The sequence below is a fragment of the Myripristis murdjan genome, chromosome 22, assembly GCF_902150065.1.
Source record: "Myripristis murdjan chromosome 22, fMyrMur1.1, whole genome shotgun sequence".
In the NCBI taxonomy this organism is placed as follows: Eukaryota; Metazoa; Chordata; class Actinopteri; order Holocentriformes; family Holocentridae; genus Myripristis; species Myripristis murdjan.
The window spans coordinates 25,109,476-25,181,564 of NC_044001.1; the positions used below are offsets into that span (position 1 = coordinate 25,109,476).

General features: G+C 41.3%; 2 protein-coding genes across 3 annotated transcripts; both read right to left on the reverse strand.

The window, feature by feature from the left end:
* Positions 1-3,841: 3,841 nt before the first annotated feature.
* fbxo33 (F-box protein 33) lies at positions 3,842-14,485 on the reverse strand. 2 transcript variants are annotated; one of them, XM_030045310.1, is made up of 7 exons: positions 13,885-14,485; positions 9,457-9,567; positions 8,860-9,020; positions 7,240-7,284; positions 5,956-6,164; positions 5,415-5,712; positions 3,842-4,902 (listed from the first exon to the last, which is right to left on the reverse strand). In XM_030045310.1, exons 1-7 carry the CDS (start codon positions 14,325-14,327, stop codon positions 4,637-4,639), a joined length of 1,533 nt encoding a protein of 510 aa, XP_029901170.1. In that variant the 5' UTR covers positions 14,328-14,485; the 3' UTR covers positions 3,842-4,636. The 2 variants fall into 2 exon arrangements, with proteins under 2 accessions (XP_029901170.1, XP_029901171.1); XM_030045311.1 differs by lacking the exon at positions 7,240-7,284.
* A 15,302-nt stretch (positions 14,486-29,787) lies between these two features.
* Positions 29,788-56,798, reverse strand: LOC115380765 (uncharacterized). Its single transcript, XM_030081973.1, has 5 exons — positions 56,651-56,798; positions 31,197-31,576; positions 30,898-31,044; positions 30,203-30,304; positions 29,788-30,096 (listed from the first exon to the last, which is right to left on the reverse strand). Exons 1-5 carry the CDS (start codon positions 56,796-56,798, stop codon positions 29,788-29,790), a joined length of 1,086 nt encoding a protein of 361 aa, XP_029937833.1.
* Between the last annotated feature and the right edge of the window lie 15,291 nt (positions 56,799-72,089).

Below are 72,089 nucleotides of genomic sequence, written 5' to 3' on the forward strand. Positions count from 1 at the left end.
CTCTAACAAGCAGACATTACACTGCAATGTCTCTCTGTTCTCATGCGTATGTACATCATCCTTCCTCTTCCTCTCTCCAGTTGTCTGGGCCCATATATTCATTAAATGCCACAGAAAAGGTAACCCTGGCTGTGGCTCAGTGGGCTTTATCATCTTTAAAGGCAGAAGATTCATGTTGCTGACTAAGTACTGAATTGTTTAACTGTCTACACTGTAGATGGGGAGAGTAACGGTGGTAAGCATGAAACCTCGGGGTTGGAATAGTCTCTTATACGTTCTGTAGTGGGGATGATTTCTAATGTATTCCGTTATAGTGAAATTTAACTATTCCTGATATGGCTGCTGTCACCTTGAATTTTCTTAAGACCCCTGGGGGTTCTCTGAACCGCATTTGGAAAACCACTGCTCTAGCTGACCACAGGCTTTGGCTGCTACAGTCTCTCGTTGCTGTTACAGTCCAATCAGTGAAATCTAATTGGCTATAGAAACCTTCTAGAGCCCGCCCACCTGTCTGTGTGGAACCAATCACATCTGGAGACTGGAGAAGACAGGCGACAGAGGATGAAGTGAGCATGGGGCATGGGGAGCTCTGTAGTATCAGCCATGTGTTTGGCTTAGAGGATCAGCAAGCTTCACATTACATTCTAGATAGGCAGGATCTTCCCTACCCTTAGCTTCAGTTAGCACACTAATGACTATACACAATACAAACAGTATATAAAACAGAGTTAAAACTGTCATTCAAAATAAAAGAAAAAAAGGTGACCTATAAAAAGAGAGGAAGGAGAGGAGACAGAGGGGAGGAGGAACACAAGATAAAAACCAACAAATTTTGGTCTGTGTGCATTATGTTGGTATCACTTTCTCCTCAGAATGTGTGTCTGTACGTGTGTGTTTGAGTGTACAACTCCATATACAGCCTTAGACAGCCTTTAGAAGAAAACTCTTGGTACCAAAGTGCATTAATCCTGAGATATGGACCAAGGACTATAGATTATCATGGCTAAACAATCAAGTTCCCTTGACAACAATGCAAATGTTTGGTGACCGTGGGCCCAGCACTGGGACCACAATTCATTTTGGACCAAGCACTGGCACACTGTATAACGCTGGCATCATGTCGGTCCATGAGCTGAATTTATCTCTGCAAATCGCAACTCAACCTTGTTATCTACAGACCTCGATATGGACCTTCACATTATGCAAAGCTCTAAAAAGCCATGGTACATACAGCAATAACTCACCTGAGGCAATGTGGGTAGGCAATCTTCCCAACAACTGTTTTCCAACAGAATTTATTCATTAGACTTATGTTGCATGCAGCCCACTAACTTGTTGTACTTAATTTGCTTGTCCAACTCCAAAGTCAGCCTCAGGAAATGTCCATTGCCTCAACAAAGTTACCCGTGTACCATTTATTCCAGTTATCAACTGGAAATCCTCATAGTTACTCTCAGCATTCGCTAAGGTCTGCCTGGAGTACAAGATGCTAAGTTGCTACATTTTGCCAACACTGCTTGGCAATAGCCCTGGACTCTAAATGCTATTATTTCCATTCACCTCACAAAATGTTGTTAAAGTTATTAAATCAAAAGCATTCAGCTGGAGGTGCATGCCAAATGTCAGAATCAGACAATGAGTGACATTGTTGTGCCTGAATCAAACTCATGCCCTCACCCCTACAAAGGCCTTCGCTGCTTGAGGAGCTGGCTTTAGCCGCCTGCACAGCCAGACAAGGTCCATTGTGCTAGACAAAAATCAATCCAGCCCAGCAAAGTGACTAAATTCACCTCAAACGGTAATTGGGCCCAGCTTGTCTTCGACTGACAGCATGGATTTTCTGTCACTCTGCAGCCACGCTATGTTCCCCGCAGTGTCTAACAGGGATATAAAATATGTGCAACGAGCAGCTTGGTTTTGCCATTCTTCAGTCTTTATCAACCTTAATCTTTGAAAACAAATGTACGACTAGGTTTGCTGACCCACCTGCTGAGGAGCAGTGGGGGTCCATCAGATGGCAAGATAACATCATCAATAAAACAACTGAATCCAGAAAACAAGGGGCTGTTTCCAAGGCAACTGTGACTCAAGAGGAAATTTAAAAAAATAATAATAATAAAAACAAACAAGATTATTATTTCTCACACTAGCAGACTAGCACACTACCTGATTGTTTCACACAACCTCCTCATCATCTCCACCACCACTGCCTTGGTTGCTGTGATGTTTAAAGCCTACCTGAGACTGACAGAGAGGACTTTTCACCACAGAAATAACCACAGCCAGAGCTACCTACAGAGAAATTTGATCAGGTTGTACAGGAGAAGCCTTTTTTTTTTTTTCAAAAAACTTAAACAGCTTGGCTGTAAATATTAGCTGGGATGTAATCATTGGTCACTTGAAGTATGTTTGTGGAACCATCATGGCTGTAGGGGAGAACCTGCAGCATCCAAGCTCATTTATTCAGTGTCTCTGACTATGGTGGCAGGCTATGTGTCTGCCAAATTTCTGTGGTCAACATTACTGTCCAATAACCCTCTTAAAAAAAAAAAAGTCTTTTATGAACTGGCTGATTGGCCGACAAAGCGTGAGAGCCAAGTTAAATTCAGTGCATCCTTTCCCCTACTCAATATCAAGAGTTATATTCCAAAACAAGAAACCTACCTACAAAATGATTGCTGGCATGATTGTAAAATCCAAGTATGTTAGTTATTTGCCACCTTAGGAACCTCTGCCTACAGAATACTGTTTTTTTTTTTTTTTGTAGCATTAGCTCATCAGAAATTTTGAAATAGTCACTGAAAGATTTCAAGCATAGATATATATGGGGCATTATGGAATGAAAACCCTTTAACTTCTTAGAATAACAAAATGTTTTGTGTTTTTTTTATGTACTCAGATTTCAGAGCTCTTCATATCATAATGTACACTCCTTTTTCCCACTTGACACTTGACTTCACAGTTCTTTTCTGCGGTCATTTTGTATCCCTCTCAGTAAGCGTATGGTTTCATTTGTGTGGGAATGCCCAATGACAAGAGTGCCATACTTCATATAAAAGAGCTGTGGAATCATTATTTGTCAGAAAACATTTTCCTCCACAGATGAGCAAAAATTTGCTAAAGCAGCCATACTCATCCCGAAAGTACACAAAACATGCCACCAGCTAGCTATGGATGACAACAGAAAAGCGTGGATGATGAAGGGGTGTGTGGTGGTGGGACGTGCTGAATATCATGGTTTGGCTCTGTCCCATCAGTCGGAAGACAAGGCTCCCTATCTAGTCGACTAGTGAGGTTCCCTAACAAGTTGGCAAGTGAGCAGGGTGGGAAATGAGAACTGCGGTCACTGATAAAGACAGTTTCGGCAAGGTGCCCTATCACTGCGGCTTCCTTTCTAGCAGGTAAGAGTTGCTGGCAAGAATGTAACAGTGTTCTCCATAACACCACCAGGGTGATAAACCAGTTGGTATAGAAACAGCAGTGACTCACAATGACCGCAGTTCTGAAACATGGCACTGACATGGCTGCTGCTGGAAACTGCAATTAAAAACGATTAGCACCAACCACTGTCAAGCCATACTGCAGTGATCCCCACCTTGCTCACAAGGCTCTCTAACTAGTGGACAAGTGCACAAGGAGCTCCCTCAGAGCAACAGAAGAAGCCATGGTAGAATAATCAAGGAGGGAAGCGATCAGTTAGTTCACAAACTCCAACTTTTGCTTAAGTGGAGCAGACAGACAGATCAACACGGAGCAAAGATATATATAAAAAAAAGGAAACTAATTTCACAACTAAAGCTAGTAGCTTGTGCCAGAACACGCGACCCCACCCACCCTCCCTCTCCCACCTGTTAATCACTCAACCCGCCTGCCTGTCCCGTTCTATTTGTGAGCAGGATAGTAATATAGTTGTAATTAAATATACACAGAGGCTATCCAGGCAGGGGAAACACCACACAGGAAAAACAATATCACTCTTTACACGGAACAGGGAGGGGAGAGGAAAAACAATGCAATAAAAAAGGAAAACAAAAAATAAATCAAAGTTACATTATACAGAGGCTTGGGAAGTTATTAAGATGAAGGAAGGACATCGAGCTCTGAATGCATGTTGTGAGAAAGACCACACCAGACTGGGCCAGGCCAGACAAGGGGTCTACTTCAAAAAGCGGGATGATTCAGTAAACCAGGTAGGTTTAAATTTCATCATGAAATGACCTAAGTATTCTTTGTGGTGAAACAATACGGGTGGATGTGACATCCACCGAGAACCACTATCCCAGAATAATTTGACCAATTATACATATATATAAAAAAAGATTTAATCTCTTTCCACAGTTCACTGGTTAAATTAGCAGGTGCTATGCCCAAAAAGAGGTAAAAACAAGGAATCTAATCATAATTTATGCAACTTAACTGCATGTTAAAACCCCCATAGCAAAAAGAGAGAGCGAAAAGAAAGCAATCATCTCACACCACTTCATATCAAAGTGAATTATAGATTGGTTTTATGATCCATTTTGCGCCAGATCTATCGTGGGCCTGATTTGGACCATAGCTGACTGAGGCCCGATTGGTTGTCTGGCCTGGCCTTGTCACAGTTTAGGCTGTGTTGTGTTGGGTTTTCCCCTCCTGCCTACATGCCCATGCTGAAGGCGTGCAGCTCGCGGTGGAAGTGCTGGGTAGGTTCAGACAAAACCAGGTTGGAATCCAGGCATGGGTGCCAGACGCGACCCAGGCCCAGGGAAACCTCCTTGACCAGGTTGTGGACCGGGTCGCCCTCCACGTACACCGATTGGTCGGGGTCAAAGTCGATGCTCTCCTCGGACACAGCCAGGACACGGAGGCTGGAGCCTCGGAGCCGAGAGATGGCCACCAAGTTATGGGACCACACTGTGTAGCCTGGAGAGAGACGGAGCAAGAGAGGTTGGAATCATTTTGAGTGCCAACCAGCCATCTGTCTCCATTCATTTCAGTGCAGTGACCTGACACTTGCTTGAAACACATAATCTGTCACAGTGAATATCCAGCTTGATTCTTTTTTTTTTTTTAGATTCATGAAACCTTTGACCCACCATTGTCTGAGATACTGAGCATGAGGCTGAGAGGCCTGTTCGCCTGGTGGAGGCGCTGTGGTGAGGCAATCAGGTTTACCGTCAAAATGGCAAACTCAAGTGTCAAAATCCATTGTTACCCCAAATATTGTGCAAAACAGGCCAGCAGAGATATTGTGCATGACAGATGGCAAATAATGCATAGTTCCTTCCCCCGTCTTTGATTTTGGGGGACAACAAACCCATCCGGTCAATCCAAAACTCTTGCACCATTAGAAGAGCAAGCTGAATACACTCACAGGGCAGAAATTACCAGTACAAACCGCAATAAATCACAGTAAAAAAACAGTTTCAACTCACCATGTATCACCAGCACAGCCAGCTGAGTACATCTCCACGCTAAGAGGACCAACGGGTCTTCATTGCGATTAACGCTGAGGTCAGGAAAGTCGGCATCATCCCTCAGGAGCAGGAAATGAGTCAGGGTTTTGTTGTACTGCTGGGAGATGAGCTCCAGGGTGGCATCGGTCACCAGAGTGCTGTAGCTGTCAAGGTGGAGGCGCTCCAGAGGAAGGCTCGGCTTCAGGACCCTGAGGAGTTCTGAGCTGTCCACCTCCAGGGCCATGATGTACACTCGCAGGTTGGCACTCACACGGACCTAGGACAGGATTACATCAAGTTAACCAATATGCACATACAGCTGGGTTAAAGACAGCAGAGAATTCTGTATTCTGCGTCTTATACTGTCCATGTTTGTCCTCTCTAGTTTGATGCTAGGCGAGGCTTCAAAAGTGCTAGAAATGCTGTGGATTTTAGCATACAGAAAAACCAAACTATTCCTCAATCCCCCACAGGTGCCGCTACACCACTTTGAGAACCACATATATTTTTATGACATTACCAGTGCCTTCCAGTCATCTTCAGTGGCTGTCCCTTCCAAAGGTTTGAACTCCAAAGCGGCGCCGTTGAGCAGCAGGGAGAGACGATGCAGCGGGGTGCGGCGTGGAGAGGCCAGCAGACCGCACAGCTCAGAGGTCAGGTCAGAGAAATCCAGAGCGAGAGAGTGAAGGTTAGAGAGACGATCCAACTCTGAGGGCGAGATGAACGGAGCTGAGGGGGGTTCACAAGAGATGAGAGGGTAATATTATCAAGTGACCATACAAGTGAAATATGCCATTCAAAGGTAAAATAATATATAGTTAATAGTACTGCTACTAGGGATCAACTGATTTGGCATTTTGAAGATGACATGATGCCATTATTTTGGGACTGAAGCTGATATCCAGTATTTTGTGCTAATTTTCATTATCTTTAAATTTGGCCATTTTCATTCCAAAACAACCCCTGAAAAGGCGACAAGTTTTAGGGAGAGGGGAAAGCCTCTGAAAATATATTGAGCCCGTAGGTCACTGAGACTCTACCTTGAAAGCAGAACATTTAAAAATAAAAGATGTATTAATCATTACTGTTATCATATTCATACATACTTATAAATGATGCATTAGAAGCCAGGTTTAGAGCTTCCCATAGAGACAGCCGGTGCATTATAGATCAATTTTCAGATTCTATATTGATTCTTTTTTAGTCACATACAGCAAAGATGGATGGGGTTTTAGGATTCCATTTGCTTTTTGCTCCTTTTTCAAAGAGTTACAGAACTGAAGTGATGAAATTAAAACATATTTTAATGCATAATTTCTGGTAAATTGCTGTAAACTTTCCATGGCAAGTTAAGCTGGGGAATTTTGGAAATTATGTTTTGTTATAAGCAGACGTGTGCAAACTAATACACTTTGACACTATGACTTTGATTTATCTGTGAGCAGAACTTTAATAAATTCTTTCATTGAACAACAAAAACATGAATGTTGAAGTGAAAAAGTGTAAAAGTGTAAAAGTGAAACATTTTAGACCTTTTCATGTTCGACAGAAAGGGCATAGGTGTAACATCACTTATTTGGATCAAAAAATGATGTAATGTTTGAGGAGAAAGGGGAAGTGAAGCCTTAGTGGACTTTGAGAGTAACCACTACAGGACATGATGACTTTACCTCCCTTACACATAATGTGGCATGTTTGTAATTAGACAGAGATACAAGCTACATCTGCCACTGGCTCTGAAACAAATTCCATGACAAGTTACAAAGGCGTCCAGATGGCATGCTGCTCTGATAACCCGACTTACCGTAGCGGCGTGTGGAGGCCTTGTCTCTCACGTCGCAATGAATTCCTGATGAAATAATCACAATAAAGAATGAAAATGATCAATTTCCCAAAAATCCCCCAACTTTCTATCAGCTCTTTTACATGGCTGAAACCATTCCTTTATTGAAGCGAATAATTTCTTTTGGCTTTCAAATTCATTCTCTGTCAATTTCAGCACAAATGCACAACAGCCAATAGCTCGTGGGGAAGTAAAGTCATCATGAGAGTAACCGACACTTGTTACTTTATTTCGCAATCGATTATCTAAACAACTAATTTACATTCCAAAGAACTGATTCCATGTGTAATAACGTCACTACAACAAAACACAATGCTACATGTCACAGACAAAGCCCAGACATCTATTAATCCTAATAAAACTGCATAGCACTTACTGCTAATTACATTTATTGCACTGCATCACAGTAACTGTGCTATATTACAGCTGTACAAATGTAAAGGACAATAAGCTGCTTTTAAAGGCTGACAGGGAAACTCTCAGTTACCAAAGAATATGTAGTCTAGGGATAACCACCAATTTCCACAGCAGCCATTCTGACATGAAAAGCAGGTAATCACATGTGTTACTAATAATATCAGTTAATGTTTTGCTCCATTTAAAGTGCAGCAGAGTCTCTCCAGTGAGCCATGACTGACACCGGGACTCCAGGCTCTGTTAGACCTAAACGAAACAGAAACTTAATAGGCCTAAATGTTAACAGTAACACCTGAGTTTACCTGCTATTTCACGTCCAAACAGCTGCTGTGAAATAGGTCTATTGTTGTGATGAAGTCCCTGCAGTTTATTATTCATGAATACATTTTAATTTATTGTAACCAACTGAATTATTAATGTTTGCCAATGGAAGAAGAGGATAATTTCAGGAATTAAGCTATCCAGCAGAGGTGTCAGGCACTTCCTCACCCCGTGCACCGTCTCTTATTAGTTGAATTATGAGCTAACATATCTAGGTGTAATTTTTTAACCAAATAAATGCATTAGATTAATCTTTCTAATCCGATCATGAGGGGCAGGCCAATTCATCTTTGCTTTTTAAAGATATTCCCTTTGGTTAAAAACAGATATTTCTCAATAAACTCGGAAGAAGTAACTAATAGAGAACTGAGACCTTGTAAACATCAAGCAGGTATCCAGAAAAAATACAGCACAATGAGCAAATGCATCGATATGAAGCCATTGCCGCCGTGTATGTGTATTTCTGAGTGGCGGGAAGGGCACTTACAGGCCATCAACAGGAGCTTTGAGCAACGAAGGGAATGGAACAGAATGGCTAACTTGGTGGGAATTAAGGTAGACTTTAACCTTTATTAAATAAACAGATCCTGCATTAGCAGTAACAAGACAAAAGGAGGATCTGAATCGACCAGTAAGACCCAACTTTATTACACTGCTTACTGGAGTGGGTTTTGCATTATCTCAGGATTTGGGGTAGTGTAAGATCAACAAATCCAACTGGCTGTAAAGTGTGCTTTCTTCAAATCCAGCAGTCATAAAGTGATTGCACACAGTAGTGAGTAGCCAGCTCATGACAGACAAGACAGATGGATACGCAGAAAGTCACACACATAAGACACGTACCCAGCTGGTGGTCGAGTAGACTGAGGTGCTGCAGGGTCCCAGCCGAAGGATTTGACAGGCAAGCTAAGGAGCAGGGAGTCACCAGGCCCAGCATGAAGCTACAGGATAACCACCTCAGCTGCCTGCTGTTAGACAGCAGCTCCATGAACAACTGCTGAATTCTGCAGAGAATGAAGAGAAGGCAGCAGAATTGTTTTATTTCACACGAACAGCATGATCGTTTCTTCAAAGTAAATTAAACAGACCTAGAAATTTACATGTCAATTCCAATCAATTTTAAAACCAGTTTCATTTTTAAAAAATAAGCCGGAAAAAGGGATTTTCACATACATCTATGAAAACCATACTTAAGACAGAAAGCCACATTTGACCACATTAAAAGCCTTCTTACTTCCTTCGTTTGATGCATTTCCTGTTGAAAAAGATCTCAGGGTTGCATATAATGTGGGGTTTATTCAAAAGTGTTTGAGAGAAAGATACTTTTTTGATGGGAGAGACAGGTTGTTCAAAAATCTGGTTTATCTTTCATGATCACTTTCATGATCTGTGGTGCTTAATTGATTAGAAAACCTCTACATATTTCCATCACTAACTTACTCTTTGATCTTCTTGTCGCCATGGTGAATCTGGTGCAGGTATGAACTGTCCAAAAGACCTTCTTCCTGAAGGATACAGGTATCACCATACAGACTCAGTTTCTGGAGGTTTCTATGGAGAGAGAGAGAGAAAGAAAAAGAGACAATCTGAACTGTAGTTCTAGATACATAAACATACAAATGCATTTCGCATGCTCCTCATGATCTCACATATAAGCAACTTACAAAATAAGAAAAATAAATCTCCAAATTAAGGTACAAAATTCTCTGAAAACAGAGGATATTTTCCTGGGAAGAAAGTACTGGTGATGTCAGCAAATACGGAGTTGTTTGTGAGAAATCATCCTTCAAAGAGAGAGGGTTCAATTAGCTGGCATTTTGAAGACCACTTAGCATAAGAGGGTTGTTATTATTGAAAATGCTCTATCAAAGTGAAAGGAGAAAGAAAAGGTGACTGAACTCAGTCATCACTTTGCGTCCTGTAACTCTGCAATTTGCTGCAGAGGACAGCGAACCTAGTTTCACTGTCATCCATCCACCCTGTCAAACTTTCAGCTGTGCCACTGCTGTAAGCTGTGTACCCGCTTTTGGCACACACAGCACATCAGGGGTCTCTAGGGAATTTCACAAAGAGAAGCTCCAGGGTGGGGTTTAACCGCTTTCAATTCAAAACACCTCAGGAAGTCAATTTTCATATTAGTGATTTTTACCCAGCCTAGCCTACTGCTGGTGCTGTTGATGTTGAGTTTTCTTTCATTACACACCAAACTGTGTTTCCAAAGCTGTCCTGCTCCTCAGTGCACTGTTGCTGTCCAGAAGACTTTATTTTTTGGTCCCCAAAATAGATGAACAAAAGCCCTTGGCAACAATCAACCAGCGTGCGTGCCAACAGTTAATGCTATGATGCTATGAAAAGTAGTCCAAGAAAGCAGACGATCCAGTCTGTTGCCTTTTTGCATGTAATACTATTAATGACAATAAAACTTTACTTACATAGCACCTTTCAAACAGAGGGCGTAGCTCTAAGTGCTTTACAATAATGTGAAGAGACAAGAGCATAAATAACCAGCAATTTAAAACAAATGCAAATACTGCATGATGACACCAAGCAAACACATGAATAACAAGCAAAAGAGGCAGCAAATAGCAAGACCATATGTCACTGAGGCATATAAAATTTAGAAATAAAACAAAGGAAGCATGACAGTTAGTTAAGAGCAATGATGAATGGGTATGTATTTGATTGTCTTTTAAGAATATTCAGAGCTTGCATCTCTTGCAGAGGATCAAAGGGGCCATGAAGAATTAGAAAACGACAAGGAATTAGTAATGTAGGCCAGTCCCAAACCATTACCACTTTGAGAACAAGTAAAAGAACTTAAAAATGAATCCTAAGACATTGGGAGCCAATTAGCTCGGGCGCCCTGGCTGAATCATTTCTGTATGCCTTCAGCTACATCTGTGCCAAATCTGGCGCTTGTAGATGAATTTGCGCGAAATGACCCTTATTTTGCCATTAGGCCCCCAACTAAATGCAGATTAGCTACCACTGTGCTGATATGTGCTCTTTTTCTTGTTCCAGTTGAAAGTGAGGCAGCAGGGGTCTGAATAAACTGTAGTTTATCAATGGAGTATTTTGGAAGATTGGTGAGAAGGGCACTACAGTAGTCTAGTCTGCTAGAGATAATTGCTTGAACAAGATTTTTGGCATCTTGTTGGAATGGGAACAGCCGTACTTTTGCAATACTTCTTAAATTAAAGAATGCTGCTTTGGACACCATCTTTCTGAGGGATCTAAACTTTAAGTTTGAGTCTATAATAATGCCCAAGCTTGTGACCTCAGATCTAACCTGTAAGGCAAAGCTGCCATGTTTGGCGAGAACTAGCAACCAGAAATGTGGTCAAATGAGAACTATGCTTTGGCTTGTGGACCAATCAATAAAATTTCTGTTTTCTCACCATTTAAGTTAAGAAAGTTGGTCTGTACCCACTTGTTAACTGCAGCCAAACCAGTTATTAAATCACTAAGGGTTGGACCATCACTCGGGTCCAACAGAATACACAGCTATGTGTTGTAAGCGTAGCTATGGAAATTAAGCTTATGTTCTCTTACACTCTAATATCACCTGGAAGAAGCATATATAATGGAAAAAGGACTGTGGCAGCTTCCCTGAGCAACACCACATGTTAACTCGTGCTTTCTGATTCAAGATCTTCCATAGTGACAAAAAAAAAAAAACGTTCTCTCTGATACGTAGGAGCAGAACCAGTTTGAAACGCTCCCAGAGAGGCCAACCCAGCTCTCAAGGCGCTCAGTAAGAATATTGTGATTAACTGTGTCAAATGCAGCACTGATATATGATAAAACTAGAACGGAGACCTTGTTGCCATCACTGCTTATCTTGAAATCACTGACAGCTTTGGTGTGGGCTGTCTCAGTGCTGTGATTTGCCCTAAACCCTGACTGAAACTTTCTTTGATTATTTCTGTTCAGGAAATTGGTAGCTTGGGTTCAAATCTGAGCCCAGGTCCTTTGCTGCATGTCATGTCGTCTCTCTCCCCTGCCTTTCTTGTCTCCCTCTAATGTTAAATAAATCAAAAATGTAAAAAAAATATTCTGAAAACAACCAAAAAAAAAAAATCCAGTACCTTGCTTACAAACAGGAGATCTGACATAGGCTTATATTTATTTATAGTTATGTAGCTTATCTACATTCATCGTGATGATGACATTTGGAAGATCAAATGCGCAACATAAATCACGGACAGGAATTACCATACACCTCCAAATTTGGAAAAAAGCTCTCCTTATAACATAGGCCTACCAGCTACCCAGACTGTTAGGAAATTACATATTTGATGCAGCCGTTTCCTGTAAATCAGCTGAGAGCTAAGCTTCACCAAAAGCCTATCCGGTGCACCAAACAGCAGCCTCATGTGCAGCTACTTAAGTCTGCAAGCTGGAGCAGTGACGCACCTATTCTCATTATGTTTGGAATATTTAAAAGCCGGATGATGGGTTAGTCGGTCCAAAACTGGCTTTTCATTTACTTAACACTGTGATCCTTATTGGTGCTGAACCGGTGCCAACAGTTGAGACACTGCAAACAACAAAAACAATTAATTTAGCATACTGCTAAAAAATGACACTTGTTGGTTGAACCTTTTTGCTGTTCCTGTCATCATAACAGTCTGGAGCTGCTGAAACTGAACTTAGGCCTGCAGCAATCCCTCTTTGGGTCAACCACCATGGCTGGAGGAAGACTCAAATGCCTCCAAATTCCTGTCACAAAGGTCCATTACGGAGGTAGCAGATTATTTAGACGGTTGCAGGTTCAATCCCACGCACTGCCAGTTTATGAAAATAACACAAGTCCCCAGAGAAACACACATAATGCCTTTGTTCCTCTATATTCAATGATAAAACACTGAAACTAATGTTAAAGAGAGGACTGGAATCAAAACCAGATCTCAGAACCAAACTGACCCACCACCCTGCACTGCTACAAAACCTTCTAGGCAGCTTTGTCTTTGAAACTAGGGTTGTGAGCACAAAATAGGTGTCTGATTTGTTTCTGCTGTATCTCTTTGGCCTTGGTACAGGACAAAAATGCTTAGCAAATTTCTAGGCTGAGTGTGTTTGAAAACTGCTCAAATAGACACATTTTAACAGCCCCTTCAGCAGAATGAAGACATAATCTGCACAGCTCTGGAAGTGTTCTAGTTCAATACAACAAAGAACTGTAGAGAATAATAGAGAATGTAGGAGACCCTACTCTGAACTGAAGTCAGGGACCTTAAAATCTTATGCAGAGTTTGGACTTTTTGAAAAATGGACACCTCCACAGTAGAAGTGAACCAGGCATCCTGATTTTCTGTATACAGCACATTGGAAATTGTATTACACAGCATCCCACAACTGGCCAGTTGCTATATATATGTATATATATATAAATGTGTGTGTCAGTGCTGATATCAGCAAGTCACAGCCAACAAAGCCTTCTCTAGGCACAACCAGTGCTGCATTGTTGTTGCTGGTATGAAAACCAATGCAACATAGAAGACAAGGTTGACTACAAAAGAAACGCAGACAAGCGTTTGAGTTCACAGTGATACATATTCAAGTTATGTGAAATGACGCAGATCACACTAAAGATGAATAACACTGTTCAGTCAATCACTATCCCCGAGCTACAGCTCTAACGTTAGCATTAGCTGGTTAGCCACACTGCAAAGACATGACCCGATTACGTAACTGTTAATGTCAGGGTTTGTTTGTAGCTCAGTAAGCTAGCAGCTAGCAGCTATGCTAGCGTACTTGCTACGCAGCAAACACACTCAAAATTCGACATATGGTGACACTCGTGTGGCGCATTTCTGAAATTAAATAAAAACAAACACCCAGACGGACATTAGGGGCCGCATTTACCTGTTGTTTCGTATACTGCTCAGCACACAAAGCACCTGGTCCAAGTAGGTGGCCATTGCGTCCTTCCATCGCTCGGAGAACTGCGGGTCGCTCTCTGGACCGGGAGGCTGGTCCATCCTGCCAGACGACGGGTCGTGGTTCAGCGGGCTCAGGTAACCTTCCACCGGGGCGAGCTCCAGCTGCAGCTCCCGCACGAACGAGCCGAACTTCCGCATGAGAAACTCCAGCCTCGGGGTCTCCTCGGAGCCGGAGCCGCCACCGTTACAGCCGCCGCCTATCCGCAGTTTGAGCTCGGTCCACAGTGCAGGGTAGAAGAGACACTCCCTCCATCGGGAGCACACAGCCGAGGCCCGGAGCTTGTCTCGGTCTGACAGAAAGGAGAATATGTGGACGATCAGCTCGCTGGGCAAAGCCATGGCTCCGACACCCCCGCACAGAGCCATGGCGACCTAACAAGCCGGTGTGCGACAAACACCCAGAAATAACGGACCAGGTAACAACCGCTTTAATAATCGGTGCGCCAGCGACGATTAGCAGAAACGCGTCTCACTCCGTAAAAACAAACCGTCTTTTCAGCTTCGCCTTCAATACTATCGGACTGCACCACCTCTTATCAATGAGCGGGGAACAAAACAATAGACAACAACAATACACCGCCGGCTTAAAATGGCCTATATCAAGATTCATCCGCGGTACGATTCTGTTTTTATGTTTTCAACAATATAAAAACCTAGTTAGTGAAGCTTTCACCCGAGTATTGGTAATTTGTGATTACGGCGCCGTGCTCTCAAGCGATTTTTCATAATGGTTTCGTCCAGAAGAGTGTTATTTTTGCCATACCGCCTTGTCACGCGGGAGGGCGGTGTTTCTTTGCAGCAAATAAACTGGGGCCAACACGTGATTTTTATTTTGGAAAAATGTTCCCACCCCCATACACACACCCCTAATCCACCCATGTCCCAAAAATACACATGCAGCACTCACTGTCACAGTTCACAGAAAATCAAAAGTCACGTTAATAATAAATAAATAAATAAATACATACGTGATCATTGGAGCATTTCAGACAGAATGATGGTGATTTTTGCTTGATCATTTTTCTTCAGAATACTCATGTCATATACAACAAGCAATAGCATTCAGGAGATCCCCCTGTTGTTGCAACTCTGTTTCAACAGGTTAAGATGGACATAGTGGATGGTGATCCTATTATCAGTAAGGGGGACTGCCAATGAAGATGTCCACGCTTACTGTGAGGACAATTCTTACTTAATTATCACCACAAATATCAAAAGCAGTCAGCCTGGATTTTCAACCAGAAGTCACTTTTTTGGAGTGCTGTTGAATCCACGGGAAGATTTACAGGTGCACTATGTAGTTTTCACTGAGTATACATAACTTTGCTTTCTTCACAAATCAGACATATGACTCCATGTAAAAGCTACTCGTTTACTGATTCAGCTCTGGTCATGATAGATATGGGGGGAAATGAGAACATGTCACAATATATAATGTTACCCTTGCAGCATCTGTATCAAGTTGCAAAATTATGTGCATCTTAATATTAAAAATGTGATTTATGCATGGAGTAACTTGGGTAAGTAATAATAGCTAGAAATGATTAAGAATGCTGAGACTGCAAACATCTTTGCTCATTCATAGATTCACATGCATTTTGCTGAAACCTTTCACCTCCATATGAGGAAATCAAGATAACTGGTTGATTTGTGTTTTTATGATACACCTTTTTTTTTTGTTTGTTAAGTCAGAAGCTGCGTTTTCAAAGTGGTAAAACCCTGACTTAAAGAGACACAGAAGTTCAGTAACATATTAACCTGTGTTTGTTCTTGAGTTCAATATAAATCTATATTCTGACACCTGGGTTCACCTGGAGTTCCATTTTGCTTCCTCATTCATGTGTATTGTGTTCACAAGACGACTCTCAAAAGCATAGGTCTAAGTAAAATATACATACACATGCAAATGTCTTCAGTGTTGCTCTAACATTCTTAACATAAAGCCCAACATCACCATTTCTGAAACAGGAGTGCTGGAGATATGAGTTTTCTCCAGGACACTTATTTTTCATTATGAAGGCTAAAGACAACCTTGGTAATATCTCAGAGCAACATGACCCATCCAAATAAATCACAAGGGATGGCAGCAGTCTTACATTTTGAGAAGCAGCTTTATGACTGACAAGTGAAACTTTAGAAGCCCAGTACCGACCAGGAAAAAACTGGGTCAGAGAAGTGGACAGGATGCAGTTTCCCTTCCCTGAACAACTACTGCCTAGATTCCCTCAAGCAAGGCACTGAACTGCCAACTGCTTCAGTGGAGCTACTAAGTGGCCATCAATATAAAGCCATGCTTGTGGGAGTATAAGATTTTTTTTTTTTTTTTTTTTTTGGCATGAATACCTTCACAGGAGTTCAGAATTGGCCAAAATCCCACACCAGCTGTTTACTGGGAAACCCTGTCTCCAAGTTTACCCAAATCTCACTATCAGTAATGGCAAAAAAAAGGTTAAATTAGTTGCAAAATGTAACATTTAACACGCTGATGCTTTGTGTTAACAATGCAGTTTAGCCATGTATCTTCCCTGGCATGACGTTCAGTGAGTGAGCACAGCATCCAGCTCAAAGACACATCAGCAGGGACTGAACTTGGGACCTTCCGGTTATGGAAAAGTCTCTCCACCAGGCGACCCTGCCATATATTATGTAAGACGTGGTATGCAAAACAAAACTCGGCATGCAGCAGCGGTTTTTGATTCTCAGAGCGGGCCAGTATCAGTGGTTTCTGAGTCACGAACTCCCATATGGGAATCTGCAGTGAGCAGTAATTTTCCAGTTGGTGAAATGGTGCAGTACCGCTCGTCCCCACATGATAGCAGTGCAAGAGCCTCCACAGCAGCACAGATGCTCTCAACTGTCCTAAACATCTTTCATTACTGTGCCTCTCCCTGCGTTAGGCTAAAATTATCCCTGGTTCACATATGTTCCATCTGCTGTAATTGATCCCCTTCAGAGATAACTGACACATATTTAAAACTGTGCTGTTGTTAGAAATGTATTTTTTAAGCATCTTGTAAGTGAAGGTGTTTGATGTAGTGCAATCAGAATATTCTCTGTGTTTGTAAATGTAACTGAATAAAGATACTGTATGAAGGTTTAAAGGAGCATTAAATAATCTGATCTCTATTTGTGACCAGTAAGAAATGCAAAAAAAGGCAAATTTCTTTTTTTTAAATAAATGTAAAGCTCAAGCTAAAGTTCCCTCCATGGTAATAAGTCAGGTGTGTGTGACAGTTTAACCAATATCCAATTACCATATCAATATCCATTTGCCATAGTCATCCTTGCAAAGAAACACAGTGATCAGAACAGGACAGTTTCAATGGCCTGCAATTTCCTGTTAACATTGTGCAATAAAAAGTGCAACAACACGAGTCATTTGGTTTCTCATCAGTGTTTTATTAGATGAAGTTCAGCCAAACCTGGTTTCAGAATGCAGGTTGCTAACCACCTCAGCCAGAGCTTTATGTGTGTGTTCTCATACGACAGCAGATCTTGTAGTTTTCAGTGAACCACGGTCACGGTGTTCAGGACAGAACAAAGAACTTTGGGTGTGCAAATTTCATCCATACCACTTACCATATGGATACACTCTAGACTGTATTAGACAGCATGGGGGAGTTACAAGGAGGCTTGCAGAATGGGACATGACCAAAATGATGAGGTGGACTTGAACCTGTGTTGAGCATGGACAGTATCTCAACCCACTCAACCACCAGGCCGCACAGGAGCATCTTCTTTTCAAACTGGCTGATTTATAACTATATTCTACTGTGTTGTGGTGTTTTGTCTTGGAAAAGGGGCATGTCAAGATGGCCAAGCAGTTAGTGAAATTGTCCCATACAATTACATTTACATTACATTTTCACTTGCCTGGTGGCACACTGGATAGGAGCGAGTACCATGTACCAAGCTCCAAGGCTGAGTCCTGATCGCAGTGTCCTGGGTTCGAATCCGACCTCAGGCCCTTTGCTGCATGTCATTCCCTCTCTCTCCTGCCTTTCCTTTCTCTCTCTACTTGACTTTCAAATAAAGCAGAAATGCCAAAAAAAAAAAGAATACTAGCCAGAAGGAAGTCTGCCTCAATAGCAGAAGGCTAACAGATAACATTTAAAGCATCTGGCCAGTATCCAGCTGGGGGTGGAGGGAAGTGAAATAATATCACATTTATTGAAATGGATGAAATGTCCCTTTAACAGGGTGCGTTTTCCTGTTCACATTTCGATGGACAACTTGAACGACCAATGAGAGGAAGGTGGGTGGGTCTTCTTAGCTACAATTCACCTTATTCTCCCCAATCCACTTTTCAGGCTCATTTCTTCTTCACTTGTCAATGAAATTCCATTTTGCACCAGCTAAACGTAGCAATCCATACATTTCCAGTTACAAAGCCAGCATAAAACCTGAGCTAAGATTGGAGTATTGCAAATATACCCTGCAGAGATCCATAACTTTGTCACATCCATCTACCCCTACCATTGAAGGATTATCTAATAACAGCTAGAAAAATTCTACAGACATTTTTTCAGCTGCTGACAGACACTGCCTACGCCTTGCTTTATTGTTGCTAACCCCTGATAAAGAGAGGGATGCAATACTAATGTATTACACTTCACAGCAGTGAGGATATGACTGTGTGTAATGTTTAATGTTTAAGGAAATGGTAAAGAAAAATATACAGCTTATCAGAGCCAGCTTAAAGTAATGCTTTCAGACTATTTTTGTGCACATAACTGCTAAAATGGCTGATGCCTCCATTGTATTTGAATGCACACATACATTATACAGCCTATATTGTGTAAGGCTAATTTCCAGCTGTGGATAAATACTCTATTCTATTCTATTCTATTCTATTCTATTCTATTCTATTCTATTCTATTCTATTCTATTCTTACTCCACTAACCTTCATTCCAGGGGAAAATATTGTACTGTATACTACACTACATTTTTTTCTGAGGGTTTTAGTTGCCACTTAATGGCAGAATAAGCTTCTATAAAACATAAGATATCCTAGTATAATATGATGGACTGTTAAGAGTATTTACTATCCAAATGTAAGGATTAGTCAGACTTAATACTGCCTCAACCACATATAACACTGAGGAGGTCAGTGTACCAACATTTTTTCTCTGACAGGGACCTGAATAAGGACTTTCACTTTTGATACTTAAATATAATTTACAGTGAACACTTGTATAATTTCACTCTAGTAAACTTTTGCTTGACTAAATTATGTTATCGCTACTTGTATTTAAATAAATAATATGAGTGTCTCTTCCACCACTGTGTGGCACAGTTTACTGAGAACCTGCAGAGCTATGATGTGCACGGCATTTAGTCAGGACCTCTGTCTCCATGGAAACCAAATATTTTTGAGAACACGGCTGAAAACATACAATTACATACATTATTTTACATTTACACACATGCACAGTTGCATACATACATGCATGAGTGCATACATGCATGAGTGTATCGTCTGGCTTCATCACATGCTCCTGTTCTACTTCCAGCCACTGGGTGACAGTAAACCTCCATGATTGACTGCTGCAGCTGGATCACTGACTGCTGCTGCACTGGGGGGGGAAATAAAATATAAAAGACTATAGCATAACCAGAGTAGGGCCTATCAGAGCAGTATAGAATTCAACATCAAAGTCATCCTCTAAGAAGTGGTTTTGACAAATGCCATTAAATATGTTCCTGAGTTTGTTAAAGGTTATACAATAATATGCAATTCAACACAAAGCTGTCCTTCAAAGAACGGGCGGTATCGGGATAAAATGAAATAAAAACATCTCTTAAAATGTCAGGCTAAGTTGAGGGCTGCAGGTTCATTGTTCAGACATTACCATTAAAGTTATTAGTGTCAAATTTGTATAATTGCGCAGTCAGTCAAACTCACAGCTCCCTATAAATGCATTCAAGGTAAAGCAGCACTCCAAAGAGACATGGGGCTAGAACAAAATGTAATGATCCTGTGCAAAATAAATGTACCCTCCAGTGAGTGGTGATAACAGATGCACGGTAGGATGTCAAAGGATACATACGTGTATAGAATTTAAAATAAAGTTTGGGAAGGGTGGGCAGCATAAAAAAAATTATGTGCACTTAAGTCTAAGTTGGAGGTTTTGGTTCACTGATTGTCCATAATCATTTCGGCGCTGGGGAACTTGTACATTTGTAACCTTACAGGACCACCAATTGAAATTCATCAAAATAGACTGAGGGGAGTGAAGAAAGAGACAGAAAGGTCATAGCTACCTTTTGCTCTGCTATGGTCTCAATCACCAGTCACAACTGGTGATTAAGGATGGACTGAGTAAAGCATTTTATCGCTGTGTGAAAAAAAGTGCAGCATCAACCACTAAGCTGAAAGGTCAACATCTTAAAATATGTACAACGGCTTGTCATTCAAGCATACTTTGTCCTTCACTGTTTAATGAAGGTTATATAGGGCTATAATCAAGGTTTAGGCAAATTATTAGGTAATTATAAAATAATACCCATAATCACAGTAAAGGACATTCTGTAGGGGTTTATGGCATTTATAAAATGCATATATCCTTTGGGAAAGTAATGACAAAAATGGCTGTCTTCACTCCATAGACTGTCTTACAGGAGCTTCACACCCTGTTTAAACATTGTTTGAGCACAAATGCAATGGACAAATACAGGAATGAATCTTGGCTTACATATTTTCAACATTGCCATCATACAATATGGATTTATTTAATAATTCCAGTTGGCCCACAGAAGCAGAATTGTAATACAATTCCATTTCAATGAGCTGACCTGAATATATGCATTCGGAACTACAACTACTTTTTATTGCTGTAAAGACAGCTACTTTATTATCATTATAAAGTAGTGTTGGTTATTTCAGAGTTGACATGGCTCATTTATGCGTGTGCCAGATTTCTTCTGGTTGGCAACAGAGTGAACACGTTTTGTTCCTATTGCAAGAGCACTGTGAGCTGGCTCTTTTAGGGGAAAAGATCCAATAATGGCCAATATAATGATTGCATTTTCCATCACTGACATAGCTAGCAGCAGAGACTGAAGTCTGAAGTGTGAGTTTTTCATGATTCCGAAACAGTATTTACTTTGGTGAGTAACTTAACTACATATCATTATCTCACCTCCATAAAATGCAGGTAAGATAAACTGACATTAAGTACAATCAATTAAGTTAGTAGGTAAGGACTAATTGGAACAAGTAAGTAAGAATAAGTTGGATGCAAATCAGTAGGGGGTGAGGAGAAAATTTAACTAAGTAAGGATAAATTGGAAGCAGGTATGAAGGATAAAATTGTAAGTAAGTAAGTTAGTAAGTAAGTAGGGATAATTTGGAAGGAAGGAAGGAAGGAAGGAAGGAAGGAAGGAAGGAAGGAAGGAACAAGGGAAGTACAATTTGTAAGTAATCAGGGTTAAACTGTAAGTCAGTAAGTAAGTAAGGATAGAAATGGAAGTAAGAATCAATTGCAAGTGAAGATAAACTGGAAACAAGTAAGTAAGTGGAGATGAATTGTTAACAAGTAAGGATGCATTGGTACTTGGCTAATAAAATGCAATAATCCTGTCCTCTAAACAGAAGGGGTGGTAGAATCAATATAAAAAAAGGTCATAACAATTTCTGGCTGGGCTGCTGTCTTATTCAGAGGACATCATCTGTGATTAGCTAACTATTAAGATGAACATTTTATAACTGTACAAATAATTACTGGATCAGTCTCCAAGGTAAAAGGTTAATATCCACTTCAGAATAAAGCTGTGCCTGGAGTGGCGTGACAGAGGTGGAATCTGAAAATGAAAAATACTTTTAAACAGACTCAACAATTACCAAATCCAAATGTTGAGTATGAAGGCTTTAAAACAAATATTAAATAAAAATCCCCAACCCGAAACCCTTTTTTGTATAGGTTGACCATGTTCGGAGGTAAGGTCTTCTCTCTTACCAAACTGCAGGATCCAGCCAGAAATCTCAGGTGTCAAGGAAACAATGCATATTTCACAGAAAACACTGCAACACTGTGTAGAGGCCTATACACACATGCACTGTCTGGCTGATCCTCAGTGAGCCTCCTTTGTTGGGGAAGATGGGACTATTTCTCAAATTGATAACATAGAGTGCTAGAAAAGAAATCAATACCAATACCACTGGATTGGTACAGAGGATAAGAAAAACAGGATGGAGGAAAAACAGATCTCTTGTGATGAGAGAGGAGTGCACGAACATGGAAGCAGATCTTTAAAACCCCTGACACACCAAGATGATGGTAGGCCCTCAGCTCTTGTCTGGCTGTCTTGGGCCATCTGGAACCGAAGATTGCCTGGTGTGTCCTGAACATTCAGACATCGTCGGCTTTCCTCAGCGGATTCCCGGCTGATTCAGCATGTTGACTTGGCCGCAGAGGCCATTGATGACAGAGAACTTTCTCATGAGCGGTTCAGCAAGCTTACTAACCAGAGAGAACTAGCTGTGGTTGTAACTTCTCATAAGAGATATTCCCAATTCGTACATCATAATGAACAGATTCAGAGTGGCGTAAAAATGAAGGGCTACTGCTAGTTTGTCTCCTTATCGTCCCTTGATCTTGAGACTTTTGGATTACTATTTTGAGACAATGGCCACCCCCTGACACAGTTAGGTTTTTTCCTCTCTGTTCAGTGTGGTCATAGCAGGTGACATGAGGGGACGCAAAGTGATCTGAAGACAGTTTGGTGTCTGTCTGTGGCATGAGAGTTGTGTAACTTTCTAGAATTGTGTCAGAACCAGCCAACCAGGTCAAATTCCTTCTGTGCCCTTTGTACTTGCCCAAAGTGGGGCGATGGAGCATCCCTGCCAAAGAGCATGCAAGGACACGGTCTAAAATTCAGTTGCACATCCACACATTTTCCCACATGACTAACATTACATACTGCTCACACATCTCTGTTGGCCTCTTTCATGGGATTCCATGTCAGCTGGCTGGAAACTTTATCTGACAGAGGGTGTGACTGCTCTCTGTGACCAGTAGAGTAACTTGTACATTACAGATTGCTCTGATTCTACCATCCTCTTTAAACGCTTATGAAGGTTCAGCAAAATCACCACCATCATTGTAATCACTCTAAACTTGGCCTGAATGTGGTCCTCATTTACGTTATTATTCATTTTTAAAAGACATCGAGTTCACTAACTTTCAGCATTAAATATTTATCTAGGCTGGAGGATTATTGGGTCGATTTACACCTGATTAGACCATCCTGGTGATCAGAGAAGAAATCCCAGTTGGAGCCGTGTTTGGGACCGATGGTCAGGACAGATTATCTGGCAGTGTGTTGGGTTTATAGATTCAATCTTAACCACACTGATCGAATCTCAGGCTGATGTCAGCAGCTCCACAAATGGTTGAAAAGTGGAAAAGGCGACAAAGTACAGGAGAATCAAGAGAGAAACCTAACTGGTGCCATAACCTTTTGGCTTGGAAATCCAACTCAAGGCACTAACTGCTCATGCAATGAAATAACACCCACGCTGGATATCAGCATATTAATCAGGAAGAGATACAGAAGAAGACTAACCTATGGTCTATGAATAATCCAGAAATGTGTCAAATAAAACATTGTGAATGCAAACAGCGGAATTCTGTGTCCACTATATTACTCAGGAGGAAGGATTTGCAAAGTTAAATGAAACATTCATCTCTAAAATGACTGCAGGCTTTTGTGTAGCATATTAGGTATTGTTCTAACTCAAAGTTCATAACTGGAAGTTTTTTGGATGTTTTAAAAAAACAATCCAATATAAGACTATTTTAAAGTTTGTCTGTATGGCTCCTAGAGGCAAAATTACTCTGCATGATCAGCTATGTGTATGTATTAAGTTTCATATTTCTACAATTAATGCAATAGTTAGGGTGATAGCTAGAATGTGGGACTTTATAGCACCCCTAAAGTTGTCACTGACAATAAAAATACTTCTACTACTAACATTAATAGGAATTCCAGCAACTACAGTAAGATCCCCTGCTTGGTAGAGGAACTAAAAATCTGACCATGTAGGGCTGCACAATATTGTGTAGAGATATGATTTACAATGAAACTGTAAAAAAAATGTGTGAGTGTGTGTATGTGTGTGTATGTTGGGTATGTGAAGCTATTGCTGCGATGCAAGGCTTAGGATTTGCTCTGTTTGAATAAAACAACAGATTTGGTCCAGGATGCAGTGCCATTTGTCAGCCTGGGATTCCTCACAGCACCACAACACCTTCTTTAAAAAGCTGTCTGAAGCACCTTTTCCTTGAAACTGCCGCCTCTTGTGAAGTGGAAAATACACTGGTCTGCACTGCAACTTGAAAATGATACGGTCTCCAGTTGCTTGTGCAGGCGCAGTCACAAATGAAGCAGAAAATATACCTGCAAGGGAATAGTATATCAGTTTCATGTGAGTACCCCCCCTTCGTTGTTGTGATCACAGTGTTAAAACAGAATAGAATAGCATTATTTGCTTCGTGACAGATTAACTATAATCCCTGCTGATTTTTGACGGAGCAAAATACATCTACAGGAATTGAGAAAAAGAACCTTAAGTCCAGACTGACACTTGATATTTGAACATGCAAACATTGAGTTAGGAGGGAGTTTCATGGCCCCGAGGCTTATGAAATCTAGTCAGCAAACAAAGGGCAGTGTTAACATTGAATCCAAATGAGAAAGGACCACCAATAGCACTATCACAAAAAGAATAACCTAAACCAGAACACAAAAGAATGGTAAGGAAGAGACCAACAGAGCGGAGAGGAACAGAACAGAGAGCTCACTCACTGACTACTAGAAAATAGCAAAAGAATAGAAGATAATAGAATGGAATTAGAGCAGAATAAAGCAGCCTGCTGTTGGTCTGGGGAGAATGGAGGAGAATGAAAGAGCAGAATAGAACAGCATAGAAATTGATGAAACCTGTGGCACTGTCATTTAGACATCAGTGGGTTCAGTGTTTTTCACAACCAGCTCAAATCAGTGTTCACCATAAGCAAAATCACCAGTATAAACAAAAATGCATCCACACAGGGCATCCTGGATTTGAATATTTCGCTCAGTAGAAGTGTGATGTAGCTTCAGTGAACCGTTGCAACCAGCAGACACAGATTAAGCATATGACATTGTAATATAAAATGGGGAAAAATATTTTCATAATTTTGAAGCTAGCTCTGGGTTTAGGTGGATTTACCCTCTACTACATCAGGTTTATGAAACTCATTCAAAATCAGCTGCATGTTTGGTGCACCTCTAGGCAAATGGGAGTTTTTCTGGCCAAACTTAAGCCTATATTTTTGAGTGCCATGTTGTATGCACAGTGACAGCAGCCAGACTTTTTATGGGGAGAGGGCCAGATGGACACACTGTCCTGCTCCAAAATACTTTCACTGCAGTGAAACAAAGCACACTGGGTGTAAAGGTTCAAACTAATTTACTTTATGAGAACATAGTGTCAAGGTTTCCTGTTTACTGTCAACAAAGACAACAACAGAATAGGCTTGCTGTTATGAAACATAAAAACTCTTCTTCTTTTTTTTTTTAACCTTTTAGGGAGAGTTCTTCATCCTCACAAAAAATCTGTGATTTTCACAATTAAAAAAAAACATCTGAAAAGGCTACAAATGTTTTTACTCATTAAGCGGTTCATATTTTATTTCATTTGTACTATACAGTATATGAAATCTTTTCCCATGTTACTGCATTTTGAATTTACATTCTTGATATGTGATAGTATGCTGTTTCATGTGATGCTCAGGGGGTTGCTCATACACACACACACACACACACACACACACACACACACACACACACACACACACACACATACACACACACTGAATCCTGTTAATATTAGGGGTTCCAGAAGGCAGACAATCTAAAAGGTGGTTGATGCCTGACCAGTAGGAGGCTTTTACAATGCCTGTTAGAAGCCAGGACGTGTGTGTGTGTGTGTGTGTCTGTGTGTGTGTGTGTGTGTGTGATTGTTCAGATACCGAAGGACAACACCCCAGGGGGCAGGACAAATAAGTGACTGCGTGTCTATGTGTGTGCGCACATGCTCATCAGCGTGTGTGTATCGCTGCTGTCACTTTCATTAAACTGAGCGTCTGACCAGGAGAAACCTGGGTGTCATTACATAAAGAGGCCTGTCAGGATGCAGGTGGAGGTCACACATTAAACCGTCATGCAGACAAAATCTGACTCCTTTCTAGCAGAGGATGAGCTGCGTCTCCACAGAAATGGCAGAGTTGCATTAGAAGCTGCTGTATAACACCTAATAAACACACACCTGTGACCACATCACAGGTGTGTGTGTATATAGTACTTATTTATTTCAGTATAGAAACAGACCTTTGCCCCTCTTTAGAGTGAAAATTATCTCTCATATCAAGAGTCAATTCTTTAATTCCCTTAATGTTTAACTCCTTCCTGCTACAATCTAGAATCCTCTTTACTCAGGCTACAAAGGCAGGTAGAGAGGGAAGGAGAGATGGTGAGAAAGACAGTGGGGGAGGATAGGATGAATTGTAGAGGAGAGGGAGAGAGGAAGAGAGAAAGCAGGAGACAAAAATGACAAAAAGGAGAGAAAAGAGGGTGGGGGGGTGAGAGAGGAAAGCACAGTACAACTAGGTAGAAGGAGGGTGAGCAGAAAGGGAGGAAGTAAGGATGGAAAGAGGGAATAGAGAGGTAGAGAGGGAAAGAAGGAAGGAAGAGAAAGCGGGAATGAAGATGTGGGAGAGGAAAAGAAAGATGAGGTGGATCTATTTCACTGAGAAAACCTACATATGTATGAAATCCCACATGTAATGAATCACAGATTGCTCTCGCGTTGTCAGATATGATACCGCTCTTTATGGTTTATATACGGTATAAATCCACTGAATCAACGAGGCATGTAAGTGTGTGTGTTTGTCTGTGTGCATGTGTATGTGTATGTGTGTGTTTGTGTATGTGTGTGTGTGTCAGGAGGGCTGTGGGATGTACTGTATATTTCATTATATGAAATTCCCATTCCTCTTCATGGGAGAATAATTGGCTGCCACTGGCAATCCTGTGATACAGATGGTATGGTTTTACTGCAAACCCCAACAACAATATGTAATATAGTATTTGTTTAGCAGTTTTTAAAAACAAGGTGCACCAAGTGCTTTAAAGGAACAGTTCACCCATTTTGGAAAATTTGCTGTTATGTAGGACAGTAGTGGTGCTATCATCCTCACATCATCACCATCAGTACAGTGGTCCCTCGTTAATCGCGGGAGTTACGTTCTAAAAATAACCCGCAATAGGCGAAATCCGCGAAGTAGTCAGCTTTATTTTTTTTTACAATTATTATAGATGTTTTAAGGCTGTAAAACCCCTCACTACACACTTTAGGCAAGCTGAACGCATTCTGTACTGTACAGGAGACACGGCAGGGAGGAGATTGATTGACAATGGTCTACAGTCCCTTAGCCAATTAGGATGCAGAACACAATGTGCTGTAAAAAAAAAAAAAAAAAAAAAAAAAAAAAAGCATGCAAAATTGCACAAAAAAAAGAATCCGCGAAACTGCAAGGCTGCGAAAGGTGAACCGCGTTATAGCGAGGGACAACTGTACTGGATACTGGCTGGATGCTCCAAATGCTAACTGTTAGCCTCCTGCCATTGAGGTGGACTTCCATCCAGCTAATATTCTTAAAAACACCTGCCTTAATCCACTCAAGAAGGTTTAACTGCACATACAGTTTCCAAGTGCACTGAGAAAAGTCTGACCATTGTCTACTTAAAAAAATTATGGCAACAAAGTGACATGTAATATAATTGAGTAGATTTTAAGTAGTACAACTTTGATTAAAAACTATTAATTTAATTAAGTAAATTTAAACATAACTATTAAACACAAAATAATGAAATAATGGGTTGAAATCATTTGGATTTACTAATAATATGGCAAATATTGAGTAAACCCAAACAAATTTTACAGGGAAAAGTAATTAAAATTTACTAGGTATCTGAAAAAAAGTAATTCATATGTACCAAATATCTGCAAAAAAGTAATTTATATTTACTAATTTCTTAGGTGGAATTAATTCATCTTTACTAATTATATGGATGATATTGACTTATATTTACTAATTTCATAGGTGAAGTTGATCCCTCCTTTCTAAATATCTGGATAAGGATGATTTGGATACAATAAATAAAATAAGCTATATCAACTCATATCTAGGAAAAATGTTATTTATTTCAACACATTTGAACTGCAATTCTTATTTATCTTTTCTTACATTAATTGTTTAAATCAACTCAATATTAGTACCACACGACTTGAAATGTATTCAATATTATTGATTGTCACTTTGTTGCCATATTTTTCCTGTGTTAAACTACTTAATATTATGCTTTCTTGTTGATAGAATTTACTGAAGGTCAGTTAACAAATTACCAGATGCGGAAAAACAGCAGGTAAACATTTGTGCAACTTTGTTAACACATATTTCCAACACAGATTTTTTTTAATGCCAAAATACAAAGAAATACAGAGAGAAGCAGTAAGAAAAACATACATTAACAATCGTGTACAATAGGGATATACATGCTGCCATGTTGTTCAAGGCCAATTATGAGCGATATCATGTTCACAAGGAAACAAATATCTAAAAATTTCTTCAAAGTGCTGAATGACCTATGACCTCCGCCCCATCACTGGTGGGCATTGCAGGCACAGAAGACTTTGGGTTTGGTGTTTACATTTTGGCAGTGTTTTCAGACTGCAAAAAACTGCAAAACATTTTCATGCGAAAACTGAAATTTTTATGGCCAATATGTTTTTAACAGGTAATAGAAATCAAAGCATCCCGTGCTGACTGACTCAAGTCTGGTCAGGTTCTTTTGGTTCTTCACTAGCTAAAGTGGCACTCAAATCATTAATTTGTACAAATTCAAATTCATGCAACATATGTATCCCTGGTGTACACAACACAATCACAGCAGCAATCTGTGCCAATGATGCCTCTCCCCTAAAATGAGTATGAGAAACTGGATTTTTCTTGGAAAAAAAACAAACAAAAAAACTGAACAGCAATTAAATGCAGCACTGAAACTCAGACAAAGCATCTAAGTAAACCATGTGAGTGACTTCACAATTCGTACAGAACATTCACTATATGTGAAACATCAACCACTGCATCAGATCAAACAGATCCATGTATATATTTCCAAATGTTCTTTCCAGAATGGTAGGGAGCTTTGAGGCCGGCAAGCAGAGCGAAAATAAAATACTTCTGGAGAAAAACAAAGGCACTTTGCAATTTGAGGCTGGCTACTTGCACAGGTAGCCTCCTCTGCGTCAGATCAGCATGTACAGCCTGTGCTCACAACTAACAACAGCACAAAATGTGTTTAAGACCCAGCAGAATATTGTCCATCGTCATAATGGAGCTGTGAGGTAGTGTTGCAAGAACAAGAACAACCAGAAGAATAATGAAAAACAAGAGGAGTATCTGTTTTTGTCTCTGTGAAAGTGGACAGTGTCACTGGTATCCATATGTCCTAAGCTGGTGGAGTGTTTATAGTCCATCAAGAAGCTCTGTGTTTTCAAAACAACTCTCACTGTCCTGTTTGTAACGCAGCATTATCATTTGCTCGATACTCGTGTAATACCAAGCTACAAAAACTTACTTGTGCCAGTTATAAGTCCAAAGTATAACATCACACCCTTCAAATTAGTATGGATAATGTGATTTTTTTTCTGAACAAGACTAGAACATTTAACAGCAGCACATTACTGAGTACTCCAGTATATGTAGGGGTCCCTTCTTAAGCCAACAGCTTGTTCTTGAGGCTGTTCACTTTTGGGGAAAGCTTTGAACAATCCAGCTCAAGGAAGAGTTTCTGAAAGGCTTCAAAGGTGTACCTGAGGTCCTTGGGGTAGGCAAGATTCATTGCATAAGTCAACCCAATGAGCATGGCACAAGCCCTTGGAAAGTTACCCAGCGCAGTCAGGGCCTTTGTTCCCTCTATCACGATTCCAATGTCCTCTGTGCCCTCTAAAGGACTGGTCTGGATGCTGTAGATTTTCATCCCTTGTACAGCAAGGTCCTGTGCCACACTGTCTTCAGCTGCATCCTAAAAAACAAGAAGACGGTGTATTAGACTGTACAGCTAAAGAAGAAGGTCCTACATAAACAAATATAGAGAGCTCACCTTTGTATTTTAAAGATTTTTAACTTACATCATACTCTTTAAAGAGATGCTCAGCACATTCCCCAAGGTACAACATCAAACACCGGATGACAATGTCTCTGGTCATGTTGATGGTAGGATTGCTAGGAGCCTGAAATGACACAAAATAAGGTCATGATGCAGTTTTTAAACACTAAGAGGCTTAAACGTCCATAAAACGAAAACATTTTAAATGTTATGTTTATCACTGAGTGAGCTGGTAGGTGAGTTTTGTTACCTTTGGACAAACTAGCTGCTTCCCTGTTTTATTTTTTTATGATAAGATATGCTGCTGGTTGTAGCTTCAAATTTACAGTAGAAAAACAGAAGTAATATCATTCTAAAAATGAAACTTTGAAAGATTGCAAAAGAAGGCTATTTTCCAGAATTTTATCATTTAAGCAGCTAGAAAATAGGAACAAGTGGTAGCTAATGCTTAAAGAGTCAAACATTTATACATTTACAGAACATATACCGGTAAGAGCAGAGGAATACATGTAAAACACAGAGCACATTATTTATAATCTGTATTTAAAAATAAAAATGAGCTAACTGAATGGTGACAATGTTTGAGTAGACAATATCTAATTAGGTGGCAATTAAATGAATACAAACTGCTGCATTCAAAAAGATATGAATTTATTTAACACACATTTTTATAGACAGTCAAAATCCTTACACATAATAAGACCAAACTTTGGATACCTTCAGCAGGGTAGTCTGCAACTTCAATCCCATGGTCCCGCCCTTTGAGTGGAAGAGGTTCAGAAGCCTGGGAGTGTATTCATCCAGCTTGGACATGAACTTTGGTTCCAGGTGCACCGTTGTGATTCTGTGAAACTCATCCTGGATCTAAAAGACAAATAGTGTAACCTGTAAACTATTTTTGATCATGAACATGATTTACAAAAAAGATGGCAGTAACTTAACACATTTTGTATCAAATAGTAGACGGCTCACAACTGCAAAGGAATATTTCTAATTACTGTACACATGTAACTCACACAAGATGCCTCAAATAGAGCTGGCCATCTGGCTTTGATGTCCTCTATGGTGGGTGATTGGTTGATGATTTCATTTCTTCGGTGTGCAAAGGTTTTGGCCATCTTTTCTTTGATCAATTTATTGTTGTCTTTTTTCGTTACTTCTGTGAGCAACTGAATCCTTTCCTGTTCTTGACTTTCCTCATCTTCTCCTACTGGATAAGGGGGAAGGTAGTTTACTTCTGCCTTTCGAGGCTTTTTCACATTCTTTGCAGATTTCTGGTCTGCAGGACTCTTGCGCTTCAAGGCATTGCACATCACCTCTGGAACACCGTAGCCTCTGAGTTTGGTGCGATAATTTGCCATCTTGTATTTGAGGCTTTGTTGCCAGCCGTAGTAACCTGAGAAGGAGCCAGGTTCCTTCAGACAAGGATATTTCTTAACAAGTGCCTCAGCAACATCACTTATCTGTGCACTTGATGGATAAGCTGTATACATATATATACTTTCAGCCAGCTTCTCCAGTATGTCTGTCTTGACCTTTGAGGAAGTCAGAAGTGTTCCATTCTTTCTGTAGTCTTCATCAGCTCTTTCAAGGTACATCTCAGTTTCATATGCAAACTGTGGAATGGGGAACTGCTCTGGCCATAACTGACATCGTTCAGAGGTGCTTCTCCGTCTAGGCAGGATAATGGTGTCCAGGGAAGATGATGTTCCAGCAGAGGATTCTGCATTTGATACAGATGACTCTGCATTTGATACAGATGATTCTGCATAAGATTCTGAGTCACAGTCTGTTGATTGCTGACCAAAAGAAATGTGCAAATTTTCCTCAACTTGCTGCAAGTTAAGAAAAATAGGGGGAGCAGCACAGATAACCTTTACAGTGTCTTTGTGTTTAATTTGGTCAGTTTTATGCAGAGTGAAGTAATCTTCAAATTCTGAATCCAAATACTGAAGACTGAACTCCTCAGAAATTCCAAAATTCTCCTTCACAGTAGTTTGCAGCTCCTCCACAGTAGGTGGGATTCCTGATGGAAGGACCAACTTCTCAATTCTGTCATCAATGATTATTCGCAGCTTTTCCTCCATCTCTGCCAGCCTGATGAGAATATGAACAGACAGAAACAGAGGTTTAGACCACACATACAGTGAATAATACAATGAAGAAAATACACCTAATTACAAAAATATTTCCAAATTCTGTCATCACATGATAAATTACTGAAAAAAAAAATTAAATGATTTTTAATCGAAATTTATTTAAACGTTTTGTCTACTAACTTGTGATCCCTTAGATGCAAATATAACATTCTTCGTGAAAAGGTTTGTCAGCAGGTTGCCGATTACATCCAACTACCAAAGAGGCAACTGGAAAATTTTCAATTTTTTGTGTATTGCCATGTATGTTATTAGTTATGTGTCTAATGTAAATTAAAGCTGCTATCCTTTGTGTTGGACCAATTTCAATTTTATGAATTAAAGATGAATTAATGAGTGAGTCTTTTTAAAGTATTTTTGCATTGTATTCAAATATGAAAATAAAATTATTTAATATTCCTAAATCATTTAACATTTTATTTAATCAATTTATATAGGCTTTTTAAGATATATGAATATAATAAACTTAATTAATAAACTTAATAATTATTAGTGGGACACCAGAATTACAGAATCATAACCATAATCATGTACCATAATTATAACTCATGAAAGTGCTAGAATACAGATAACATAAGATGTAAAGTTCAATATGTCATTCACCTAAACCAAACAACAGATGTGACGTTTGAGTGTAACCAAGCGTTTTCCTCCCACACTGTATGCAGCCAAGGGGTAGACATCACCAAGTTTCTGCTGCTCCCAAAGGGCCATTTTCCCAGTGTCCTCCAACTGAAAAGATCTTAGATGCTCCTCATACCTGGCCTCTGGTAAATCAGAGAGGTCTACAGTCTCATATACAGCCTGCTTAAAATCACTCAAAGAATAGAACTGGTGTCTTCTGCTTTTGTGTTTCAGAAATGTGTTGTAAATATTTGTCCGAAAATTGCATCCCTCAAACACACAAAAGACAGTTTCATGGACTTTCAGATGATTTCCAATATGCTGAAAGAAGTCCTTCTCGGTAGAACAACTGGCATCACAAACTAAACACTTAAAGTGGAGATGCGCAGACTTTCCTCAGCTTGATGGTACCTGGACAAATGTGTGCGAAGCGCACCCTGTGTTTTGAATGTACAAGGGCAATTACCATAGAGACATGGCTGAGATTGCCCATAACCAAATGTTGCGTGCTGTAGTCTGTAATGCTTTAGTAGGTTACCTCTTGTAGCAGACAAACACTTGCAGATCTTACACTGCCATCCCATTGGCAAAAACCTAAATTAATGAGGGAAAAAGTCCTCTTAACTTCTATATACAGTATAACTGTGTATACAATAACCTACTTCATTACCTGTGCTTTTTACATAATATACAGTGACACATAAAATCAATGACCTTTGATGTAAGTGTTGGCTCTTTTTCAATGTTGTACATTAAAACAGTTTGTCTGCCATCCAAAGAATGTTCAGAACAACAATAATGTACAAACCAAGTGTCATCATAATTTAAAAATATGTCTAAAAAATATTTTCTATATTTAATGCTGCTTTAATTTCAAAATCAGGTTCATAAAAAGTTGGACTGTACGTGAAATTTAGCGTAACACTGTGTTTAATATAGTAAGTGCAATACATACCTGACAGTGAATTGTTGATAGATTCTTCATGCACCTAAAATAAAATGCATAGCTTTTAGTTATTTGAATAAATTAATATCTTAAGCAACAACTCAGGAGAGGGAATATATGAAAATCAACTAAACAGGCAATAAAAGTTAACACTTTTTTATGTACCAAGAGGCCAATAATTATTTTAATATTATTTACCAATTTACCCGTATTCGCCCGGCCGCAAATAGCCGCCGGGTTCTTATAAACGCCTGGGGTCTGCATGCATTTTGTGTATTAAACGCCCACCCGAATAACTGCCAGGGCGATTATTTGCATCATAATGAGGTAACCTATAATAAGGCTACTCACCTTATTTTTGCAGAAGTAAACAGTTAGCCGCACAATAACTGTGCGGCACTTCTGTTTTCTGTCAAAATAAGAGCGCTAGCTAACGTTAGAACAAAGGGTGTACCGTAATATTAAATCGACCGACTGAAAATATGTTGGACAGTAACTGTCATCACGATAATGACCTGGTGCAAAAATAAATAAAGGCCTGCAGCGAATAGCCGCCTGGTTCTTTTAAACGCCCGGGGTCCAAGTCGATTTTGCATATTAAACGCCCGGGCGATTAATTGGTGAAATACGGTAACAACTTTAGACGGCACATGGAGCGCCATTTACTGTGTATGCCACTATGAATGGCTGCACCGGCCGAGGTCTGCGGCGTGCGTGTGCTATCAGAGAATGTCTCATATAGATAGTCATAGATGGGCTCTGGTGCTATGTAAAAGCCGCTTCATGTGTCACCAAGACCCACAGCCGACAGTTTGAAAACAGGATCCAACACAGAAAAGGCGGGTGGGGGGCTGACCGGGGAATTTGATGCCGATCTAACACACCAGCCTCCATCAATAAAACCACAGCATGTCGCACATTAACAAGTGCTCTGTAAACATGACGCCAGAAAAAAGTTTACAATAAAGAACGTACGATGTAGCTATATTTTAAAATGTGTAGGAGCCACTGTCACCCCCACCCACCCCACCCCCGCTCGGAGAAGTAGTAAAGCCGTTGAGCATACCGCTTTTGACGGCATGTTAGAGTACAGTAAACCTGATAACACGAAATTCGATGAATGTAACTCTTAGCTACTTACGCACCTCTCAGAACAGCGTTTGTTTGCCGTCTTGCTCGACTGACTGATAGCTAGCTTGTTAAGGTGGGGGAGGGGTGGAAACTCCGACTGACTTTTTATCACTACACAGAATAAACTTAATATACTGCCAGCCCAGTCACGCGGTGACGCAAAACAATGTTCAACTGCTGCTGGGGCAACATAAATATGAAGTGTTCTTTCCTGAAGCATCTTACCTTGAGAGAAAAATTAAGTCCATCGACGGCTGTGACAGACGTGGCCGCGTGGCGCGCTCTGGGCGGAAGTGTCCGGCGATTAAAACCATAGAGCCCCCAATGAGTAGAATTTACTAATTTTTTGACTTTTTGACTAATTGTTGACTTTTCTAATAAAATATAATTAGATTCTGCTCAGTGATTTTTAGCTGATATTATTCAAACAGAAATGAGTAAAATGTAATTGTTAAGTAATTCAAATTTGATTAAATCAACACAATAATATACCAAACTGCATGCAATCTTTTTTTTCATGTATATGTTACTAGTGTTTATTTTGTAAATACTAATTCAGCCCAGTCACACTTTTTACAGTGTGCACACAGATGATAGTTTTGCTCAAATACCTGTAGCTTCCCTGTTATCAACATCCAGAAAAATCCAGAAAAAAAACTTTGTTCACTTCACTTCGTTTATCACTCCACACCAGAGGAGCAACAGCCATCAGAGATGGAAGTCGATTGCTTCAGTTTGCTATCATTTGTTTTCTTCATTGAGCACATGGAGGAAACAAATGAAAACTTTGTTCGGAGCACAAAAAGATCACTGGCAGGTGATCATGGGCGTAGGAAGCTTTGGACGTGTGGCTGGGACGACCTAACAGGACTGTGTCACAGCCTTTCTGAACTGGGGAAAGCTCGGCCGCTGACCCACAAGAGAAAGCACCAACTCACAAAAAACCGACAGATTTGAATATTAAAAAAATCACATGAACTGATTTTTAGAAAGAACAACTCTCAAAGGTTTCTTCAGGAGATTCTCAAGGGGGGTGCTGAACCCCACTGACCCCCCAGTAATTCACACCCTGAATTCATGTGCAGTAACAGGCTCTGGCTGCTGTTAATAACTAACATTAACCCTGTTATGTTTGGTAGGGATGTTTAACAGCATTGGCTCTGCCTCTTTGTGTTGCATATTGCGCTGTTTTTGCTGTGATGACTGTTTACTGGCTGCTGCAGTCAGCACAGTTTAATACCTTTCATCTGCAACAAAATCAATGCAGTTCATGCAATGTATTCACATCTATTTTACATTTTTACTCTCACTTAGAGGAGCAGTCTCATTGTTCTTATTGAAGATGGTGGTTCCCCACTCCACCGCCCTCTGTACCTTCTCCTCCAGGCTCTCCTGCTCTGTCCCCCCTCTCTCCTCGTCTTTTCAGGAGGCTTCTGTGCGACCCTCGGCCTCACTCAGGGCTTGGTGGAAGAACTGCAGCTTTTGGTCTTTCTGCCTCATCTGTGAGGCCCACCAGGCTGCATCTGACCTCCTCCCCTGCTCTGCCTCCCTGAGCCTGTCCCTCAGGGTTAAAATCTCCTGCTCTTTGGCTTGGAGCACAGCCTGCCTTCTGGCTGTGGAGAAAATATTGTCTAAAGTTTCATAAAATTGTCAATGCTACTTGTAAGACGCCCAGAGTTGTTGCTCACAGCTCAATATGACAAACATGAAGCGTTGGGCACGGTGTGAACTCAAGCTTGAATGGCTGCATGGATTTCTCATGAGCATTTGGGATCACAATGCATCACCACTCGAGATGAAGAAATTAAGGTTAGTGCATTGCATTCTTGGATTCTTGGAGAAGATTCCATTGTTCAAGCCCACAGAACTTTATTTTAAATTCTAGTGGAGATCTAAAGGTTTTCAAAGATTTCCAATATGTCCTGCTGAATAATAGGAAATCTGTATAAAACAATGCACAGGACATCATGATATTTTCTGTTTGATGTTACGGTGCAGCCATCAATCAATGGCATCTTGGCTTGGAATATTTCACTCAATGTAAATGTGATGTAGCTTACAAAACAGATACAAAATAAATGGTCCAGGAGATTTTATTTTTCTAACTTTGAACCACCTCAAAGGAAATCTAAAGGAAATTGGAGTTCAAGGGGTTTTTATTAATCCACGCTTGTTGAATATGAATTCCTTTTTCTCAAGCAATTTCATTAAGAAAAACAAAAACAAAAAACATTTCAGTCAAGAGGAAGGTGACTAAAATGTACCGCAGTAATGTGGAGAAAATTTTGTCTCTGTCACCAATTTCAAATTTATAGCCTAATTGTAATGGTGCATAATAAATTGAGGGTGTTTTGCTGAAGGGCATTTTAGCAAGAGAAGCCCCGGATTTTGATTCTCTCCTCACCAGGAAGACATACCTCATTGAGATAAACCTGCTCTCATTCACTGCATCCAAATATTATAAATATTCATTACTCTCTCTTCATCCTGCTGCCACCAATGAGAGCTCCGTAAAATAGAGGAAGATCATAATATTTCCCATCAATCACGAATAAGCACGATATCCATAATCCTTATCTCCGTTCTCTATCATTTCCGCCCCCCTCTTTCTCGCAATTAGAGCTCTCAGCTATCAAAAAGCGACAGGCATCAAATTATTTTATAGTAGTATTAAATAATTATATTTATGATATTCATGATCTCCATTCATCACTGTCCCTGAATCTCTCTGTCTCTCACAAGTAGAGATCTCAGCTATCACGCACCGGCACATTATCATATTATTTCATATTCGTCATAAATAATCATATTCATGTTATTCATAAGCCTCTTCACGTCTTTCTCTTTCTCTCATAACCGGTAGGAGACGTGTCAATGTTAAGTATCAGGAATTTATCATTTTCACCTCCCCGCCTCTCTCTTTCTTTCGGTCTCTCCATCTCTCTCTGCAGGTTAATTTCAGTTGAATTTTCTCTGCATTATTGGCATAAAAATCAGGAAAAATAAAACAAATCGCCACATTGACATTAACATAGAAATTAGTAACCAATATATAAAATAAACTAATATACCTCCAGTTTTATTGCTGCATCACTGCTACTGCTATTACTACTGAAGACAATAATTAAATTTCTAATAAACTGAGACCACTAGTATACTTGTGTGTATGTGCATGTATGTGTGTGTGTGTGTGTGTGTGTGTGTGTGTGTGCGTGTGTGTGTGTGTGTGTGTGTGTGTGTGTGTGTGTGTGTGTGCATGTGTGTTCTGCAGTACCTTGCTAAAGAAGGCACCTCTCTCCCTCTTCCTGAAACCAGTGGGTTGGGTTTATTCACTGCCAGGAATTAATGACTGTCTCTCTCTGTCTCTCTGTCTGTCTCTCTCTCTCTCTGTGTCTGTCTCTCTCTCTCCCTCTGTCTGTCTCTCATTCTGCTGAAAGATAAAGCACACTGGAGTGTGTCAGCTTCAAGGCTCTCATCCATTCATCATGCCAATTGTCAGCTCTGTGCTATACTTGTGCCAGGAGACTGAATCCATTCATTCAGCTGCAAATGAACTGAGCTGAGCAATGGAGGGGAGAAAGCGAGAGAGAGGAAGAAAGAGAGAGAGAGAGAGAAAGGGATCTTTCCATCAGCTGTGGGAGAGGTAGAGCAACTTCAGTTACAAAAATACTGAAAACAGTTTTACAAAACAAGGAGATTTCAAATTTAAAGACCCCACACGAAGCAATTTTAGACACTAATATATCAGCATTAAATTAATTGGGGTACCTTCATCGAATTACTGTAAACACATAAGAACACATTTGCCATAAACGCCACTGCTTCCTGTAACAACAAGGACTTGTCCTGAAGAGGATAAACATGTTGGAAATGATTTTTACATAGATTTTTCCACCATCAGCCATAGCCAGAAACTGTGAATGCACTGACAGATCCCTCTTCCCATCATCTACCAACCCAGCAGATTTCCCACTAAATCCAACTTGGTGGTTCCAGCATCAGAACCTGTTCAGTAATTATTTTTCTATGCTCTAAAATGTATTCTCTCATTCAATTCAGTTCAGTTCTATTTCATTTGGCTAACATCTAATCATAACAAAGAATATCTCAAGGTGTTTTACAAGAGACCCAACAGATTTTGGCTCATTCCATGAACCAAAATCTCCCATATGAGGAGGAACCTGGCGATAGTGGCGAGGAAAACCCCCTTTTAACAGGGGAAAATAATCTCAAGCAGGACCCGGCTTTGGGTGGGCGGCCATCCGTTTGCCTCATCCATTTGGATTGGGAGAGAGATCATGGAGGCGGTAGGTGGCTTGCAATCACAGATCCAAACTCTACGGCTCTGGAGGCAGAAATACCCGCAGAAAGCGACAGAGGGAGGGAGAGGAGAGAGGAGAGAACACATTCATTAATTCATGCATTAATTGTCCATATCCACTTGACCTCGTAAAACAACCCTGAAAAATAAATGCCTTTCTGAGATGGACTAAGAAATATGGGGGAAGTGAGTGGGAGTATGGTAAACTCTGGTGGTGGGTTTGGACGCCAGTGGGACTTAAAAATTAATTATGTATTCAAATGAAAATTATAGTCAGACCTCTAAGATGTTTATTTGCCTGATGGGACCTCATTTCATCAATACAAAAGACCACAGACAAACTGGACTGTACCATCTACTGATTATACTCTACACACTCTAAAACCATTATAAACACAATAAAACAAAGAGATTTTTTTTTTTTTTTTTGCATGTTTTATTGATTTTAAAAAGACTTGTGTCTCCATTTGGTAAAGGGGATTTTATTATACAGTTCTTCAGGGTTGGATATGGGGTACAGTAAAATTTATGACATAATAAAATCAATATATATAAGTAATGGCTGTGGAGGGTAAATTGGCAATAAAAGAACAGATGTGTCCACTCAGTGGAAAAGAGGAGTCTTTAAGGGAAGCAGCTTCTCACCAGCTGACATTAAAATTTAGATGAATGAATTAGCACGACTGTTGGACAAGTCTGCTTCCCCGGGCTAATCACTGAACAATTAGGGAGTCAAATCGGGTTTTTGGGCGGCACAGTGGTGCAGGGATTAGCGCTGCTGCAGTACAGCAACAGGGTCCTGGGCTCGATTCCCTGGGTGTGAATGTGTGTGTGAATGTGCTTCTTTGTCTTGTCTCCCCTGTGATCGACTGGCGACCTGTCCAAGGTGTTCCCCTGCCTTCTGCCCAATGAGCGCTGGGAAAGGCTCCAGCAACCCCCGCAACCCTTAAGGCTGAATTATGCTTCAGCGTTGGAAGAGCGTACGGGGGTTGTGCGAAGCACGCATTTCCTACGCAGCACGTGTGTGTCCAACATACCTCTGCGAAACACACTGAGCAATTCTCCTCCCACCAATGTAGACCCTGTGACGTATGGTCGCTGCTCTTGGCGAGAGGACGAGTCGTATAGGTGCGGGTACTTGCGCACCTCCTCGGCCAGGCGTTCTTCCGCGAGATCCAGCACTCTCCAAAGTTTTCAAACACAACCGACGAGTCGAGACACAACAGTTGTTTTAAAAACGGCGCTGTCGGCCGGCACAACAACAGGATGTGATACCGGTTGCAACGAAATGCCGGAAATGATGTACTTCGGCGGACCAATCACAGCTCTTGTGGGGCTGCGGAGGGTCCGCGTAGTTACAATTTTTGGGAGGCGCGCGGCAAGGCTCTGCGGCGGTCGCACAACCCCCGTAAGCTTCGCACAACCTCCGTACGCTCTTCCTACGCGAAAGCATAATTCAGCCTTTACGGATAGGCAATTTGGAAAATGAACGAATGAATGAATGAAATCAGGATTTTGCTCTATGCAGATGACTGGGTGTTTATATCATCCACAGAGCAGGCAGTACAGCAGCAAATATAGCAAATACTGAGACATTTAATGTCGTCTTAATACTTAAAACTGTACTTTTCATAAACAGGGGGAAAATCCACTAGCAGATTAAAATATTTCCATTTGTTCTGAATGCATAACTGCTAATAGAATAATTAGCTTGATTCTTACTTGTTTCAAATATGCAGTAGGCACTGAATCAAGGCAATGTGCACCTCACCCCACTGATAGGATAGTAAGATATTGCAACTAGTGAGACAACAGGGCTCATTCAGATGGACAGTTTTTGCAGTGAGTGCAGTAGTGTCAGAACTGGGGCCCTGATGGTAAATTTGATCATTTATTTCCTGCTTACTTGGATTATCTGAATGTAAGGGAACACTCCAGCCCTGCAGAAAATGAAATACTGATAGTGACTGGGCTATGAAGGGTCTGACTGTGAGAGCTGAATACAAAACAACTCTGATCCCTCATTAAAAAGGCAGTGCAGAACACACACACACACACACACACACACACACACACACACATGCACGCACGCACACAAAATGGAAGAGGTGTTATTTATATTAATAATTTTAGCCATATTGTTCTTCTAACACTCTGGCCAATAAAGAATACTGAATTGAACTAAAATGAATTGAGAGATAGTCGAGGAGCTGGAGGGGTGGAAAGAGGAGGTGGCGAGGAAGTAAGGTGCAGGAAAAGGAAAGGAAGAGGAGATGAGAAATAAAGGAGATAAGAGGACATTGAAAGAGAGGTGAAGATGAGAACCGTTTTATGAGAAAGCTGGCGCTGCCTAATCTAAGCTGTGAATTAGACCATATAATGTTATTAAACGTAATCAGCCTGTGTTTGTCTTTACGATGAAGGTCATCGAACCATTTCAGCCGATTCACAGCAACTTACCACTTGAAACTACCTCATGCATGTGAGCTTTTTTCCAAGGACAGACACAAACACAAAAACACAAGGACAGACTGCAAGCGGCTGCCTGTTGCACTCTATCACAGTATTTAACATTCTTGAGCGTGTACATGGGGTTTAGGGGAGATAGGGAGCCTTGCTCAAGGATGCCCTGGGTAGTTTTCTCCCCCAAAGGTTGCCTGGTAGGCAGTGCCTCTTAACCCACACCCTAATCGTAACTGTAACCTTGCCTAGGAGGCAGCACTGCCAAAACTGAGGCAAACAAAAAAAAAGTAGCTTAACCCTCAAGGCCACTGTGACAGGATGATATTTTCTGTACTGGATTAAAACAAAGAGTGGTTCAACAAGGCAAGACACAACATTTGACATTTTGAGACCACATCAAAAACTTAACTATCCACGTTCAGGTATCTAGTCTCTTATCCAGTCATTATCAGTAGCGCATATCCAAATTCAGGATTATTACATTGTCATAATCCTGAATTTGATACTGTCAGGCTGTCTTTAAGCAATACCAGCTTTTTGCAAGGTAGCATTTTTTTTTTTTTTTATCTTGAGCCTTCTCTGCAGCCAGTGGCCAGCTTTAAGAGAGCCTAAACAGTGCTAAGTAATGAGCACAGCCTGCCAGGCAGTGACAGCCTGCATGCAGCAAAATGAGTCTGAGCTGTCCAGACAGCAAAGAATTAGTCGACAGCTGCCAGACAATCTAAACGATGCTACGTAATGAGCGCTCTGCCAACAAAACCAGCAGTCTCATACAATTTTGTGAAATGAATGCAAACTCTGAAATACAGATTACATATTGCAAACACGGATGACGGGACGATGACTTATGCTGACGTAACCTAACTAAAACAATTTCTGTCAGGTTTCGGCGAGAGCAGCATCTTTGGTTAAGGTTTGGGTTTGATTTAGGTGGCCAAAACTTCAGCTGAAGTTAGGCAGCTCATTAATATGAGACAAGCCGTTTGCGCACATATGCTTATCTTTGTGCAGGTAGATTCTAATGGAAGACCAGGTCAAAATCTTGCAAAAAAATTCAAATAAACAGTTGCTGCACCCTGCACTCATCAACTGTGATGATGTCTTACTGCCAAAACATGGTGCAACATGCGTGGGGTTATTTGACATTGAAACATATACACGCCAACCTATATGTGCAAGCAATATGCTAAAGAATGGTGTTTTTTATACTTGTGAAGACAGTGCCTGGATTTGGCTGTACCTGAGCTGACAGGCATTACGAGGCAGGGCTAGGCGGGCTCTACAACAGGCTTAGAGCAGATCCTGATCATATTAGAGCATATAAAGCTGAAAACAGGCTCAGTTCCAATTGAAACACATACACCAGGCTCCTCAAAGAAATGTGTTGAGATGTTTAGAAGCTCTATCTTGATTTAATTCCGTTTTTTGTAACTGGACACAAACACATGCAAGCACCCGCATTAATGCCTCCGAGTAGCATAAGGGTTTTTGATTGGTTGGTTTTACAGCTGTCTTTTGGCGAGACAACTGTAGTGTGTGTGTGTGTGGTCCTGAGGTCACGGTACAGCAGCCTTTGTATGCACGTGTGTGTGTGTGTGTGTGTGTGTGTGTGTGTGTGTGTGTGTGTGTGTGTGTGGTTACGAGGCTGTAAAGCAGGGCCAGACAGACGAAATGAAGCCAGAGTCCTTGAGATAGACAGACAGAGAGAGCGAGAGGGGAAAGGAGGGAGGAGAGGATGGGAGGAGGCAGAGTAAATTTCAGAAGCGAGATGAAGTGATGAAGATGAGGGAACGAGGGATTGAGGAAATGAGAGGAAAGAAAAGACAGAGCGAAGACGACGAGGGTGGGAAGGGACGGCAGAAGAAAGGGAAGGCAGGGAGGACGGAGGAAGGACGAGAGCAAATGTCAGACAAGATGGACTGATGAAACGGTGAGGTGGAGGAAGGCAAGGCAGGCTGGAGGGTAGAAGAGCAAATGTCAGGCAGAGTTATGAGGTGAGGAGCCTTCCTCTGCTTGTCAAACTCAAACAGCACAGCGCCTCGAGGCCCGCACTCTGACCCTCCTCCATTGGCACGACCCATGGTGGACAATCCCCTGTTTATCCTGCTTCCTTATCGATAAATAACATTTACATACCACCTTATTATACTGCACCATATATTATTTTAGTGCGCTTATCATTACCAAATACAGTAGCCTTATGAGCATATATTTAACACTTTGTATCACACTGTATCACATCAATGCCACTGTGTATCGGCTGACACATCACATTTGGTGTACACCAGTAGCACCAGCCTACTGTTTGTGGTGCTTATCGTTAATAAATAAGTGTATTATATATTTAGAGGCCATTGTATTACAGGCCACGGAGCACAAAGTGTTAGTCTAAAAACCTCTGCCAGTAACACCAAGGTAAACAATACGACTTTTATATTTTGATGTAACTAGTCTATAAAGTTGGGTCACATAACACAAGCATAAGCAGCAAATAACTAAGTCATTTCAGCTGAGGCTTAGTTACTTCTCTATCTAACGTGAGCAAACTACAAGCTATTTGCTGCTTAATGTTGTTACCTAACTTTATAAATGACAGTGTTAAGGTTGTATTGTTCACCTTGGTGTTATTGGTCTTGAGAGTTTCTGAAGTTATGAGAAGAGGCTGTGTGTGGCTTATTGAAACGAATGAACTTTAACGAGGCCGATACGCTATTTCAGACATCGCTTCCTTCTCCAAGCGTTGGACCGAAAAGGGTCCGACAGCCGATGTAGGCCCAAGTCTGCAGCTAGGCAGCCGGCCGTTTTTTTACTTTGATGAACTGTTGAAATTAATTTTTTTGGGCTCTGACTTTCAATCAGCCTGTCTGCTTCTCCTCCATGTGGTGTTTTTCCCTGATTTAATACTGCTACTTTCAGCGTTTATGGGTGGCCGGTTGTACAGTAGCAGAAAAAAAAGTTAGTCCTGAGATGGTAATATCCCTGTGCTCTCCCAGTACATCAGTGGGCCGCTCATTAGCAGATATCTTATTATTAGAATTATCTGCAGCAAGAATTAATGGCGCTAAACCACACACAATTGAGCTCTTGAGTGAACATTTGGATTCTAACTAAATTATAATTACATTATAATGGTTACTAAAAATTAAATGGGACCCAATTTTGGGTTTGGTCACATGGGTTGGTGAGGACTAGGGGACGGTACTGGTGGAATGAGTGGGGTGGGATGTATGTATGGGTGTATACATGAATTTTTCATGTTATATACTGTTTAGTATAATTATTTTCTATTTAATTTTATTTTTTCATTTTTAAAAATCTTTCTTTTGAATTTTTTTTATGTATTAATTCTCTTCATAATGCGCTACCAATTCACATATAAGATAAATGGTGGTGATACTAAGTGCAAAGTAAGGAAAAGTAATTGAAGTGAGAGATATTGCAGATACTGTATGTTATTTTTTTTGCTAATTATATATGATTCTGTCAATTACCCATTTAAAAGTATGAAATAAAGATAAAAAAAGGTGTGAACTTTGACTTTCCCTAAATGGTTTGTACCTCAGTGGGTCAAGCAGGGTTTAATCTCCCAAACCAAGGATGTATGCAGTCTGGAGGTTGCTGAAGATGTAATAAAGATATCACTGTTGCATATTGTGTCAAATTCTGCTTCCCACGGATTTGGCTAATTTGCTTTAAATTCACTATGAAGCCCTGAACTGCAGCCATGCTATTTCCCCCAAGCATGTTTCAATGAACCAGGAAATTGACTTTTGTAGATTGGAGGAGAAAAACACAAACCTAATTAATTTGTATTTATTTTACAATGGCCTAATTTTCCATGTCTTTTAATAAATAAATTAGATAATCAGCAGGCTTGATTTCCTGTTATTGCTTCCTGTATTAATATTTCCTCCTTATTAAATTCAGAACTGTTTTTCACCTTTGGGCACCTCATTGTTTTCTGAGTTAATGGAATTGCTGCTAATTAGTAATAACTCATCAACATATTGATAACTTAAATGACCCCCCTTTTAGAGAGGTCCTTATTTCAACGTGTGACCTTATTAATGTGGGAAAGTGAAAGAAAAAATTGATGCAGTACATGTTTTGTTTGGTAAAGGGCTTTATTAATTAATCTTTACACCTCCAAAAAACTAAACTTTTCAGGAAATAATCAGAGAACCGCTAGATTTTCTCAGTGTTTATTCGATTTTTTTTAAATTATTTATTTATTTATTTATTTTTATTTTTATTGTTTTATTACCATTGGCAATGCATTATAAATAGTTAGGCTTGGTGTGGAGATCATGGAGCAGTTTTCACATAGGAGAGGCTAAAGCTGTGGTTTTCAGATTTGATGGAGAAATGGACATTTGCCTAATGGTGACTGAGGATGTTTGGGAAATATTGCATCTCTTGAAAAACAAAACTTTCCGATAGAATATTTATTTCCAGCCGGTGACATTTTGCTGTGACAAATGGTGATGGAAGGCCACGATTATAGTAATCAGGTAGCTGCAGCAGTGAGCTGGCAGGAACAGGTGAATGTGAACCAGATCAATTAAATTAGTGTTACTGGGGATCAGATGAATTTCCTGTCTGCTGTGACACTTTTTTTTTTTTTTTTACTTAAATAAAACCTCATTTAGTATATTAATGATAATTGCACCAATAATGACACTTTTCCACTTCCAGTTGGGTTAATTGCACCATACATCATCATCATCATCACACATACACACCACACACACACACACACACACACACAGAGGGAGAGAAAGAGAGACAAGAGCTGGACTCCTGCTGTGTTAGTGCAGCATTATTCCATTGTAACAGGAGAAACAGAGGGGGAAAACTACCTGACTCACCTCATTTTACCCCAAACTCTTAGATGAAACTTTATATTGCTTCTCTCTCTGCAAACATCAATCTGTATGTCCACAAACATCAGTCTGCTGGTCCATATACTTTTATGTCTTTATGCTCTGTGCATGCATCTGTACATGAGCTGGTGAACTTTCCAGTGAAGTGCAACAACGCACATCTGTATCTCTGTTTATTCTGGACATGTATGTTTCCTCCGCTTGCAAATGTGATCATGCAAATAGATTATAGTGCATATTTGTGTGTCTAGACTCCAAATTCACAAGGTAACAGCTTACTATATAAATTTGCATGTGTGGCATGGCCTACCAGAGGCAGGATACTTTAACAGCAGGAAATACAGTTTTAGTGCTACCTCTACTCAACATATGCACACAGATAAATGTAAAGAAGCAGAGACGTGACTCCAAGTTTGGCCAAAAAAAATATTTGGGTTTTTGAATGATACTACAAAAGAGACACTGGAAACTGCTATGAAGGAGAGAATGTTAATGTTGTTAACAAGTAATTTCTATAAATAGAGAGTAATTGCCACAGCTCATCAAATCAATTCATTCACATCGCATTTGATGTGCTTTTTGCTGTCCAGACTTTCTAAAATCAATCTGTATACAGGCTGGATATCCCAAAAAAACAGATCTGGGCTGGCAGTTTGCACATGGCCTTGGTCTCTCCAGACTGATGCGTAGCTCCTGCAATTTTCAAACGCTCCCCAACGCTCGTTTGCATTTTTGAAGCCTCGAGTTGATATAGGAAGTGAAAGTATCTGGTCATTTCTGATCATTTCCCCACAACCACATCCAATTTGCAGTCAGAGTCCAACTTGAAACCACGTCTCAAAGCCTTCCTAATGTTAGTTAGCTGCACATAGCTGCAGATATGTTGTTTATGTTGAATGGTGTCTTGTTTCAAGTGGTTTTGTCTGAATTATGCCCATTCCATTGTGTTATTAAATAATTTAGTAAAGCACAGCTGGCATGTCTTGTTTTGTTTTGTTCTCACGGGAACACATTTCCACGAACGCTGTGTTGTGATTGGTGGAAATAGATTTAATTCCAAGAGCTTCTCTGCTGAAAGGTGAAAGCTTCCACTTTTGTCTCGTACTCAAATTAGCCTGCATTTGGGGATCGGGGAAGATGGTGGTGAGCTTGAGAAACTAGTCAATGCTCCCACAAGGATCAATGAATTTGATCTAATTGACTGTTTCTCTCTCCCTCTATCCCTTCATCTATCCACCCATTCATCCATCAAAGCTATAGGTAGAAACGTGAAAATGGGTTTCCCAGCAGCAGCCAGCCGCCAGTGGAGCGTTTCAGTTGGAAATCCCCCAAGTTACACCTCTCTCTCTCTCTCCAGAGATCAAACTTGCTGTTTTTGTTGTTTTCGCTTCCTCATTTCTCTCTCTCTCTCTCTCTCTCCCTCTCTCTTTCTCCCTCCTCCTTCTGCCGCGAGTCTTGCTACGCCATTTTCCCTGTTGTGAAAGGGCCAAGGTGGAGCAGAGGGCACAAAATACCTGGAGAACAGTAGGAGAAGGGCATAATGTCTCTCTCTCTCTCTCTGTATATGTGTGTATGTGTGTGTGTGTGTGTGTGTGTTCTCTAGAGACAAGCTGTGGAGGAAACCTATTAGAAACAGCTGGAACTGCTCTCTACCCCTTTTCTATCCCTATGGAAAACACAAGCTTGCACACACACACACACACACACACACACACACACACACACACACACACACACACACACACACACACACACACACACACACACACACGCACGCACATACACAAAGAGAAAAGAGAAAAGCAACATCAGGTAAGGATACAATGCTTACCTTTTTTACCCACAACTTTGGTGTAGGTCATGTTTCTATGGTAACACAATGACCTCTCCAAACGGTAGGTACAATAACACACTACACGCTTGCGGGTAGCGTATCATTTCAAGTACAAAACACAATTTATGAGAGGAGCTACTTAAATCAGGTTGTCAGATGCATGCAGTCATTTCACAATCTAAGGGTAAGTCTACCTCACACCATCAAAACGTTATTGCTAATTACCAGATTTCTAATCAGAAGAGTAATGGTAAGCATACTTCCACAGAGTGACATTTCTATTCTATTTTATTCCATGGTTGTTCTCTCTGTCTGGCTACTTGACTTATAAACAAGCTGACAGAACAATGCTTCCTCTGCTTTTCATACAAGTTTAATCTGCTTTCCTTTCCCTTTGTGGTGGAAAAATAGAACCGACCTTGATCGAATTCGGGAGGAGGGAGTGGCGGGTTTTGTGCTGTTTTATTTCGGCACAAAACCATTAATGCCGGCTGAATGGGACTTACAGGGCGATTTGAGACACATTTAAAAATTCATGGCCAAGTTCTCCGGAAATCACTCCCGGAAACCAAAGGCAGCGACTCTTTGATGTTGGAGCAGGGGTGTCCTTCACTGCTGAGAGACACAGAAAGTAGTGGACAGGAGGATGGCTGTTCTGTCTCATACAAATTTAATCTGCTTCCCCTACTGCAATGACAAACTTGTCAACTTGAAACAAACCCAGGTGCTCAGATGTTCTGAGAAAATGTTAGTTATAGTTATTCAGTTTAAAATGGTGATTGGAAAACCACACACTGCCATACGTGAGTTATTCCCCATGTATGGCAGTTAACACCAGGTCTTTGGAATTGAGTTAAGGGATTAAGAGAAACCTGATTAACACAGCTAGATTACTAGGCCATGTAAACCCTTACTTGGATTTCTGAAAGTATTTTTATGTGTGCACATGTGCAGCAAAAGAAATTAAGATCAAAAACACCGCTGTCTGTTCTACATGGTTGTTTAAAGATGTTTATAGTAATTTTATGTCAGCATTACCTGCAAAAACAAGGAAATACAGTTAGGAAAAAACTCCTGGGGATGTGGTGAATGGAGTTCGAGACCTAGCACATGTACACTGGGGTTTTTGAGTAATCAGAGTAACATATCTAAATGTGTTTTTTGATTTCTTGCATTAACCCGGTTACTCACACTAATCTGGTTTCTTGTGTGCATGTAAAAGTAGTCTTTGAACCCTGGTTACACGTTGCATTCAAATGCATTTTGGGTGATTGGATTGCAAGTTGATCAGGTTTGACCACATGAAAGTACAGGTGTAAATGCATCAAAGACGCATTGAGGACAGATTGTGATCTGATTCCCCAAACCACCTCCCGAGATGGTCAGGGGTGCATTGTAACCACATTGAACACAAATGTAAATGGGACATGAGTCTCCACACATCCAGATCATTAGGGTTAGGGTTATGATTTAGGGTTAAGGGTTAGAGTTAGTGGTGGCACTGACCACAACTGTAATAAAAGCAGCTGCAAAGAAGAGCATTCTCCTCTGCTTTCATCTTTCACAATCCAGAAAAGTCCATACAATAGTGCAGCTTCACGGATGGTACCATCTGGTTTTGTTTTTCTATCTTTTTCTTTTTTTTTTTCTTGTACCACAAAAACAAAGAGGATGTGATGTTTGGTTGTTTGAGCTGGAAGGAACAATTGGATCTCAGTCGGATCTCAATGTGGACAATGGTAATGCATATTAATGCCTGATCTGAATGTAATCAGGTCAAAATGATATGTACATACAATCTGGATAGAATGTGTAAAGACGGGCATTGATGTAATGGCAACCTCTGGCACCGCATGCAATCAACCAAACCTAACACCCTATTAATATCATACAGTCTGTCAGCAGTCAGGTCTGTTCCGTAAGTATATCTGATATTAAGCTGAGAACAGGCAAATCAGATTTAGTTCAACAGTGATCTAAAAATATGTCATTTAGATGGGAATCTATAAGTGTGGGGAGTCTTTCGATATGTGCTGTCGGTTTCATTATACTCTGGTCCCAAGGGTGTTTCCACTGTGTGAAAACTTGAGCATTAATTGACTTCTCCTCTATCTTTTCGTCTGACTTCGTCTCTCTCTCCCTCTCTCTTTAAAGGTCACAACAATTTGTGCCTCCACTTGACAGTCTGTCATGAAGAAATCACTGGGTCAGTTTGGAAGCTAGGCTGGCTTAACGATGACTGACACACGCGTGCATGCGCGCACACACACACACACACACACACATGCAAAACCTTTAGTATGAGTGACTCAGAGACTGTTATCCAGAGAAATGGCACCATTAAATATTCACATGAATGGCTTCAGACTGCACACTGGCCTCTCTCTCTCTCTCTCTCTCTCTCGCTCTCTCTCTCTCTCGCTCTCTCTCTCTCTATTCTGTGTATGTGTGTGTGGTCATGTGTGTGCTAGTCCATGTGGATACTTTTGGGAGTAAGTAAATTCGTGCTTGGGTTTTACACAATTCAGATTTGACAACAAAAGCATGTATGTGTGTGTGTGTGTGCGTGTGCGTGTGCGTGTGTGTTTGTGTGTGTGTGTGTTACTCAGAATTGAGATTGCCATTTATGGACCATCAATTGTGGATTAAGTGATGGGGTCAGTCACACACACACACACACACACACACACACACACACACACACACACACACACATGTCAGTGTACAGTTAAATCCATCAGAGGAGTGAAGCCATTCACGTGAATATTTAATGGCGCCATTTCTCTGGATAACAGCCTCTGAGTCACTCCCGTCATACTTCAGGATGGGTGTGTGTGTGTGTGTGTGTGTGCGTGCGTGTGTGAGTCGCAGCCATGTCAGCAAAGCTTGCAAATTGACCAAATGGTTTAATGAAACACACACTCACGCACACATTCCCACCAACACACACTCATTGGCTGGCACAGCATCAGAAACGGGACTAATTGACACAGAAACAGACACAGCCATGCATTGTCACCCTGGTTAGACCACCAGTGTGCATGTCTTACCGAGATGTGTCTGGATATAAATAAAGTGGATCAAAGTGAAATTCATCTGCAGTATGCACATTAAATTCAGATCTCTTCTTTCCTTGCCAAAATGCAGGTTATGGTGCGCATCACCTCCTCTGGCATTATTTACACCCCTCAAAACTGACAGTAAACACCTCATCTCACTTGCTCCTCATCCACCAGCATCCTGACACTGCAGTTTTGACAAGTGTGTCACTGCCAAATCTGCCTGCCACCTCACTTATTTGGTTCAGTTTATATGTGATAGTTGCTATTGGACTGATATATGAGTATGACATTGACCAGATATCAATCAATTAGTTCCATTCACATTTTGCATATTTACTGTGTGATTCATTAACATGATGCTGATTGCCTATGGGAAGTATAGGCTTACGATTATCATTATTATTATTATTATTATTATTATTGTAATTTTCACAATTTTTGCATGAAAAAGAAAAATATGCTGATCAAATGGTCATTGTGTCAAGGGATTTTATGTGTTTTTGCTCTACTTGATTGATGCCATCCTAGATCAGAGTTTGATGTTACCCTATAACCTTAACCTAATTGTTTTTTTTTTTTGTTTGTTTGTTTTTTTTTTTGTTAGCTGACCATAACCATATCCTTTACTGCGAACCTTAACTGGGACCCAATTAGTGCCCTTGTTGGGAATAAGATAACTTTAATTTTACCCTTAACCCTAACCTAAACCTACAACCCTAACCCTAGCCTTAATCAACCTGTTTTAGTTAGATGACCTTAACCCTAACCTTAAACTCAAATTAGCTACCCTTAACTTGAACCCTAACTTTAACTAAACTGTTTTAGTTCACTAACCATAACTTTACCTTCAACCCTAACTAACCCTACCACCCTAACCGTAGCCTTAACCAAACTGTTTTACTGGCCTGACTTAACCTTAACACTAACCCTGAACTCTAACTAACCATTCATTTGAAAAGGGTCTGATTCAAAACCTTTTTTATTTAAAAAAAAAACTGCTCTGCGAACAGAGCTCAAGAGCAACTTCACCTTACACTGTTCGATCCCCCAGGACACATGGTAATATGAGGTGCAGATGAAAGGAGTCTTTGAGAGAGTATTTTTAGGAAAAGATGTGAGCGCGATGCTGAACATCTTTATGAAACAATATTAGATCAAATTAAACTGTTCTACCTTGGTATGACTGAACAAATCAGAGCACGGTGGAGAAAACTGGTGACGTCTGTGTCACATCAGTGGTATTGTTAGTGCAAGGGTTTCTGAAACTGAAGGATGTTGCTTTGCAGGGAAAATGCCATTGCCTGAAAACTGTAGCTCTGTTTACTTTGAAAGAACAGTGTCCTTTTCTTGTTTTGTGCCATAAAACTTCTGTGTCTGCCACACTGATTTATGGCACAAATCAGCAGAGAGGAAAAATCTTCCTCAGTGCTATGCAATGTAAGATATTACCAATGTCCACATCAGTGTCTTGTGATAATGATTTAATATCATTAAGCTGCACTTTCCCTATTCCTCTCCTCTGTTCCCCTGCTCGTCTCTCTCTTCCTCTTGGCTGCTGCCGTTGGGGTTCATAAGTAAAATGAAACGCTCCTCAGAGAACAGGCTGATGTCTTTATCAGTGGAATGATGACACTCGTCTCTCCCAGTCCGTCTCTGCTTTTTATTCTGTCCCTTTGCTCTGTCTCCGTGCCTTTGGGGGCTGACGGCTTCATTAGCACAGACAGAAAATCAGCTAGAGAGAGACAGATAGACAGATAGATAGATTTTGTCAAATGATAAATGTAGTTGAAACATTTCTCTGTATTAAATGATGAGAGTTTTTCTGTATTTGTTCTGTATTTGTTGTAAGAAAAATCCCTCCAGGACAACAAACCTCTTTGAATTGATCAGATTGAATTGAACTGAATTGAAGGAATGACATAACACATTATAGCACATTACACTGTATATACTGCTTTTAGCATTGTTTCTGATCAACAGTCAGCAGAGAGAGAGAGACTAACGCATATAAGGAGAAGGAATGTGTAGTGTCAGTATTTGCTTTGACAAATCATGTGTGCAACTTTACCACAGGGGGCGCTGTTGGTCTACACAAAATTATTTGTCCGGCCCCCCCTCCCTTGCCCCACTAGCTTTCCTTCCACAGTGCCAGGAATTAATGATTTCACCCTGTTTCGCCTTCGCTCTCTCTCTCTCTCTTTCTCTCTGTCTCCCTCTCACACACAGAAACTCTCCCTTTTTCTACCACACTCACTCTGAATTGTGAATGCCTTAGATGACGATAATGTCATTCACCGGATGTGCTGATAACACTGTGTGATGAGTGAAGAAAGAGGTGTGTGTGCATCCCTGCGTCCGTGCTCCTTCCATGCAGATGGATCCCCATCGTCAAGACAAGACAACAAACTCAGTATCTCTCGGCGTCTTTCATCCTTCCGCTGTGCCTCTTTATGTGTGTGTATGTGTGTGTGTGTGTGTGTGTGTGTGCAATGGGTGGATACCAGCAGCGTAATATAGTCACAGTAAAATGACTATTTACAAATCTGAGTGGAGTGACAAATTACTGTTTGAGATTCAGATAGCTTTCTCATGAATATGAAATTGATGTTGAAGTTTATCCAGAAGTTGTTTCCAAACCTCTTCTCCTTTGTGTTTATCAAAATGATCTGTCATCTGCTTGCCAGTTAACATAAAAAATTGCAGAAAGGTTGAATTTGGCGAGGTGAAAATGTCCTCTGTAATTATATTTAATCAAGACAAAGGATGAGGGGAACATTGGACATCAGTGCTGTTCAATCACAGGAGAGGAAACTGATTTATCCTGAAATTTGAGGGTGAGAAAATGCAACAACCAGCTTTGGGAGGCTGTAACAGTAAATTATTTTGCTACAAGCACCAAGTAGCAAGTTATTGAAAACATTATTTATGTTACAAGCCCAACTGCACTGGTCACAAACTAACAGGGGAAAAAAAATCCTCATAACTGCCAACGGCGTTTTCCGAAAATCCTCTAAGCTCTAGTCAGAACGTAAGTGTGCAGGTTAGGAGGCTTTTTAGTGGCTTAGGGTTTTCAGGAATTAAAGGCGGACAAACCTGGTATCTCAGTGACTGTGCATGCATTTTTGAAAGCATACAGTAGCTTGGGAGAGGGTTTTGCAAGTTTAAGGGTCATAAAATCTTACCAGCCCATAGAGAAGCGGGTAATCCTTGAATTCAACACAGATATTTCTGTCTTTCATTCTTTCTTGTTGGTTTTTCAGTGGTTATACCATCATTTTTGGATGTAATGTTTCATTGCTCACACGTTCTACACACGTGACTAAATGAAAGTTTGAGGAGCATATCAACATGAGGGGTGGCTGACTCACTGGCTGCCAAATGACTGTTTTCTCCCACAAAACCCTCAAGTTTAAAAAAGGCCTTTTTGATGCAGTCCTTGGTCTTCCGTGTCTTCTCATGGTGCTGAATCTCAGCATGCCTGAGTTTTGAATAATGACTGAACCATGTCGCTGAAAAACACGTGTTAATATTCCATAATTCAGTGATATTTCTGCGTGCCTGAATGAAGCAGCATAGGTTGACTTTATCAGAGCCGGGGCACGTTTGAAATGTTACTTTTCTGTACGTCAGGGAAGATGAGAGAGGAGGAGAGGAGCTTAGATGCTTCTGCCATGTCAGATTCCTCTATTTTGGGACACACGGCTATATCTGTGTTAGATAGAGGCGGACAGATAGAGCACTTAGCCAAAGTACTTGAGCTCCATATAGTCCATTACAGCCCAATGCAATCTCTGGGAATCAGCTGCAGACACCATCTTTTAATAAGACAGGCCTTTGCTGCTGGGGATGATGACTTGTTTTCCCATGGTTACTTGGTTTCCCAAAGGTGAAGGATTCATCAAACGGTAATATGATGATAACACAATGCTAGATCCAGGGATGCCAGCCCTGTAAAAATGCAGCGGTTATTGGCTACTGGCAATAGTCCAATAAAGCCAAACACAGTGGGATTTATTAATTTAAATGGCTGTTAAATAAAGCTGACACTTGTGCTGATAATCTGTTTTACATGTGACATGGACAGCCAGCTACTGATTATGTGCAGCTTGATCACACTTACAGACAGGTGATTCTGGTGTTATTCTGCCTGCTCTCTGTTAATGCCAGCACAGTCGAAATACGTCAAAATATGTCATTGTGATGATTCTGCGACCATAAAGAGCCTAATGAATCTAACAGTCTGGCTCCTCTATTATGTGCATTGGGTGACCAGACATGCTGAGAAATTTGGGACAGTCCCAAATTATGAGCAATCATCCCGAATCTCAAATCCTGCACTGTTTGTCCCCAAAATTAGACAAGCTGACTTTTTTTTTTATTTATTTTTTTTTTTTATCAGTTATAGCCTAATAAAATATGAAATACTAATCGCTGTGAGACATTATCTTGACTACATGAATAATGGCTGTTGAAGACAGCAGAGGGTACAGTCGCAAGGAGTCATCTGATGTGACAGGCACCACACTGATTAATATACTGACTAATATAATGACTGAAAATGAATAAACTAAAATGAATTTTATGTAACAGATAATGATTTACACAGTTACATACAACACTCTCTGTTTCTTTTTTCTAATGACAGCTGACTTGACATGCATGAACCAAGGTAATACATTTTGGAGCTGGGTTTTGACTTTCACGTGTTTTAATGTTAGTACTGCTGCTCGTTGACTGGATGTTACTGGAGGCCACGCCCACATGAACACGTGACCACGCCCACTCCAAATTCCCTGTCCCAAATTTTACCCATTCTCATCTCAAATGTCTGAAATGCATTAAAATCGCACATGTAGTCTATGGTCTGGAGTGTGTTCTTGCATGTACATGCAGATGTGTGGGGATGTGTTCATGTGTGGATGACAGCTAATTCAGCAGCACTATGTACTGTAACTGCATTCCAGCTCACTGTCTGAGCTCGTGTTGTTTGTTAGTAGGCGAGCTGCAGCTAATTAACAGGGTGTTGAAGACTGAGCAAAGCCAAACATACATGTGTTGAAACAGTTGGAACTGGACAACTGAAAAGCTCCCACAAAGTCCGGTCCTTGGAGCCGGAAGGTATGAAGATGGAAGGAGGTTTGCCGGGTGGAAGCCTGCCTCTCCAGGAGCTGTCCCTCTTCTGGGGCTCCCAGGATCATGCTAAGCTCGGCTTGCCAAGTCTTGTTTGTGGAAGGGAACTTGTCTAAATTGGTGTCTTCGTTGCACTTGTTCTGCACTTGTCACCAAAACCCAACAATGGCATGTCTGCTACAGAGCTATAAATGTTTATATTTGAATATCCAGAATATAAACAGAATATTAACACATGTAAATGCACCTCGTGTCGAGGTCATATGTCATCCCAAACTTGGCTTGGCAGCGATGGACTGACAAGCAGAGAGGAGCAGGGAGACGGGAGAGAAACCCAAGAGACAGAAACTCTAACCATCGCCTCAGGTTTCTCACGTTGTCTGTCTCTCTGTTCCACTTCCCTCTGGCAAAGTCCCCGCGTCTGACATTGTGATAAACTCTTAGATGAAGCTCACCAAACCATCATCTTTGAGCGAGTGTTGGCCCTCAGTGCTCCACTGTGTTGGGAAGTCAAGATATGACTTCCCAGTAGATTTCTGTCAACTTTTGCTTGAGTTTAGTTCTCCATTATCATAATAATAAACTGACTTTGGCTACAGTTTGCTCACCAGTGTTTCATCAAAGAGAGAGGGCGGTAGGCAGAGAGACATAGAAAGAGAATAAGAGAAAAGGAACCAAAAGCTAAATTTAATAATAAAACATTAAATAACTAAGACGTTTAATGAGTTGTTAAATGTGAATACATAGACGTTGCTTATTATATACTATAACGTGTTAAAAAAAAAGTCATCTCAATGTGATTTGACTGTATAACCTGTTAACCTGTTTAGTGGAGGAAGAGAAGGAACAAAGACAGGGAGGGAAGGAAGAGCAGGCGATAGCAGAAAAAGAAAGAGTTGAACCAGAAAAGAGAAAGAGTGTGTAAGCCAAAGAGAGAGAGGCCAAAATACTGCTGATGAAAGAGAAGGAAGGAAGCGGAGGGAGGATAATGAATCCTAAGAGAGAAAGTAAGGCCAAGTGAGGTAAAGGAAAAGATGGCATTCTCCTCTCTTCAACCCGGCAGCTGTTTCATTTTGAATACGCGGCTCCCATCGCGGCATTGATGTAGAATTCCATGACTTTTCAAACACCAGTCCTTATCAAAGTCTGAGCGCTTCCATGACGCAAAAAACGTTTGCCTGCTCATTCCTGGTTCATTAATGTTTTTATATTACTCAAGTTTCCATTCCAATTGGGCAGAAAACCATCATCCAAAGCAATGAACATGTGAAACAAGTCAGAAAACACATTGTGCTATATTTCTGTTAAGCGACCCATCTATAAAATCCCCTGACATACCCCTGACTTCTCCAGAGAAATAATCAAATTCATTCATTTTTCAGATTCATGAATGTGTTCTCATGATAGATCTTAAGAAATGACATACAGGGAAATTTTAGGGAGCTGCTCAGAGGGCTCTTAGGTACGATTCCACAGTATTTTGTTAGTCTCACGTCTTTGTTTAATTTTCGTGGTAACACTTCATTTTTCGTGTGGCACAAATTCCATGGTAAGTAGGTTACAGCTGGCTACAAACATATTTGACAGTTTGAAAGTACCCCAAATTACATCAATTTTATCATTCATCATTTACCGTAACATTTATTGAAAACCAAAACTTTTACTGTGTCGCTGAACTCATTTTGGATGAATATTTCACATCCATTTGATCATACAAACCAGGGCTGTCACTGGTCATGAAATCTCTGGCATGTCAGTCAGTTTTTACATGTGCAGCCTGAATGCAACTTTAGTTCTGTGCACCTTAGCTGTATTGGAGTTCTGCAGGAAATCCATCAAATAAAAATCCTAAAGTCGGTTTGCATCAACATGTTGAATGTTCAGAATGAGATTGGTGACAGCAAAAGCGCAAGTCTCGGTTTTCAAGCAATTTTAAGGGAATTGTTGATGTCATTTTTGGGTGCCTTACTTGCTAATTATCACTGACTTATCACATTTGCGGGATGAAAAGATTTAAACATTGGTTGCTGTTATTCGGCTAAAGACTAAGTGAATTTTGTCGCTTATTTTCAATAAACATGAGACATGGGCCTGCTTTGGCCAACACCAAACAGTGCATGTTAATCTTGATTCTAGGTAAGGTAAGGAAACCTATGAAGACTTTGAACCATAAGACAATTCTCTAAAATTTGTTTAAATACATGAAATTAGAGTTTACCTTGTTATTGTAGATGTGAATGCTTAAGGTTAAGAAAAAAATTAAGAACAAATTTGAAAATTTCCATTTACAAAGAAGAACGGTAGGTAAAGTATTTAAGAAATATGTAAAAATGTTTTTTACATTTTTTTTTCATGATTTGTTTTTTATTTAGACTAAAGTTGGAGGAAAATGGCTCCTCAGAAGTTTCTTAAAAAGTTTTCCTGATTCCAGCTCTTGGTCTGGAAAACACTTCTTCAAGCTCCATGATGACCAGAGGGAGCCCTGTTTAGTGTTCAGGACGTCAGCTCATACCTTGGTCTGATACCACACACACACACACACACACACACACACACACACACACACGCACGCACGCACGCACACACACACACACACACACACACACACACACACCCCCTAGGGAGTCTCTTGTTAGCGGTGATAAAGTAATTCTCTCCATGCCGCTCTCTGCAAGCAGATGACAGCTTCAAAAGCAGGCAGTTGATCAAAATGCAGCTTCGTAAACATGACTTAATAAAGCTGAGTGTGTTACTTCTGTGCGTGTGTGTGTGTGTGTACATGCATGTGTGTGTGAGTGCGTGTGAAGAACACAGAAATGTATTCACACAAAATGGGGTCAACATGACAGTCTTCATCGCTGTAACCCTGTCTGTGTGTCTGTGTACACGCATGTGTGTGTATGTGTACGTGTGTGTGTGTATCTGTGTGTAGTTGTCAGTGTGTTGTCTCCTGATGTGACAGCCTGAGAACACACATGCACACACACACACACACACACATACACACACACAGACACCAAGGCCAACAGCAGTAATGATAGCAGACAGTGCCTTCATCTCTCCTTACCCCTCCACTGTCAGACACACACACACACACACACACATAAACACAAACTCACAAACATGCACACACACACACACTTTTTTGCTCTCTTCACAGGCGCTGAGAGAAAGCGGTTTGTTCAATTAATTCTTATTTTATCTTTGTTTTCCCCTTAGATGAGCTCATTAGTGTTGACATAGTAACAGATAATGTTTTGTACACACATTTAATTTCATATATAAACTGAACATGTTACACGGCTGCAACTGACAGATGATGCCACACTTGTGTTTTTGATCAGATGAACGTTTCTCTAATAATTATTTGTCGATGTTCTCCTGTTTTGAGGTGGATCCATGCTTTCAAAGGCCACACGACAATAAAACTCTACAATGAGACTTGCGTGATGCCATGAAATGTCATGTACATCCCCTGAATTCATGACACTGACAGTAATGTGAAGGAACATAAAATGTGTTGTTTGAAGAGAAGAGGGTCCTTATGGGATAACCTCAGCTGTCCCTCCCACCCTCTCAGTGAACATACACATTTCAAAATTCTAGAAATGTTAAATGAGTATTCATGCCCTTAAACGTATGTTATGCCACTGGCTCTGTTTGTGAACAGAGCGCCATCACTTGGTAGAAATGTGGAATTAGTTACTACTGTCCTTATTAGTGGATGTGGCTACTAAAGGGTGCTTTACCTACTAAAGGGCCCAACCCTGAATGATGTGTCCATAGACGAGTAGTAGCAGTGGGTACATTGTCCCCAGTTAGCTGGTGATGTAAAGTTCAAAGAGAAAACGCAGCCTACTGGGCTCTGCTAGGCTTTGGATACAATGTACCATCACAGCAGAATCATTCCTGGATGGTGCCATTGGTCTGGTGGCCCATTATACCGAAACCCCAGCGGTCTGAAAAATGACCCAATGGAAGGAAAGCCCATGAGTCCAACAGCCTGTCATCCCGAAAGCAAACACCTATCGCTCTGAAGGCCCACTGCTCTGACAATACACACTCTGGAGTTTTGCATCCCTGCTGAGAAATGCATCCACCTTAGTCTAGTAGGGAGGTGGGGGTCCCATGCACCCGAAAGATATATTTTTCTAACCTAGCTTTTTGTAATCCTTAAGGTGTCTAGTAAATGATTTTTGATGTTAACAGCGCAAATTTTTGTCCCATGTATGATTTTTTGGGCCATCTTTTATGGCCATCCTGGATTTTCGACTGCGAAAAATGAAAACTTTAAACCTACATAGCTCCTGAACTATACATCACACAGAGACAACTGACCCCGTTTTCTTTTTGTCTTGACATGAGGAATTGAGAAAGATGGGGATTGCCATGATTGGGTCATGTATTGTACATAAAAACTCAAATAAACAAAAAAAAAAGTTAAAATTCAGCAAAATTGGATCACAGAAACTCCTCCCCCATGTACCCCATTGATATTTTTTTTTATTAACTTTGGTATATTTACAATCCCCAAGATGTCTAGTAAACAAATATTGAAGAGCCCAACTTGAAATATTGTCCAATGTCTGTTTATTCTGGCTATATTGGTTGCCACACTGGATTTCCTAAAACTGAAAAACGGAATTCTAAAATCGACATAACTTTTTAACTATACATCAGAGACAAATGACCCCATTTTAAGTATTATTTTAGCATGAGCTATTGATGGAGATGGTCAACATCATCATTTTCATTATGGTTAATTATCACTCGTATCTCCTGAAATATACTGTAGCTGTATACCGTATGGAAGGAAGACGACAGTTTACCAGCAATGTCCTTTATTGCTAAACTCCGGTTACTGTAGGCCGTAACCACCCCAACAAGAACAAAACAAATTGCACAGATTAGCTTGGCTGCCCTCCCTCTCTAGCTCCCACTTTCACCTGGGGGCATGCGCGTACACACACACACACACACACACACACACACAGTCTCCCTGACCTTCTCACCCCTGTCCCGCCCCCTCTCCCCTCTCAGCCATTCACATGCCTAGCCCAACTCTCAAGGTGCATTCAGGTAACGTAACAGGTAGGAACTTACAGAACATCTGCACCTAACAGCATCCAACATCAATATAACAGCAGGGTTGCTACACTGCCCCCCTGCTGCTGCACAGGGGGTGAGTTTAGGGGTGAGGGGGCTTGTGGGGAGTTGGAAGGGGAAACAGTCAGTGAGTCTGGGGGTGTGGCTGTTCTGTTTCTCTGGGGGGTTGTTGGGGGTCCCGGGCGCTGGAGTGGGCGTGCATCACCTCTGTATGGGGCCAACCTATCCCTGTGGAGGGCCACACGTTTCCCCCGAGGCGGCAGCTGCACCCTGTACACCACCTCCCCCAGCTTCTCCAACACCTCACACGGCCTCACCCAGTGGCAGTCCAACTTAGGGCACCGTCCCTTCTTTGCCCCAAACCTGGAAAACATGCCCTCGACCAGCATGTCAGCAACAGTCTCTGCTTCCTGATCTGATATGGCGTATGCCTCAAGCCATTTTGTAAAGTAATCCATAGCGACCAGAACGGTTTCCTTTGTCTGTGCGCGGGAACGGACCCATTATGTCCACCGCTACTCTCTCCATCGGGGCCCCTACTGCCAGCTGCTGGAGCTGGGCGCGGGACTGATCTGGGGGACCTTTGTGCACTGTGCAGAGGTCACAGCGGTGACAAAAGTCCTCAACATCCCTCCTGAGCTGACCCCAGTAGAAACTTTGCCGGAGCCGACGAAGGGTTTTGGAGACTAAAATGTCCCGATCCTGTCGTTCCGTGAGTCAGAGTCAGTGCTTTTAGCACTGACTCTCTTAGGGCCCTGGGGACCACCACCTGCCACTTGTCCTCTCCTGTAGCTGGTTCCTTCCAGGCTCTCTGTAGCACTCCTTTCCAAACTTTCCAAACAGTCCTTTAGTGGCAGGTGAGCACCCAGCGACCTCATCCCACTGTGGTTTTCGTCCAGACTCCACTCACTGTAGCACTGGTTGGAGGTCAGCATCCTGCTCCTGCTGCACTCTCCATTCGGCTGCGTCGACGACCTGTGCTGCCCTGCAGGCAGGCCCATCTCCGCTGTGCATGGGGTCCCGCTCCTCGGCACGGAGCTCCTCCTCCCGGACCTCCCTTTTTCCGCAGTATCGGCAGCCGTCAGGAGCACAGGGGCACCGAGACATGGCGTCAGGATTAGCGTGGTGAGCCCCAGCCCTATACTCAACTCTGAAAGCATATGGTGCCAGTTCCTCCAGCCAGCGTGCTATCTGCCCCTCCAGCTCCTTGAAAGACATTAACCACTGGAGGGCTGCGTGGTCAGTTTGGACAGTGAAGGGCAGGCCGCACAGGTAATACTTAAAATGACTCATCGCTCTCACAATGGCTAGGAGCTCTCTGCGTGTCACACAGTAGCGCCGTTCAGCTTTGTTGAAGGTTCTGCTGAAGTACGCCACCACTTTCTCCCCCTCTGGCCCCACCTGGCTCAACATGGCTCCCATCCCAACGTCGCTGGCATCTGTGTCCAGGATGAACGACAGGTTGTGGCTCAGGGGGGTGAGGATGGGAGACTCTGTGAGCAGGCTTTCAGTTGTCTCAAGAAAGCCCTGACAGTTTGAAGTCCAGGCAAAGTCACTGTCTTTCTGCTGCAAGCGGAAAAGGGGTGCAGCAATACATGAGAAGCCGCGTACAAACCGCCCGTAGTAGGAGGCCGGTCCGATGAAGCTCTTCAGTTCTCTCAGGTTGGTGGGGGTTGGCCAGTCCTTCACTGCCTGCACTCTCTCTTCCAGCTTGCTGATGCCCTCACCTCCGATCTTGTGCCCCAAGAACTCCTGCCCTGCGTTCCAAATCGCATACTTATACTTTTTACTTTTGGTATGTACTGCAGCTGCCCTTACAAAGTATGTAGTTTAGTATGAAATATGCTTTTTTTCCCCTACTAAATAGTATGGTAGTATGAGTATTGGAAAGCTGGGCATCTCTCTTCTCATGAAGCAGCACTTATCTGGGTGGAGCTTCAGACCCACCGCTGCTATCCGCTTTAGAGCCCGCAGCAGGGATGTCAAAGCCACCTCGGAGGAGCTCCCATGGACCAGGATGTCATCCAAATAGACCAGACATTCCTGATGGGGAATGCCAGCCAGCACCTTTTCCATTAACCGCTCGAACGTGGCCGGGGCGTTGCACAGGCCAAAGCTGAGGACTCGAAACTGCCACAACCCCCTAGCGGTGCAGAAAGCAGTCTTTGGACTGGCTTCAGGGCTGAGGGGGACTTGCCAGTATCCGCTGTGCAGGTCTAAGGAGGAGAACCAAGATGAGCCAGAAACCACGCACTGTCAGCCGCGGCCTAATGTGCCAGAGGCAGGCGGCGGGGGGCGTGTTTTAATGGGCCGTGCATCCCCAGTGTCGATGTCATGCTGCACCAAGTGAGTCAGGCCCATTTCCTCCTCTGTCAGTGCAAAAATGTCCTTAAACTCCAACTTCACCTGCCACAGCTCCTCCTGCTGCGCGGGGTCCAAATTGTGGCAGCTGCGCTTCCATACCTCTCTAACTACTGCCAGCCTGTCTCCGCCACCCACCGTGGGTTGCTGGTCCAGGGCAGGAGGGCATACAAACTCTGGGGAATGGGGGATGGGGGACTGGGGTGCAGGGGGGGTGGCCTGGGGTTGGGGGTGTGACACATGATGCTCCTCTGTCACTCTCAAACTTGGCCTGTATGGGGTGTAACTGTGGGGCCCCCAGGAAAGGCTAGTGTGTTCTTCCCCAGGTCTAACATACACCGTGCAGCACGCAGGAAGTCCAGGCCCAATATGCAGGGATCCTGCACTGCTGCAACCCACATCCTTAAAGTTAACTGACAGTCCCCTCACCTGTATGGTCACTACCCCTCTTCCAAGCATAGGGGTCAGCGCACCAGTCACTGTTCGCAGCTTCACCACAGTAGGCTCCAACTGCATCCCTGCTGGCACCATGTCGGGTCTCACCAGTGTTGCAGTGGAGCCAGTGTCGACCAGGGCTGTGCATGAAGCCCCCGCCAGGGTGATAGGGACGTGGCAAAAGTTTCCAGCATGGGTCCAGCCCACCACCCTTACGGACTCAGCATCGACATCTGCTTCTGGGGGGAGTGGAGCCCCGCTACCCCAGCTGTGCAGCTGGGCTCCGTCCACTGGAAACAGGGCAGGTTGGAACACAGAGGATGGAGCCTGCACTGTCCCATCTACGCAGGCCCTGAGGTGTTTCCCTGACCACCAGCATGCTTAGAGGACAGCACGCTGATGTGGCCGGGCTGGCCACATGTCCAGCACACACGGGGGCCCCAGCGAGGGCGGGTGTTGCTGCGGGTTGATTGTAAAGACACAGCTCTGATCAGTTCAGTCAATTCAGCAGTCCAGGCTGGCTTCTCTTGGCTTGGGCCTTCTGGCACCACGGTCCTCACAACCAGCCCACCCCCACTGTGGTCACTCAAAGCAGCAGCCCCTACAGCCTCTCTCCCCACAGCCAGCTCCAGTGCCTCCTGCAGACTGTGGGGGTGCACCAGCTGAGTTTGTATGTGCAGCTCTCTAGAGGTCATGGCTCGGATAAACTTGTCTCTGGCTAGGCCGTTCTGCACATTGGTGGACATGTGGGCATATGCTTTCCTTGCCAGAGTCTCAATGTCATTAGCCAACACACGGAGCGGCTCACCTGGTTGTCTCTGTCTGCTCGTCAGTTCTGTGCACAGGACACCGGCCTGTGTACACTGTCCAAACCACCGCTGCAGAGCCCCGACTAAAGCTCCGTAATCATCCCTCTCGGTTGGGCTAAGCAGCAGCAACCATGCCAAGGAATCATCAGTGAGGCACAGGGCTAACTGGAGTGCTTTAGTGGCCTCTGGCCAGGCCGCAACCCGTGCTAACAGTTCAAATTTAACATGGAAGGCCTCCCAGTCCACCTTACCGGAGAAGTTCGGTGTCTTCACATGTGGCTGTTAACTCAGGGCGTGTGTGGCTGGCCCCACGTTGTCCCTGGTGGGCATTCCCGCGCCGGCTCGCTCCACTGCGATCAGCCCTATCCTCCCCCATTCACTCATTGACTTGCTGGAGAAAACGGTTGAGGAGATGGATGGTGAAGAAGATGAGGAACTAGATAATGATTATTAAGAGCTTCTGAATGATGAATAAACATCATTGCCTTGATATTTTGACTTATTTGAGTGAAACGTTTGTTGAACGTATATTTCAGGAGATACGAGTGATAATTAACCCTTAGATGCATGGCTCACCAAACCCTACACTCTTCCATGAGTGGGGTCAAAAATTACCCCAATTGAAATGAATGGGTTTTACGCTGTAAACTTCAGAAATGTCTTTCATTTTTGTTAAAGATGATGATTGTGTTTTAGTCAGCAAAAGAATTATTTCATGTTTGACGTCCATTTATCACTTTTAATAAACATTTTATCAAAAAACATATTTTAAATAGGTCAAAAAAAAGTAAACATCCAAAAATTATCCCTATTAGAAACAATGTGTTTAACGCAATATTTCTTCATTTTGGTTTTAAAATAATGATTCTTATTATATTTTGGTCAACACAAGAATAATTTCATGTTTTACATGTTCATTAATCACAGGGCTACTCAACCCATGGCCCAGGGGCCACATGCAGCCCGTATGTCATTTTTATGCGGCCCGCCACTATCATATAATAAAAATATTATTATTCTATCTAATCTTTTTGGGAGTAAAGCCTCATTTTGTTGTAACCTGATCATTTCATCATTAATCACTGCATTACAATCTTTTATTCAGTGAGGTTTGCCCTTGGATGGAAATGTAGCTGTTTTCTGTATGTTTCATTCATTTTTAGACTAGTCATGTAGCCTGTGACAAAATTATTGTTTAAACGTCCAAAACAGGACAGACATGTGGCCCCTGAGCCATCTTAAGTTGAGTAGCCCTGATTTATCACCTTTCATTTGATCAAAATATTGCTATCAATGCAGCTATCAAAACGTCAACATTCATTGTTTGTCTGTCCGTCTGTCTGTCTGTCTATGCACGTCCACACATATGTACACACACACGCGTGTCTTCTCTCTTCTCACTGTGAGCAGCTCTTACAAACTACTTGTTTGTGGCTGTGAGCGCCGCACACATGGTCACTGCATTTCCAACAACTATTGCTGGCTTTGCGATCTTTGTTTCTTGGACACATCTTACACCTCTTTCTCTTCTGCTGGCCCTGTCTGCAGCTCTACTGTGGCTGGATTGCAGCTTTTGTCATTCTACACCTTCCCATAGCTTCAGTGATGTAGGTTGGTAGGCATGGGATACATTCCAGTCATCCTATATATATTCTGAGGTATAAAAATGATGATAATACTTACATGTATGTTGCTGTGTAAAAATAACCTTCAGGGTGGTGAAACTGCTGGCATTAGATGTGGGGATCAACATTAGATGTATAGCTGACATTCACAGTTGATAAAAATCAAAGGTTCCTAGGGTTAACCCTTGAAATTCCATAGAAAATGCTAGGGGTCATTTTTGACCCCACGTATGGAAGAGTGGGGTATTGATACAAAAAATGCAATTACTTAAAAAAATGTAACAATTAGATACAAATCCAAATGGCCTCATGTCAAAGACAACCTATTTGAGGAATACGTGGAAGATTAAATGATAAAAATTTAAAATGACTAAGATATTGCAAAAAAAAACAAACAAACAAAAAAAAACACCTCTGGGGTCATTTTTGACCCCACGTATGCATCTAAGGGTTAACCATAATGAAAATGATGATGTTGACCATCTCCATCAATAGCTCATGCTAAAATAATACTTAAAATGGGGTCATTTGTCTCTGTATGATGTATAGTTAAAAAGTTATGTCGATTTTAGAATTCCGTTTTTCAGTTTTAGGAAATCCAGTGTGGCAACCAATATAGCCAGAATAAACAGACATTGGACAATATTTCAAGTTGGGCTCTTCAATATTTGTTTACTAGACATCTTGGGGATTGTAAATATACCAAAGTTAATAAAAAAAAATATCAATGGGGTACATGGGGGAGGAGTTTCTGTGATCCAATTTTGCTGAATTTTAACTTTTTTTTTTGTTTATTTGAGTTTTTATGTACAATACATGACCCAATCATGGCAATCCCCATCTTTCTCAATTCCTCATGTCAAGACAAAAAGAAAATGGGGTCAGTTGTCTCTGTGTGATGTATAGTTCAGGAGCTATGTAGGTTTAAAGTTTTCATTTTTCGCAGTCGAAAATCCAGGATGGCCATAAAAGATGGCCCAAAAAATCATACATGGGACAAAAATTTGCGCTGTTAACATCAAAAATCATTTACTAGACACCTTAAGGATTACAAAAAGCTAGGTTAGAAAAATATATCTTTCGGGTGCATGGGACCCCCACCTCCCTACTAGACTACCTCTGTTTACCCAAACCTTAACCTGAGGAAACCCCTGCTGAAACTTAACTAATTCAACCACACTTTTTCTTTGATTGGGGTTTCAGAATACAGGACCTTCAGACCAATAGGAATCCCCCCTCCTGGGTTAAGACTTTGTGATGTGAGGCCTCATGAACTGCTACCCGCTATCCATTATGCCAACTCCGTTATTTGCGCCTGGAGGTGTGTCTGTGGGCGTGTTTCATGCGCTATCCCTAAAATTGCTATCTTGTGCACACACTGGAGGAGGTCATGACAGTGTGGATACCTGACAGAAAATGACACTGAATCCACATTTTTTGCGAAGATTTGGGCTTTTAAAGGCTGTGGTCTTAAACTTTTGATCAGCTGATGAACAGCCTATTTCAGTTTAATGGTTGTTTGCAATAAATTGCTTACTCAAATTTTTTTAGTCTCACTCCCATTTCTTCTTTTTGCATTTTGAAGCTCTACTTAGAATCTTCTTAAGATCCAACAGTGCAAAATGTAAATTCTTGCAATTTCTCAACTGGTCTTAAGATTTTGATCAGGAGTATATATAATCCGAGAGCCAATGTCAAACCATCTGTATAAATAGTTTAAAACTGAATTGCAAATGAAATGGAGACCTTACCTGGGACAATTGTTTGAGAAACCAGGGTTTCAGTGACAAAAACACTTTCCTCCTATTCCTGAACAAGGCATCTGTTGTGTGTTAAAGGAAGAAGCCCTTAGCGCTGTAAATACTCATTATAAAGCTAAACTGTTTAGATCTCTCCTTCCACATTTCCTTCCATGTTGTTATTCAACCTCCATTGGTTTCAGTAATTCATAATTCACATCCTAAGGTGCTTTTTATAGACTTGACATGAGTGATTTATATGCACCTGAAGGAAGAGTCAATTTTATGGCTGCATGGTAAACTACGCATCAACACACACACACACACACACACACACACACACACACACACACACACACACACACACACACACACATGCATGCACACACACAGATACACACGTACACTTACTCTGAGTGTGTTCATAGGATATGTAATATGATATGATATGATACATAGGATACTCAGTTAAGTACTTATGTAATTTTCTTACAATTTATGATTCTAAGTTAGAACTTTCTTTCTTCTCATATAATATTCTTCTATAATAAAATTTTCATTTCATTTTTAAAAGAGACAGAACATAAAAAAATAAAATAATATAAAAAGTAGAATAACAAAAGAAAATAAATAAATAAATAAAAATGTTTTCTCCTGCAAATTGCAACTTCCTTGGCTAAAGTAGTTATTTTAAAACACTTTTTGAAAGAATAAAGGGTTCATTTCATTGAGCTTTCAGAGGGTTAACGGTGCATAAAAGAACTGTGCAATACTGTGCTTTTCTTTTCACAGGATCAAATTGAACGGCTCTTCAGGCAGCCTGCGCGTGGACCTCGACTTTCTGCCTGAGGACACATGTGGACCCTGAGGCTAGACCAGTTTGAGAAACCACAAACCATTTGTGCAAACATTTTTATTGCAATTTTCTGCTGATTTGGATGGTACACAATGGAGGGAGACAGCGGATGACATGCGAGCTTTGTCCTGACCTGGATTCAAATCAACAGTATGGTGAGTATAATACTACTTCATGTGCCTGGCTGGCTGAGAAATCCAATGTAGCTCTTACATGTAATAACTCCAGAAAGCAGAAATATGAAAACAGCTTTACCATCTGCATCACGCCACAGTCCACTCTGTCCTGTCACATCATGAGTAGCATTTATATTTCATCTTCCTCTTGCAATGTCATAAAACCCACACAAACACACAGAAGTGTAATGGCACACATACACACACACGTACACACACACGTACACACATATGCAAATGTATATGGGGATGTTGTAGTTTTATAAAAACGAGTTTGAAAAAAATTGAAAAAGAAATTGAAAACACACACACGCATACACACACCTCCACACACACTAATTGTTAATGCAAACACAATTAGACACTAACCCAACTTCACTGTGTGCACAAGGTTTCACATGTGCCTGTGTGTATGTATGCACGCATAAACATCCATGTGTGCATGTGTTTGTTTGCAGATCTGGTGGTTACATATTTGAGCATGTGTGTTCGCATGTTTGCATGTGTACATCGTGTGTGTGTGTGTGTGTGTGTGTGTGTGTGTGTGCTTCATTATCAGAGAAGCTTACTCTCTCAGGGGTATCTCTTTATTGACATACCTTCCTATATTCCTAATCAAGCCAAATATACTCATTATGCTCCATTCATGTATTTATTCACAAACAGCAGCCTGGCAACAAACACAAGGAAACAAGCACATCAAAAGTATAATACAGTTGACAAACAATGCCATAGCACAGAAGTGAATTTAGGAGAATGTGTGTGTCCTTATTCTTCTATACATACAGATGCAATGTGTAGCAGTGGCTCCACATCTTCAGCCTTAATGAGTCAAGTCAAGGTCCACACACAGGCTAACTTAAGAGGCATTCAATTTGATCACACAAAATGAAAAGTGCAGTAATCCACAGTGCTTTCATACACTGGCAAACCACAAAGTAAACAAGAAAGTGCAGCGAGGGCTTAAAACCCAAGTGAAATAAAATGCAATTGCAACAACTAGAGAATCAATTCAGGCACTCCAAAACTTTTTCTAGACAGCAATGGCAAGACACTAAAATATTTAGGCTGGTTTATTTGCTGATATGAGAAAAGAAAGGAAACAATATCTTGAACTACAGGCTTGAACAATCTTTATTATTACTGGTTTACTGTATTTTTTTTTTTCCATCAGTTACCATCAGTTTAATAAGTTTTTCATATAAAAGGTCATACTGTCTGGCCTGTCGCTGTAGCCTGAAAGCAGAAATTACTAAAAGAATTGTGAACGTTTTAATTTGTGTGTCCTTGTGTGTTATACAATCAGTCATCATCAAAAGTCAGCTCATATCTGACATTGGCAATGAGGTTAGTGCAACATTGACAGAGATGCTTCTCCTAGTAGCTCCTCCAGCCAACACCTGCAAACTAGAGAACATTGTTGCATCATCAGACATACCTTTTGTTTCATAACTTCTTGAAATGTGACAATCTGCTGTGGTTTAACCAAACTTGAAACCAGGCATTGCTGCAAAACCCAATACCAAAGCAACAGTACATATATAGAAAAGTGTATAGATTTGAATGGGAATGACCATTCTACTCAATCCGAGTTCCATGGGACCCACACATCCACAGGCCACCCATAACTGACCTGCGGTCCACTTTTGGACCATGACCCACCAGTTGAGAACCATTGATCTATAGTACCAACACACATACACACAGTGCTGTAACTCCATGGATAGAGCACAGCGCTGCTAACACCCGCAGGTTTAAGGGGCCACCCAGTGAAAGTGGCACTCACTGCACTATAAAGCTCTTAAGATAAAAGTATATATTGTTCACACACACACACACACACACACACACACACACACACACACACACACACTCCTGAACCGTCATAGTGATTTGTCAAGGTTTAAGAAAGTAGAAAAAAGTGTTGGTAAGTAAACTGCCGTTTTCCCGTGGATCTCACAGTGAAACTGAATTCACTTGGCTTGGGCCCGAGGCTGAAAAAAAAAAAAAAAAGTAAATTAATATTCTTCAAGGAAAACTTAACAGCCCACTCCAGCACATCCCACACGCCAGAGGGCTGATATGTTTTATGAACATGTCGTTGTTGTATTATTCAGGTGGATGATGTGTTTTATGCAGCCGCACCTATTGCACAGTTGCCAGGGCTTCCGCTTGCTTGGAGATTCTTCGCGGTGTTGATATTGCCTTTAATATGGGCCTCTCTATCAGCATGTCAATATCAACAGTGGGAC

Coding starts and splice junctions, on each gene's coding strand:
- fbxo33 (XM_030045310.1), bottom strand. CDS start 14,327: ATGGCTCTGTGCGGGGGTGTCGGAGCCATGGCTTTGCCCAGCGAGCTG. Junction 9,568..13,884: donor AGCAGTATACGAAACAACAG/GTAAATGCGGCC, acceptor CTCTCTCCATAG/AAACCTCCAGAAACTGAGTC. Junction 5,713..5,955: donor AAGATGACTGGAAGGCACTG/GTAATGTCATAA, acceptor ATCCTGTCCTAG/GTCCGTGTGAGTGCCAACCT.
- LOC115380765 (XM_030081973.1), bottom strand. CDS start 56,798: ATGATCCTGGGAGCCCCAGAAGAGGGACAGCTCCTGGAGAGGCAGGCT. Junction 31,045..31,196: donor CTCTATTTGAGGCATCTTGT/GTGAGTTACATG, acceptor TTTGTCTTTTAG/ATCCAGGATGAGTTTCACAG. Junction 30,305..30,897: donor TGCAGACTACCCTGCTGAAG/GTATCCAAAGTT, acceptor GTGTCATTTCAG/GCTCCTAGCAATCCTACCAT.